Source organism: Paramormyrops kingsleyae, chromosome 12 (genome assembly GCF_048594095.1).
Source record: "Paramormyrops kingsleyae isolate MSU_618 chromosome 12, PKINGS_0.4, whole genome shotgun sequence".
NCBI lineage: Eukaryota > Metazoa > Chordata > Actinopteri > Osteoglossiformes > Mormyridae > Paramormyrops > Paramormyrops kingsleyae.
In genome coordinates, this window is record NC_132808.1 from 18616965 (window position 1) to 18687561 (window position 70597).

General features: G+C 43.3%; 1 long non-coding RNA gene across 4 annotated transcripts; it reads left to right on the forward strand.

Moving 5' to 3' along the window:
- The first annotated feature begins 10470 nt into the window (after window positions 1-10470).
- Window positions 10471-36154, forward strand: LOC111842600 (uncharacterized). Of its 4 annotated transcripts, none has more exons than XR_002837943.2 (6): window positions 10471-10771; window positions 26725-26859; window positions 27715-27894; window positions 28237-28350; window positions 33511-33610; window positions 34382-36154. It is a non-coding gene; the product is annotated as an uncharacterized lncRNA (long non-coding RNA). The 4 variants fall into 4 exon arrangements; XR_002837944.2 differs by having other exon boundaries at window positions 35421-36154; XR_011981805.1 differs by having other exon boundaries at window positions 28237-33610.
- Window positions 36155-70597: the final 34443 nt, after the last annotated feature.

The window sequence follows — 70597 nt, forward strand, 5'->3', positions numbered from 1 at the left end:
TGAGGAAGCTACTCAGGAAGTTGATGATAAGAAGGCCTATGATGTCATCTATTTAGATTTCCAAAAGGCTTTTGATGTTGTTCCCCACAAGAGGCTCTCACTTAAACTCAAAGCGACAGGTATTTTAGGAACTGTAGCGACTTGGATTGATAACTGGTTAACGGATAGGAAGCAGCGAGTAGTTATAAGAGGCTCGATGTCACAGTGGGCCTGCGTTCATAGTGGGGTACCGCAGGGTTCAATTTTAGGACCACTTTTGTTCCTAATTTACATAAATGATATAGACACCAATATATACAGTAAACTGGTGAAATTTGCAGATGACACCAAGGTGGGTGGTGTAGCAGATACTGAACTAGCGGCTCAGCAGCTACAGCGGGATCTTAATTTAATTAGTGACTGGGCTGACACCTGGCAGATGAAATTTAACATAGACAAATGTAAGGTACTCCATGTAGGGAGCAGAAATATAAAGTACAGGTATTTTATGGGACCTACTGAAATAAAGGTAGCTGATTATGAGAAAGACCTTGGTGTGTATGTTGATGCTTCCATGTCTCATTCTCGCCAGTGTGGGGAAGCAATAAAAAAGGCCAATAGGATGTTGGGGTACATCTCCAGGTGTGTGGAGTTTAAGTCAAGGGAGGTAATGCTAAGATTATACAATTCCTTGGTGAGACCTCACCTAGAATATTGTGTACAGGTTTGGTCACCATATCTTAAAAAGGACATAGCGGCCTTAGAAAAGGTGCAGCGTAGGGCCACAAGAATGATTCCTGGTCTTAGAGGAATGTCATACGAGGAAAGGTTATTTGAGCTAAATCTGTTCAGCCTCAAGCAAAGGAGACTGAGGGGGGACATGATCCAGGTCTATAAGATTCTAACAGGTTTGGATGCTGTTCAACCGAATAGTTACTTCAGCATTAGTTCAAATACAAGAACTCGTGGCCATAGGTGGAAATTAGCGGGAGAACATTTCAAACTGGATTTAAGGAAGCACTTCTTTACACAGCGTGTAGTCAGAGTATGGAATAGTCTTCCTGATAACGTAGTGCAAGCTGAATCCTTGGGTTCCTTTAAATCAGAGCTAGATAAGATTTTAACAACTCTGAGCTATTAGTTAAGTTCTCCCCAAGCGAGCTCGATGGGCCGAATGGCCTCCTCTCGTTTGTATAGTTCTTATGTTCTTATGTTCTTATTTCAGGATTAAGCACTGTAATCCTGAGGACTGTTCTTATACATGCCACACACACACACACACACACACACAGTCCACGTATTCATATTTTTATGGGGACTTTTCATTCATTTCCATGGACAAAACCCTAGTCCCACCCGTGACATCCTCGACCCCCACCCAGCCCTAACCTCAACCATAAGTAATCAAACAATATAGAAGACTTCTGACATTTTTCGTTTTTTGATTGCAGTCACAGATTTTTTATAAATATATCGCCATTGCTGTTGTTTAAATTTCCAGTTTCAAAGTTTCCCTTGCAGTGCAATCTGCAGTGAAATGCCTGGTTGCGGTGGCTCCATGCTGTGAAACAGGGGGCATTAGGATAATGAGAGAGGACACTGGACAAGCAATAAACATTAAGCAATAATCAAGAATATCCATAGTGTACATTTTGCAGTAAAATGACAGAAAATGGAAGATTTCGAGAATAAATAAGCATTTACCTACGTACACTGTGCTGAGCTTTGATTGGTTTGGCTTTGCAGGAGCACATAAAGCCAAGCCCCACCCCCAAACCTGTACTTTACAACTTGTAAGTCATAACCCATAGATCATAACGTCTAGGACATTTCATGAGTGAAAACACACACATGCACAGAATCTGCTTCTCTGCGCTCAGCGTGATACTGCGGCAGTGAATCATGTGAGAAGGTGTGACCGAAGCTTAATGTTAATCTTAGCCTTTGGTGAAATCCACACAGGGATCTATTCATTGCCACCACGATGTTTTCCTGTGACTGCCTTCTAAAGAGGCGGCCAGCCAGCTAATCCATCAGTTAAAGTTTTGTATCTTAGGAAATATTATTTATTTTATTTGCTTTAGGTACCAAGTTTAGACTGTGGGTTTTCACTTTTTTACTGGATGTTTGTACATAATCAGTTAAGTACAATTTCCTCCGGGATAACAAAAAGTAATCTGATTCTGAAGTACTTTTTCCATGTTTAATACTGTAGGATCCTTTCTAGGTCTGGATCTGTAAACCTACTGGTTGCACTGTTCTTTGGACATCACCCTTTTTACCCCTGGTTCCTTCTTTATAACTCACATCTACTTATCTGTGCTGCATTTTGCGTGAAAGTGTTGATTCAGCAGTTCAGGCCTGACAGTTATGACCGCAGCAGTATTGTGATGCACGGTCTGTGTGAGTTTAACGTGTGTTTTGTGAGTTCATGTCACCCCGAATAAGCTTTTGAACAGATATAGATGACAGGGTAGCTTTTGACTGTATAATCTAGGCCTTTGTAATGTGACACGGATAATTAATGGAATATTTCTTTGACAGGGACGTGATATTATTTTGGAGGTTAAGCAGGTAACACCAAGGTTTTCCTGTTAAGCAAGCAAATCTCGAATGGATTGGAATATATGACACAATTTGTTGCCCTTTACATGAACTTCTCAATCAAAAGCTTATTTTTGCAAGCAATCTGTGGACCCGGGTCCCAGCATAGCAGGAATGACCCAGTTTCTTGACCAGAACCCGCAAGGAGGTGGATATACAACACTTGGCACTTGGTTAAAACCCAGTGCATGCAGACTGCTGCAGAACGCCTTTTCTATTTACTTATTTGCTTACTAACAAGGCATTCTGTGACAAATCTCACTGTCTGTAAAAGGCAAATATGCTGTAAATCATGGGTGAGGAACAGATGTGACCAGTCTCGTTTGGATTAAAACTAGCCTCCATCCAAATGTAACCGGTTTTACCTGAGAGGACACGAACCTTACAGATAAATGGTTTGGATTTACAGTGACTCACTCAGCTTTAACTTAAGGTTAAACCCAGGCACTAACCTCAGATTCCTCCACTAAGAGAGAGCTGAGTTTTGGGAGCAGGGGGATTGGTGGAGAATAGCTGCACCCACTCACCCACCTACTCATGTGCTCACACATGCATACGCAAACACACACACACACACACACCCGCGCATGCACACACAGACTCATACTATGTCACGAGTTCAGAACAGCCAGAAGATAGAGTGGAAAACGAGCAGGAATGTTCCCCCAGGGATGGAAAGATCAGAAGACAGATTGGCCCCCACCAGATAGGGCACGGAAATGGTCTGCTGACTGGGACAGCCCTAGCCCTAGGGGGTTATCTGCTGAGGCACCCAACATTTCAGACAGACCCAGTAGAAAACAGACAAATAAATAAGCTTTAGCAAAACTGTAACTGTCCCATAAAATCTACCTTTACGCCAAATGATCAAGAGTTCATTCACATTACAGACCCATTTAGACAGGAATATAAAGCAGAACAACTCCTTAGATGCAGAATTTTTCCTCAAGTATATATTTAAATTGTGCATACTCAAATAACAAGCATGTAAGGTTCTGCACCAGAATGCAACATGTGCAAGCAACAGGATTGCTGTTAGTGTCTCAAAAAACAAAAAAATACTCATTAGTAGAATTGGAAAGAGCACAATATGTGCATGTATGTCTTACCATTTTAGACAAAGATATTTTTACAGACATTTATAACATTTCCTCGGGATGCTCTGCAGAATGGCTGATTTTCATCAGCCAAAGCCTACAAGACAAGATTTTCCCAATTGACTGCTTTGCTATAGCAACTTCAGTGTTTGAAGTACTAATTATTTCTGTGGTATGTGGGCATGATATATGTACGTGTCTTTCTGCAAAGCAGGATTGCATTCAGAATTCAGATCTTCCCTGCGTGTAAAGATTTTGACATCATGAAGCTAATCCCAGAGGATAATTGCACAAATATAGACCAATTATTGCTGGATAAGTGAGTAAATCAAAGCTTATTAACAAAATAGATTTGTTTTCCCACTCGAAATTGGTTCTTAGCAAGCAGCTGTAACAGAAATCTGATTTATTCATATGCTCAACACCATGCTCAGCTGTACTAATGACACAATATAATCTACCAGTAGATGTCTCTGTTATCCCAAGGAAATTACAGCAGCCAGAGGTAGGGGGTATCTGACACGCTTCTGACACAACAGGCTGCATTAGTAGAGGGGTGGCTCAGAGTCTGGCACTTTGATTGGCACAGACAGGGTTGGTCTAATCCTCTCTGCTTTCTGTATGAGTTTGCATGTTGACCCCCTGTGTGTGTCAAGAGTCAAGAGTCAAGAGGGGCTTAATAGTCACACCAACTACATTCAGTATATAACATACGGTGAAGTGAAATAGTGTGAAATAGTGTTCCCTAGATGGCGTGCTACATATGTGCACAGATTGATAGGACAGGTGCAGGGAAAAAAAATGCAAGACATGACAACATTGACACAATGCAAATGTAAAACAGTGCCGGAATGTTGACAATTCAGATGGCAGCAGCAGAGGTGTGTGTGTGTGTGTGTGTGTGCAACCATCCAGGGTGCCCCCTGCCTTGTCCCCATGCTCCAAGCCCCATGCAGCTCTGCACTAGATGACACATTGATGGATGGATGGATGGATGGATGGATGGACGGATTAAGACGAGCTATCCACAGTATAATCGCTTGGACGTCCCTGGGAATACTGAGAATGTACTAGTGAAGGACAACTGAGAACACCTTGGGAAACAATGAATTAATACCACGCAATAGTGGACTGAAATTGCTTTTCTGACTATAATGTTAATTTGATACAAGAGGAGCTGTTAAGGGGTCTACAAGGAATTTAGTTATTACCTTTTACAATTAGAAAGCAGAGCAAACCGTAATGATTTTGGTTCTTTATATGTGTGCTTATGAAGAAATAGTGAGTGCAGGATATCAGTGATGCCCCTTGAATTTGCGTAAAAAGTACACAATTTGCCGATAGTTTATGAGCTGAAACTTTAATGTGAGACAATTGTCACCCTTTGCCCATTTTCACTTCTGGGCATAGACTGGGTCAAGCGCCTCCCTCAAGCATCCTAAAGGGGGCCAAATTCCAGAACTGGGACCAGCTCCCTGCAGGGAATGAGCTCATGTTGTTTAGAACCAAAGTTCCTCCTGGCTGACCTATAAGAATGACCTTACAGTACAATGTGACACATAAAAACGACCAATCAGGGCCAACCATACAAGCAGACCAATCAAAAGGCACTTGCACAGACCTCTGAGTCTACAGTGGCATCAGGTGGTAATTAGTGCCACTGTCAGGGATAATCAGGTTCATTAGCAGGTCCACCGCTGCTTCCGCTCCCATTGATTCCTCTGTTTTTAATTCCACTCATTTCTCGAAGGCTGTAGACGCCCCATCGAGGTGCTACCTCTCCTAGACTCCCCAGCAGACTAACGACGACTGAGACGCAATCGACGGGCACAAGGACTTCGCCAGTCAATCACTTTTTTTTTTTTAACGCCCAACAGCCCAGTCATGGAGATAGTTGAGCTTAAATAATTGCTATGCAAATGTGCCAAGTCTCCCCTGCTGGAAAGGGACAGATTTAAAGTGTCAGAGCAGAACTGAATGGAAAGAGTGATCCAATGAAAATTCATCCTGCTTCATTCATTACCGTCTATATACCAGATTCACTCCAAATTCCTTAAAGCACCTTGAACAGATTTAACACTATGGAACTGGAAGAATAAAACGCTACCACAAGAACTTACAGATTTATTTTATATTTAAATAATTGTTTGTTTATTGTATTTTATGCTGCTGTAATTCATTTTTTTGTAATTTTAATAATGTATCCATCCATTTTCTATACCTGCTTGTCGTATGCAGGGTCACAGGGGATCAAACCTTATCCCAGAATCTATAACACAAGGCAGGGAACAACCCAAGATACCAACTGCAGCTTAATAATACATTAATTGTAAACTTACTAACTCTTACAAAGTTATTTAACATAATGCACCAATCCAGCAATCCATTTGCCAGCTACTTATCCTGGACAGGGTCACAGTGAGGTTTGGAGCTCATCTCTGCCAACACAGGGGTGTACCCTAGATGGGATGCCACTTCATACACCAGTTAGCCTGTCTGCATGGCTTTGGACAAGGGGAAGAACCTGGAGAACCCAGAGGAAAGTCACATAACTGATATGACCTCATATTAATTAATTTATTTCACAGTTAACAGACTTAACTCACAGTTAACTGCATTCCAAACTGAAAGCATCCCAACAATTCAACACTTATTCTCCAACACAGATGGTCCACATTTTTGCAACCGGTAGGGGGCTGAGAGGGAGCAAAAACATGTACCTGATATGTTTCCCCGAGGACCGGGTGAGGAAACATTGGCCTAGTACATTGTACAGATGTAGCAGAGGCGTTTACTGCCAGGGTAATTTCCCAGTCTTCCCAGTTTTGCCTAGCCTGCTTCCCATGCTTGTCCAAAGCCTCCAAATGTAACCCCGCCAAATAAAATACCCGGCTTCCCCCGTCTCCCGCATTTACAGGGGCAGGTAATTTGCCGGCCTGCCGTGATGTCACATGCCCAAATGTACTCCATTTGTTAAGAGAGCAAGGGTGACGATGGCGAAAATGTTCTCACTAATTTAACGCCTGTTGAGACACAAAATTGGATCTACTTCTGGGTCACAATGTGTCACGTGTCGCCGAGCTGCTGATTTGTGCCAGAGATTAATTAAAATGAAATTTGGAGAGCAGTGACAGTCCCTCTCCCGTTCATATTTCTTCATAATTAGAATATGTCTCTCTCAGGAGGAACCCAGCCCAGGCATAGCCATTCTTGATGAGTGCCGAGATGCGGCTTGCATATCTCAAGAATCTGCTGGTATTCCTCACCCCCCCCCCCCTTTCAATGATAAAAACAGAACCCCAAACCATTGTAAGTTGGTGATCCTTCAAGGCAGGTTTCCAGGGCTGGAAGTTTCAACTGTATTCATGAATGACATCAAGTCCTATGCAATATTAAGATTATACATAGAGGCAGCACTGTTGCTTTGCACCCCCAGGGTGTGGGGCTCGATTTCCACCCCCGCTGTGTGTGTGTGGACTTTGCATGTTCTTCCTGTGTCTCCCAGGGATTCCCCTGGGTACTCTGGTTTCCTCTGCATTCCGAAGCTATGCAGCTAGGCTAACTGATGTCTTTAATGGTGCTTTTCCACTGCCATCAAGAACCAAGCTGTACTTGAGCCAAACCGCGAAGAGATGGTTTTCCATTCTAAATTAGGAGAGCTGCCCCAGACCCGTACCCGGTGCTGACACGGCTCTGCTTACTAGCAGGGCCAAAAACGTGACTAAACCGAGCTGCTTGTGTCACCGCCATCTGACTGGTTGAAATGCACAGAGGCCCTGTTCACACCTGGTATTAACATGCATCCTGGGTGATCTGATCACAAGTGGATGGCACCAATTACAGGTGTGAATGCACCAAAAATGCATTGAAGACACATTGAGATTAGATCCCTCAGACCACATTCAGAGGTGGTCTGGGACGCATATAGACACAATATGTGACGGCATTGAAGGACCACCTACTCAACCGACGTCCTTGTGTGAGCGGAAGTACATAAGTACTCATTAAATGTGCAAATGGTGTTTGCCGTATGATTTGTGCCAGAACGTAAGTCAGTGCAGAATCGGCCACTGTGTACTGAACTGCATTGTGAATAACGCATTTTTTTTTCTATAACACCAAAAAATAAATATTAATTATCTGCTGGGAAGCTGGTTTAATGTTGGACTGTTGCGACCCATTCGCATGGAAACCTTGTCAAAAATGCGCATCATTAATATTTCGTGCAAATTCGGAAAAAATAAATTGCGTATGAAGTGAATAATTAAAAATGTTTTGGAATTTGCTCAGATCATACTTGCCGGAAAAATTACATGAACGTAAAATTAAAGCACGTAGGTAATAATGTGCGTTAAGTAGCTTAGTAAATGTATATGTAAGTAGAAATAAAGAATAATTATAGTGTAATTGTTTATATGGTTTTATATTGAACTGTACAGGGGGTTGAACTCCTGGTCAGAAATTATAGTCTCACTCCAGTGAAACAATGAACCTTTTCGTTCAAATTTTCACAAATTTTGAGCTTCACTGGTTATGATTAAAAGTCGAAATATTATCATTTGGCAACCAACCGGTTGATTTTCAATAAAAAAAGTATTAGCCTGCCCTAGTACTTAGTACTGAAAGATTTTTTTAACACGTACAATTGTATTGTGTTAACGCGGTATAAAAACGCATGTCTACAATGTGAAAAGTTGAACTTTATTGTAATGACAGCTGTCCGGCGAGCAGGCAGGAAGCGGGGAAATACAAAACAGGCAGACGAAAATCTAAAAGCAAAAAGGGTTTTATTCTCACGAACAGGGCAGACGGCAACTAATTAACATCACTGACGGATCTGGGGAAACTCACTCAGACGCAGACTAAAATACACAAAACAAGCAGGGGGGCGTGGCACACAGGAGGATCGAACGAGCAGGTCATGACATTTATTATGAAATATAGTTAGATTTTTTTTCATCCATCCATCATCTACCGCTTGTCCAGGGTTCGGGTCGCGGGGGCAGCAGCTTCAGGAGAGGCACCCAGCCCTCCCTCTCCCCAGCTACCTCCACCAGCTCCTCGGGGGGGACACCGAGGCGTTCCCAGGCCAGCCGAGAGATATAATCCCTCCAGCGAGTCCTGGGTCTGGCCCGGGGCCTCCTCCCTGTAGGACATGCACGGAAAACCTCTCCGGGTAGCCGCCCAGGAGGCATCCGCACCAGATGTCCAAACCACCTCAATTGGCTCCTTTCGACGTGAAGAAGCAGCGGTTCTACTCTGAGGCCCTCCCGGATGTCCGAACTTCTCACCCTATCCCTAAGGGAGAGCTCATGCAGACACCCTGTGGAGAAACCTAATTTCGGCCGCCTGTATTCACGATCTCATTCTTTCGGTCATTACCCATAGCTCATGACCATAGGTGAGGGTAGGGACAAAGATGGACCAATAGATCGAGAGCTTTGCTTTTAGATTTTTTTAAGTAGTCATATTTGCATTATGCCAAATAGTGTTTTATAGTAATAACTAACTAGGCTAATGAAAATCACGTACAACGTTATTACGAATAGAATTTAAAGATTATACGTAGAAGACAAACATTATGAAATATAATAGGCCTACCTGTCATGGTTATTTAAAGGGTAACATTATTGAAATATTTATTTATTCGTTTATAAATATTTTTATTTATTGCATTTGGAGTATTGTGACGTTTCATACAAACATTTTAGGTTGGATGGTTACTCCGAAATGGGCAAATAGCTTTTGACTTCTTTTAATGTTCAGCAGAATCTACATACGCAAGTGATTTACGTGCTTATTTATATAAAATGCGATCCGTTTACAAGCGGCCAGCTCAGTCGCTTGCGGAAACGCATGTTAATACCGGGTGTGAACGGACGTATTTAGCCTGCCCACTGTTAGCGGAAATTAGCACATAGTAAATCACGATCTATATCTTGTGAACAGTAAATATTTTACGTCACTGTTGCTCTCCAAATCAGGTCAAGCCTTTACCTAGCCGATCCTTTTGCAGTGGAAATTCAAAGGGAGCTGGAACCGTTGCGGTGCGGGTTGGGTTATAGCCTGAACTCTTACTTATGCCAGTGGAAAAGCACCATAAATTGCAAATGGATATTTTAGAGTGTGTATATGTGCCCTGCAATAAACTGGCATCTGATTTTGGATGTACCCCAGCCTTGTGCCCTGCACGTGCTGTCTGGGATAGGCTCCAGATCCCCCTTAATAGTGTATAAGTGCTTAGAGGATGGATGGATGGATGGAAAAGTATGTATATGGACCTTTGTTCTTGCTAATGATTTTATGTTTTTTACTGAAAAGCAGTATTAGGGACCATAACATTGTTTGCTTTATTTTTTAACGAGGAGTACATACGTGAAACTAATACCACCCAAGGAAACGGAAGATAATAAGTGCGTTTTAAACAAATTGCTGCTCAACAATGACAACACCAGCAGAAATAATTGGAAATTTATTACTCAAACTTACATAAACCACCGCATAATTAGGAGGCATTTTTTTCCAGAGATGTGTAATATACTGGTGAAAAGAAGAGTGATTAATAATGATGAATATTTCTGCTGCCACGCTTGAGTGGCTTAGTGTTGGTGTAGTTGCACATATTATGCAAAGAAAACCTGAAATCATTAGCATACATTGAAGCGTCGTAATTAATCTCACACACGCACTGATGGTCCTATGTGCGTGGGGTGTTAATGTGTCAGTTTGTCTTCCTGATATATCGCGAGATCAGGGTTAATGTGTCAGTTTGTCTTCCTGATATATCGCGAGATCAGGTTTTTGCCTTGTAGGGGTGTAAAGTAACAAGCTACATATCCACTCGTTAGTGAAAATACAGTAGTTTTTTTTCCAGAATTATTACTTTAGAAGTAGTTTAAAATTCTCTGCTATTTTACTCTGCTATTTATTAGTGTGTTCGCTACTTCCCGAGCTTACTGATTTTATCGGCTCATGTTCTTTCCTTGTTTTGACTCAATCGACAGCGATTGGACTGTTCATTTGCCATAGCCAGTCTTATCAATGTATGCTGATAATCAAAAAACTACAAGTTGCTGGAGGCCCGCATTAATGTGAGTATGAGAACATACCAGATTATTCTACCTGAGGGTAAAACCCACGTTCAGATCATCTACACTTTATTGCGCATTGCTCATTATTTTCTATGTTCTTATACATTAACCATTTGCATGTACTGTAATACTATATGTGCCTCTGGTTCATACTGTATAGTTTGTACAATCATGAGTTTATTGATTTATGTTTCAGCTATTAAAGCAATGTTACAAAAGTAAGCTTGTTATAGCACATATGGTAAAATGTCAGTGTTTTGTTTATGTACTTTACTAGCAGTGGTAAAGTGAGGTGTTCGTATTGGGTGATTGCTTTCTGGGCTAGGGTAAATACAGAGGGGAGTGATGGTGTTCGGGTTTTGGTTGATGTAGGGAGGGAGTGGGGAATACAAAATGAATTTTGAGCACAATAGCACATTTGGATATTGTTTCATTTGCCTCAAATTAGTTTGAAAAAAATGGATTAGTTTTTGGCAGGATGCTCTTTGGAAATGCGTCGGAGTGCATATCAATGAAATCTGGATCACCCTTTTGACGCTGCATTCAAACGCAAGTCTAAGCACATAAAATGCTGTAGTGAAACACATAGCGTTGATTAACGATTATGTATTATATTTTTATGTTTGAAAGGCATTTTTATTGCTTTGTCAGTCAAAATTAAAATATTCCTAGAAGGTTAATTACAATGTGTGAGTTCAGTTAATAAATTAGTGTTATTATGGGAAAACAATTAAAAATACTCACTAGCCTCAGAGTACTTTTTAAATAAGCTACTCTTTTTCTCTTCAGTCGTTTCTTGGTCGAGGTACATTTACTATACTCAGTTTTTTTATTGTAAGTAACAGTACTTTTACTTGTTTAGGATTTTTCGGTACTCATTCCACTCTTGTTGCCTATATACTTTTTAAAAATATTTTTCTATCATGCCTCCAGAAATGTGTCGACAAATGCACACATTAAAAATCAGAAACACAAGGTCTTTCATCTGCTTAACATAACTGGGGAAAAATACTGCTTAGATGTAGCTGTTTTAAGTTGAGATCTGCAGTGTTTCCTCATCATTAAGCTGACCATTACGTGTCGCGAAAACTGGGTCAGAGAGGAAAAGATGCGCCTGAATAAAGTAGAACCTGGGAATAGTGAGCAGACAGATAGAGCTACTCACTTGAAATGGATGCAAATATAAAACTGGATGGTAGCGAGAGGCTGGTCATGTTTGAAAACCACAGCTGGTTCTGGTGTCTGGGTTAGGCCGACACACGATGTTTGTGATGTTTTGAAATGACCGATGCTGGGGACGTTTTAGTTCTCATTTGTTATTAGTATGCGCTTTAAAGGGGTGTTTTGCTTTTCCAGTGACAGGCAAACATCCTGAAAGACAGCTGTGCAGTTAGACTTGAGGAACAGAGCACTGTTAATTAATGCAGGATGCTGCGTGATTTCTCGATGGTTAGCACTGACTCGGAGTAGCTGGTAATTTTTGTGTCTCCCGCTCTGCTAAGGCTTGTATTGACATTTTTGGAACATTTGCATGTCATTATGGATTTTATCATAAGTGCACATTGCATTTCCTATTTACACTTGTCGCATTCATAGTATTGAGCTAATAAATTGGGTATATATAATGTATAATACAGTATATACACATGCATGTATCAATTTAATTTATAAGCTCTCTTGTGCAGTCTAATAGAAAGTTAAGGAATCTGCCAAAATATACAACTGAAATACAGTCCATAGCACAGAGTAAAGCTACATGAATTGGATATCACATACATACAGTACAGTGCCTCTCTCACTATCTCTGGCAATATGGTCCCCACAATGTAATATATACATAATCCACACACAGACACACACACACATACTCCCCCTCCCGGCTCGCTCTCTCACACACAGCTGTTCGACTGACTGCGGCACGGTGCCATGCCTCTAAGATCACCGTGTGGATCCTGAATGAGAATTCCCTGGCCTATGATGGAACTGTTTCCTCATTAGACATGATCAGTCCATTGTGCCATTCTGTTTGTCCTAACAGGTTAATGGACCCCCCCCTATTATCTCCTAATTTGCATTTAATCTAATTAAATTAATAGAGCCAATAGATTTTAGAGCTCCTTTGTTTAAGAATGTGTGCCTTAATGCTCTTTATAGAGCAATCAATTATCTTCCCTTGCCAAATTTCACATATTAGTGAGTGCCTACAGCACTTTCTGCTACTGCGTCTGCCCTGCGGGAATGCTTTGTGTGTAATTACTGTGCAGAACTTCTGAAATTCATGGATTCTTGGTTATATTCACAGGCTTTGGAATCATCTGGGAGCCCAGACTCTCTTGAGTAGCTAGGGAATTATCTTGTCTTGACACGTTGCTTGGCTGTGAAACCTCAAACAGAGGAATAATGGCATTTTCCTTCCCTACAGACATCATGATGTGTGACCGAGGTGCAGGATTGGATGGTTCAGGTCCAAAAAAGTAAAAAAAAGTAAAAATCCAGACCAAGATTTTGTTTCAACCAACCAGCTGAGGACTCTGTGACTTTTTATACTCAGCTGGTTGGTTGAGATAAAATCTTTGGATACGAACTATCCACCTCTGCTTATTTACACATTTTGGCAATAGCTGCAGCTTACCGGCATTTCTGTATGAATTGTTGAGGCATAACCACCCTTTTTAATAGTGCAGGCAGCTTTATGGTTTTGCTCCTAACCAGATTGGGCTGGAACAGAACAGTCCCTTGCTATTTTGTCTTTTCACCGGCTGCTATGACCATATTCATATTTTTATTACCAGAATCTGTATGTGTTTAGCACTAACATAAATGGATAACACTTTACTTGACGGGGCACAAATGCTTTGTAGTAACTCAGTTACTACTGAAGTACAAATCATGAACAAATACAGTAGCTACCTGAGATAAAAGATGCATCATGATTCATTAATGATGAATAAACATGAGATCAGTAAGTAATTAAGACTTATTTTCTGATTAATTACTACATTACTGAGAGCATAATACTATATTATTTGTACACCTTCAAAGTTAAGTGTTACCCAGAAATTCTATAGATTTGGCAGTGGCAATCGATATTCAGCCTAATAGCCCCAAGCATAGATTAAAACGGACCTTGTACATTTATCAAAGATGTTCCTTCATAGCTACTTCAGGTTTCACCTTATGCTTAAAGAGAATCTTTGACAACCTTTCAGAAGCTGCACTAGATTTAATTTATCAAGTGTAGCTAAATGTTAAGCCCAGCTATCCGTCTCAGCCTCATTAAAGTCACATTTAAGATATCCTTTACAAGAAAATCGATTGTCGATTTGTGTATTGATTTAATCTATACTCCCGCCTTTCGTCGACTCACCATTTCAAGGGTGAACAGACTGTAGCTGCTAGTCCACCTTCTGAACTTGTGTTGTTTTGTAGTCTGCAAGGTTTGTGGTTTGACAGAGACCACACCGAAGTCTGTTCAGTGCAGTGGTTTGTTGGATCAAAAATATTGTGTAACTCAGGAGGTGTGCAGGATTTAGCTGGAAGTCATCTATACAACAATGCACAACACAAAGACACGAAGGCCCTTTGCATGACCTGAATGCTGGGGAAAAAAACAATAATTTTAATTGAAATGTAGCGTAGCTTCAGCTCAAGGGCAGTTGGGTCATCACAAAGCCTTTTTGTCTTTATTCCAAACTTGCTAAATAAAAGAATCTCAAGGTGGTGTCAGAGTCCATGGCAGTATTTTTTGTCAACAAACCTCAATGGCACAAGTGAAATTTACTTTTGTTTCGCTAAGTTGCTATAGACGTAATATGGGACTTCGATGCCAGGCTTTTCAATAGAAATTTAATTTGATTATTGCCAATGGGAGTAGGAATGTAAAACACTGACACAAATGGAACAATATAAAAATACAAGGGTCAACAAAACATGATTAACCTGACAATGTTTTCTAATCAGTGGGGTAATGCTTCCCAGATGCCATTTAATAATTGTTTCAAAATAATGTGTGTTAACGTCCGGGTGTATTGTTACAATTTCAAGTCCTGGTTAATCAAGCCCGATCCAGCCACTCCAGTGAGAGCATTAATTCCAAAATGTTCCTGGGCTTCCACTCCAGTGCAATGTCACCTTTATCCAAATCCATTCAGAGTCTGGCCCAAATACGGGGAATTCATTTCAAAGCACAGTCAACCTTAGAAGACAGTGAATTCAAATTCTCATTATTTGATTTAGCGTGCCATTTAATTAAGTCCATTCATAATCATTCCTAAAACCGTATAAAATATTTTAAAACATCTACATCACTGGTATATTCAGGCAAACCAAATCAATTATCTCGTGGTCAGAAAGAGTGACGTGTGAGCATGTGTTCTCCTGGGAAATGCATGTAGTGGAGTTACGTTTCAGTTCATTTGTGTGTTTGTGTGGCATGTTTATGCATTGTAGATTGGTGATTCACATTGCACTTCCATTGCAGGTTATGATTTGTGTCACATGCTCTCCGCAATCCCACCCAGACTCCATATCCCTCAAGTAATCACATTGGCAGACACAAATTATGCACATCCAATCCTTCCATATCACTGATATTGCCTGGATGCAACCTTCTGCATCAGACATGGTATTTCCTTAAGCGATTTCAGTGTGTTTCTAATATATGAAACAGCCAGAGAGTTATAAATGCTTGGATATAGAAAAATAAAACTCAGTGTTGCGTTTATATGAATCTCCTGTAATCGCTCTTCAGTGAAGCACTGACTACAGGGAAGGCAATTATCTGATAGTATGCAAAAGCAATCACTCCTGGGGGAGGGCAAAGAAAAACAGCAAAACCGTTTGCTGCATCACGTTTGATCAGACCTTAGCAGACTGGTATCATCTGAGACATGATCTAGGGAGAGTGTTACACATTTGTGTCCTGTTGCACACAACCACTTTTCAAGACCTTGAGAGAACATCTGTAAGCCCATTATCATAATTAACAATAACATAATCTTAGTACTAATCGTTGCTTCATTTCAGTCATATCATAAAGTCTGACTGTTGACAGTGTTGTGCGCTATGCAGAATAAAGGAAGGTCACACTGTGATGAATGTCGTCCTGTTGTAAGCTATGAAATGTATGCTCTTGTTCATTATGTTATTGCAAGGTCACCTACGAGAGCCAATGGGAGCTTAGGGATTATCTGTCCAATAAAGCAATTGTTTCAGGTTGGGGCGGACAAAACAGCAAACTCCAGGGTGAAGACCTACCTGAAAAATGTTTATGAAACGCGGGTGATTGATTAAGACTGCCAAAGCCATGTGGCGTTAAAGTCCTTTACAGTGCCCTGGTTGCAGGTGCTCGTGTTCCAGGGAGCCAGGACATCTACCTGAGGTTCTGCTCCGTATATTAATGCTAGATGATACATCTGCTCTCCTGGGTATGAGTCCATTCACTGCATTTCACATAAATCCAGAATAGTACATATTCTACTTTATTCCATTTCATTAACCCCCCTCCTCCCTCGATTCATATTCAGACCTGCTTAAAAACATTTACATTTATTTATTTAGCAGACGCTTTAGTCTGCATAAATAAAATATACGTACATGTGAGAGAAATACACACAGACTGATGTGTTTAATGATGGGAGATATTTGAGTATAAAGTATGGTAAATAGAACGGAATGCGGCAAATGGATAGGAAGACTTTTCCAGTTATTATAATTTACTCTGAAGGCAAAAGCAAAGCCCAGGAAACAAATGACTGGCGTGGGCCAGTAATTGCCCTTTAAATGAGCTTCTGTGACAGAGCTCTATCACCATTCCCACCAATCAGGCACAGCTGATCTGAGACAATGCAGACAGAAGGGCTGGTTAATGGGGTAACTAAAAAACAGCACCTTAATGATTGTTTGATTATTAATTAATTGGTTAATTAATAGAACTGCTGTTATGAATACACACAGTCATTTGTTGCCGTTTTTTTTTCTGTTAAGACTTTTAAACTTTATACTCAAACAGTATTCTGAATATATGGCATATTTGGGCTGATTATATAACTCACGATTGTGGATTATATAAGGCTGTATTTTTTTTATTTTATTCTGTATGTTGTGACTATAATTGGACGTTTATGGTTTTTTTTTTTGGTTTCACTCACGGGGCTAAACCGCTGGCCAGGGCTTCAGGCACTGGGAACTCGGAGCCGGGGCCCCTAGCTGCAGGCACTGGGAACTCGGAGCCGGGGGCCCCTAGCTTCAGGCACTGGGAACTCGGAGCCGGGGCCCCCAGCTGCAGGCACTGGGAACTCGGAGCCGGGGCCCCTAGCTGGCCCCCATCTACGTGGGCCCCAAGCAGAGCAGCATCCATTTTCAGTTTACGTACATAGAATTGTTTTTTGTGCTTGTGCAGTGAAGTAGTCAAACACAGAGTCGAGCGCAACAAAAGGGGTGTGGCAGATGGAATTTTAATATTTAAGATGCTCTCCTGTCTGATCTTTCATTCATCTTTATGACACAGCTGTAGGTTAACCCGAGCTTTGACCGATTGTTGATTTCAGTATCAATCTGGATACTGGATTGGAAAATGAATCGATAATTACATAGGTGACCGAGTCAGCAAATCCAGTTACTCGCAGTGCTGACAATGGATCACTGATAATTACATCAAAGAATGCCAAGAGTGACCTTGTCCCAGTAACTAAGGACGATGGATGCCTCTAACATTCTCTGAATCATTAGGCTGTGTTACAACCAATGCTTTGTAGTCCAATAATACTCTGTACAGTACTCACAGAAAGTCTTGGGATGTTTCCTTAATTTAGTAAAAATACTGCAAATTCATTGGTTTAATAACAAAAACTTTATTCCTTTGTTTACAAAATATATGTATCACATTAGAAGCAACCAGTACTTTTAAGCATAACATTAATTTCGAGTAGTAATTGTCAGGGTCAGCTCCTGTGATCTCAGTCTTTTGTGTCCCTTCCCCGTTTGGCCTGCAGGTGTCGCTGGCCATCCTGTCCCTCCTGTCAGCCTTTGTGTTGTCCCTGTTCCCTGTCAGCTGCATGGCTCAACGTGTTGAGCATGCAGTTGTCTGTGAACCCCTTTGTTGCGTGTTCAAATCCCACCTCCTTTGTTTTTGTAGATTTTGTTCCCTTGTGTTTCAATTGTATCAGTTTTCTAGTCCGTTTGTTTTGATTTGTATTCGGTTTTGTTTTTTTTGCATTTATGCCCTTGATTGTGTTTTTACCGGTCTGTTATCCCCATTGTTAGATTCTGTTTCCTAGTTTGAGCTTCATTTTTTAGTTAATAGTTTCACCTGCGGTCTGTTTTACCAACCCACATTAATTAGTCTCACCTGCCCTGTTAGTCTTGTTACCCCTCAGTATTTAAGTCCCTGCCTCAGTTCAGTCCCTCAGTGGTTTGTTGTATGTATGATGTGTGTTCTGCCTGCCCATTGTTGCCCAGACCCATTTGTAATTAGTCTTTGTTTATACCCCTGCTTCTGACCCCTCATGGTCTGTTTGTTTTGTTTTTTTGCAGTATTCCTAGTGTTTTCTGTTTCTGTTAATAAACCCTATTTGTCCTGTGAGCTGCAGGTGGGTCGATTACCTCCTTCCCAGCCTGCACCATGCAACACTGTCGCCCCAAATCTGCCCTGGTCCATGACAGTAATTCATTGAAACCCAAACTATAGCTCTAAAAGAGTTGTTCTGAGTTAAAAAGTTAATTGACTAACAGTCTTATTTGGGTGCTTTTTAGTTAGGAACAGTTTATGCAGCAACATAAAACACCAAGCATTTGTACTTAGTATCCCTTTGGGAGCCAGTGACTACAACTGCAATTAATAGCAAAATGGCAAGAACAGAACAGAGTCAATCAAAAAACTTATGACAGTTAATAAAAAGAAAATGACTGTGAGGAAGATATGTGCAGATACATTAAACATTTCTTGTCAATGGACTTCTGTTATGAAACCAATACATTTGCATTTTTACAGAATAAGCAAGTGTCCCGAGTCTTTTTGTGAGCACTGTATACAGTATGCTTTTATTATATGAAACAGAATAGATGCCTGAACCAGCAGTGTCCAACCCAACCTGTTTATGGCAAAAAGATGCCTTTGAAACAGCTCCATTGAAAATGAAGCCAAATGCAATGGAGGATGCCATGGACAGCTCTTAAACAGAGGTACTTGGGTACACTTACGAGTCGCAGATAAGCCCGGAGGCTCAGGCATAGTGCGAATGCATTGTCCTGCACTCAATGAGAGGACTGATGGGTTCTATGACCCCAGAATGGACCGTTTCAGATGATCGATGACCAAATACAATCCCGTTAGGCAAAGTGCCTTATGGACTCGGGTTTTGCAACAGGCTTCTTATGTTTATTTTTGTACCATTTGGTCATAGTAGATAATTAAGGCAATCAAAGGGGACAGAACAGGACACCATTGTGGTCACATGGCTGGAGTACGTACACAGTTTTCCAGGTACATTTGTGACTGCCCTCTGGTGGGTAAACCGTCTAATAACACCCTACTAGTTCTCTAGTTTTATTTCACTGATGACTTACTGCGTATTGCACCCCAGCCAGCAATTTCTCAGATAGTGGCCCTTCTCAGGAGAACAGCTTGTCCTGACTGGCCTTGACTAAAATTTCAGGTTTGTCCCATAAAATTCTCAGCTGTCCAGACTGACTTTTTACTCCTTGATGTCTCTACACGGACATTTCTCCTTTGGGCCTTATACCACATTTTCACTTAATTAGTTCTTATATTTATTATTTCTTTATTCTGCACCCATTAATACTGCGGTCTAGTCCTGGGACGCGGTTACACACTTCAAAGGACATCCGCGTTCGGGCCTTCGGGATTCCCGGCGTTCCTAAATAAATCCACTTTGTGGGAACGGGAAGAGTGCAGCTCACTCCCATGTGGTCAGAGTGAGGTGTGCTGCAGTCACCCGGGCCTGTAGTAAATTAGCTAGTGATGTGGATGCCAGCCGTGATAAACAGCAGATGAGTACAATAATAATGCCCAACTATAGATGGCAGATAGCTGGACCTGTAAAATCTTATGGGCTGTAGATCACATCTTGAAGGGCATCAGGTGCCTTATCTTCCTGTCAGGCCTCCTTGTCTGTCATGCAGTACTTAGCGGCAGGCCGGATTTGGGAGGCCGTGCTTTTAGGGATGTCCCGGTGGCCGCTGTGGGTCTCGGGTCTCTGTGACTTTGAACAGGATTTCGCTTGTTAGTGGATGCTCAGCTCGTGCGGGAAAAGTGGACCCGGCAAGCTGCTAATGCATCATAAAGAGTTAGTGTCTCTAAGGGGCTGTCAGTCTGGGAATAAGGAAGACGGATCATTACCCTCCTGTAGACTTTGAGAATGCTTACTCAGAAAGTGAAACCTCCACTGTGAGGAGAAGCAAAAAGGGTCAGCCTGAGGAAAAACACCCAAGAAGATGGTTGAATTACAAGAATACATCCGATATTAGATTATACGTCATGTACATTGTGCAAATGAGAATGAGCTAAAACACTGATTAGCCTTTGTCAAAGTGGTATAGTAACACCCATCCATAGATTATGTGGAACCATTTGTAGGCCATAAAAAGCCAAAGCAGGTGGAACATAATAATGTTCTTCCCAGAAGTCACCAGCAGATGGAGCCCCTATGTTTTACACTCACACTGGTTCTTCAGTAATGAATAATGAGCTGAATTTCCCACTGTTAGTGGAACCATTAGGTATTACATCACTCTCCGTGGCTGTTATTCGTATTTCCCCCACTGTCGCTCTGTTCATCCTTTATCTTCCAGTTTGTGCATTTCCCGATGGGAAAGTCACCGTGCATCATGGGAAGTGACACGTGCCAGACAGAGGCTGCTACTTAGAGAGTACTCAGGGCTGCCACTGGAATGTCAATGGCTCCGCAGCACCTGATGAATAACCGCTCTCCGCCGTGACATCTCGCGCCCTAAGATCTCCCGGCTCCACGATCGCTCCGGAGAATAACGGCAGCTCGACGGGAAATGACTTCTCGCTTGTCATCATCGTTGCCCTGAGGAGCTAGTCCGATTGCTGGGGGTGAGAGGTACCGGGCAGGGGGGAATGTCCGTAATTATCGCCTCCCTCCGGCCAAATCAAAGTCCGCACCGGTGAAGCGGGCGTGGACATCCATGCACTCGGTGAGCCGACACACGGGGAGGCCTGGATAAAGCAATCAAACCCCCACGGAGTGAAGCTAAGCAGGGCGCAGGCTGCTATTAGTGGGCTGAGGCAGCGCCCTGGGGGACCAATCCCTGGGGTAGGCGGGCTTCAGCCACGGGGAGCGGCTGGGCTTGAATGACACCTCTATAATGGATACATGGGAACATCCAATCTGATAGCCGGACCGATCCAGTTCTCCAGGGCTGCTGGCGTTTCTGCCACACTCAGTAACGACAAGGCTTTCCCAGCTATAAGTGCAGATTTTTACCACTAGACCGCTTGCTGGGCCTCTGTGCCAGACTGAGCCTGGTGCTTGATTTAGATCGTCAGCCAGCTGACGGCGATGGGGGATCTCTTGATGACAACGTAACTGGCATTTTTTTTTTCCATGGGTGGGGAGTTGTGGGGGTGGGGAGGGGTGCGGTGTCTCTTATAACCCTGTCAAGATCCCACAGCTTGCTGATTGCCTGCATTTAGGGGGAGGTTTTCAGTGAGGATCCCCTGGCATCTGTGGTAGGTGAAGACATGGGTCTGTTTGGCAGCGAGTTTGCAGGGGCCGTGTGCAGGTACAGCGCTCCCTCGGCATGCTGGGTATCCGGGCTGGGTTTCAGGGTCACCGTGAAAGGCGGAGTGTGGTCAGCAAGCAAATAGGCTGAAAAAACACACCATGAAAAAAGGGAGAGTTCTTCATTACGGATTATACCATTAGTGTAGATCAGGGGTCTCCAACTTCAGCCCTACACTCTCCATGGTCCACCACACCTGATTCAACTCAAGCAATGGGTGGTAATTAGCAGGGAAATAGAATCAGGTGTGTTAAATGAGGGGAACACCAATAATGTATAGGGCTGGGGCTCCCGGAGACCACTGCTGTAACATTTTTCTCATCTGCTTCGGGGTCAGCTTTCTTTTTGCAGTGACCTGAGGATCACTGGACTGAAATGAGTGGGCGTGCCCAGTGGACGTCCCCCCCAGCAGTCAGCAAGGCTTAATCACCACAGCTCTGTACCAGGAGGAGTATATGCAGCGTATAGATAAGGAATCTTTCTATTGGTTATCCTAAACCGGGTCATGGGGGGTGGGGGCTGAGGGTCTATGGCAGGACACATGCATGCAAGCCTCACAAAATGCTAGCGATTAGCCTAGCTTCACGTGCATGTGCATGCACTGCCAAAGCTGGGTTCGAATCCCCAACCGCCAGCAATCCACAGAGTCACCTTCTGATGATGTCTGGACAAAGTGATTATGGTAACAGAGGAAAAGTGGCACTTCTGACTAAAAACCCTTTGTAGCTAATGCATCATCTGGTGTGAAACAGACATGACAATGTGACTTGTTCTGGAAGTTGAAAAAGCACAAAGGTTTTAGACAGCAATTATATTTTTACTCTGGGGCACTGGGTTGGGGTTGCATAACTTTTTACGAATTAAAATAAGTATAAAAAAGTCTGTGTCATAAATGCTCAATCCATCCATCCATCCATCTTCCACCTGCTTAATCCAGTAGAGACTTGCAGTGAGCTTAGAGCTTATCCCAGCAGTCAGTCACAGAGCACAAGGCTGCAGTGCACCCTAGGTGGAGTGCACTGCAGCTTTACTGTAGGGCAGAAACACAAACACTCACACTGTCATACACTACAGGCATTTTGGAGACACAAATTAGCTTCACCGCATGTCTTTGGACTGCAGGAGAAAAGCTGAATACCTGCAGACAACCCATGTGCCAGGGGAATAAAAGGAACCTTTTCATCTAATATTTAGTTTTGAGTGGAGATCTGATAACACTCAGCATTAAAATATCCAGGAAGGCAAGACAAAAATGGACACCAAAGTCCACATCCTCCTGGTTTCACTGTTTCAATGAATGCTTAAATTACGTGACCTGAACACGCCACTGCTGAGGCCGTTTGTGACCATGTCCAATCAGGGACCCGAGTCTTTAAGAAAAAGCATGTTCTTATTTAGTGATGGTCAGCTCTCCCCTTGGCTTCTGCTCATGGGACTTTTACTTACAAAAAAAACTGTTCTGAAGGCTGAAAGAAAAATGATTGGCTCAGAGAGATAACCAATCAGATGTCTTGGTCCCGCCTCCTCTAGTTGCTTGGACCCATCTCCTCTACAATCTGATTGGTTATCTCTCTGAACCAATCCTTTTTCATTCTGCACTCAGAACATTTTTTGCAAGTAAAACTCCCGTGAGCTTGACTCCTTCCATTCCCCAGCTGTATTTACATACACATGTGTCTCCTAACACAGCAAACAGACGTCGTTGCGATGCCTGCAGAGACACTGTCAGCTGTCTGCAGCACTTCTCAGTTCCCCAGAGGAGCGTGGTCCTCCCGTATTCATCCCAGGTGTGTGCCTCACTCGGGCTTCTGCGGTTATTTCCAGGATCATTGTTTGTACCAGTGTCATCCGGGTCTTCCACTGCTGTGCCACAGCACACTGCATAGCGACTGGTTCCCGTGGCCGCAGACGGACATGCATCTGAATCTGATGCAACCTCACCTCGGCACTGTGGAAGTATCATGTCTTGGCTGCATGCTACCGAGTGACAGTAAACTGAACCGTGGCTGTAAATTCAGCCGCATTTGTACTTTGAGGCATGCATGAGTCCATTGCAGGAATATTGATTGGGAAAGAAAAAAAACAAACAAACAACGATGGCTGCAAGGCGGATCAGTAGCACTGTAGCCTTAAACCTGCAGATCCCAGCCCTGACACGGTGTCTGTGTTGAGCTTGAATGTTCCCTCTGTGGTTATGTGGTTTTCCTCCAATCACTCTTGTTTCCTTCTGTAGTTGAAAGTCATGCAGTCAGACAATTGGTGTCTTTAAACTGCGAACAGTGTGTGAGTGTGCAAGTGTTCCCTGTGATGCACTGGTATCCCGGCTTTGGTGTTCTTCGTGCCCTGAACTTTCTGGGATAATTTCCAAACCCCCCCCCGATCATGTACTGATTAAGCAGTTGTGATAGATGGACGGATAAATGAAGACTTGTGTGTCACAAAGGTACACATTTCTGTCACGATTTTTGGTAGTTTTGATAATTTTTTTCTTTCGCAGAACAGAATTTCAGTCAGACAGTTCAATCCCAAGTGCATTAGCCTCAGACCCAAAATAGCAGCACAGTTTGAACAGCTTAGAGATACTTCGATGTATCACTGAAATACAAGGTTATTTCTTTAATTTCACAGGCAAACTGTATCTGTATGTCTTTCCCATGCACCAAGGGAGTGCTGCACATGAAAGGGAGAGATTGACCTTTTTAAACTTTCTTTTTATGAACCCTAGGTCCTAAGATCCATCAGTCCTTTGAGTCATTGTGTTGAACATGAAACACTATATTTCCATCTTACAAAATAATCTACGACTAGTTCACTTTTCATTTCCACACATAGCCGCTGGTCTAGTCATTTCAACTGTGCTGGGACCAGACCATGGGGTTAACATTTTCCCTTCAGACATGCTGGTCAGGATTTAAAAAGCACTGAAATGATGTGGAAACGTCAACATTTTCCTTTGACTGTCAACATGTTTTGTCACCTAAAATCCGTCGCGCGGTGTGACGCGGTGGAGTGCCTCAGGAACAGAACGTGAGGAACCGAGTGAGAACAGAATCAGTATGAAGAATCGGGCATGAGGATTTTACCAGACTGGAAAGGGGTCGCTTTACATCCAGCTATATCACACAGTAACTGTAACTTAAGTTGTCCTAGAAAGGACATTTGCTGAGCAAATCAATTGCAATTTCTCAAATGAAATTCTAACTATATCTCATATAAAGACACAGACAGTGCAGTCATTCTCCTTCGAGGTGAACGTGGTTTGGGTTTTCGTTAAAATTTCGGAGTCTTATGTAGTTTATACAACTTCAGCGTTCCATCGGTGACTTTGTGATGACATTGTGGCAGATTCTATTCTGCAGGCTTTTGGGTTTCACTCCTCTATTTGCTTTGCCACGCAGCAGCAGTGTATTGTTGCTACCATGTGACATTACAGGGTGTTTTATTTTTTCATTTCTAAGACGCTTATGAGTGGTTGAGAGATAATTAAAAATAACCGTAGCTTCGTGAAGCACGGCGTAATAACGCTGTACAGCTTCAGGTTTCAAAGGCACTTCTCATTCCTATCTGAGACAAACTCGTTTTCCCGAATCTCAGACATGCTGGCTTAAAGCTTCGGACCACAGTGTCCAGAACGGTTAGGGGGGACGCCGCTGAAGGCTTTTAGTGTTAACGGCTGGGGAGGGGAAGGGAAAAAATAAGCTGACGGTAAGTGTCAGCGGAGACAGGCCCGGTTATGTAACATCTATTTTAGCAAGCCAATTGCGTAGATGAATCGGTTTACCTTACCTGCCCTGGTTTGTGCTGTAGCAGAGGTCCTCTTCCCGTGTGGGATCTCGCTGCTCTCTGCCTGTTGTTCTGCTTCTCTAGGTTCAACGTTGAGCAGGGCAGAACGAATGATCAGCCTGCTATTTAACCTCACTGTCGCTCTGAAGTTCCAGATCACAAGCAGTACTGTCAGGAAACCTTATATAAAAATATTCATTCATTCAGTCATCTTCTATACTGTGTGTCCTATGCATGGTTGCATCACAGGGCATGCGCACCATTGACACCAATGGACAATTTACCTCGATTTACCTCCAATTTACCATGTTTTTTGACTGTGGGGGGAAGCCGGGGTACCTGTAGGAAATCCCACCATGACATGAGGAGAACATGCAAACTCTACATACGTAGAGCCCATACAGAGACTCGAACCCTAGTGTGAGACTAAAAATGCAATTTGATTTAATTCATATAAAGATAAAACGAACTATAAATGTGAGTGACGCTCATGCAATAATCTTGTGGTACCGTTCACAGAGGAAAGATCATGTCTTACATGTGATCAGGGAGAGTCACCCGCCCAGAGGTGATGAAACAGTCACTTCACAGCTATTTAAATCCCCAGCTTGTCTTTGCTGGTGCTGTTGTTCCGCACTGCACCTGTGTTTCTGCCAGGTACATCGTCAGCCTTGCGCTCTGACATTTACAGAACTGTGCAGCACGCAGTGTCTAAACTGCAAAGATTACACAGAGGCTCTAATTGCATTAAATCCACTAACAAAATTCATTAAAAACAAAAAAAAGTTACAAAATCTCCTTTTTGCAGCATGACCAAAAAAAAAAAAGAAGAAAAAATATTAAGACAGAAGAAAGCATTTTCTGGAATGTGGGCCATGCCAGGTTGCCTTAAATGATGAATCGGGAGTGGAGGAATAAGCAATATATATATATATATATATATATATATATATATATATATATATATATATATATAAAATATATATATTTTTATATATATATATATATATATATATATATATATATATATATATATATATATATATATAAAAGAGGCGGGTAAAACAGCAGAATGCTGCATGGAGCCTGAGGATTCCAGTGAGCAATGGCATCCACAATGAACGGGCCCAGATATTTACTGCCACATCCAGGTCCCATGTGCCCAATTTTGCTTTAATCAACTCCACACATTTCCTAAATTGAACATATTTACTATGCATTGGCATACTAATGCATTTTTCATAGTTGCCTGGGCTTGATATGCATTTCTCTGAAAGACTTGGGCACTGCTCTGTAAACAAGTCACAGTTATCCAAGTCACGCTCACCAAAAAAAAAAAACAGTTAACCCCTACTTTGAACCATCCATCCATCCATTTTTCTGGAACCCCTTGTCCTGTTCAGGGTCGCAGGGAGTGCAGAGTCAATCCCGGAGGCTACGGGCGCGAGGCAGGGAACAACCCAGGATGGGGCGCCAACCCATCGCAGCTAACTTCTACTTCAAGAAATTAAATGATGATTTATTTGCTATTTGCACAAGTAAGTGGAAATTAAATTTGCATATCTCATCTTCTTTCCTCTAAGGGGCACACACACACACACGCACACACACATACATACAAGTCTGTAATTATATCTTTGTGGGGACTCTCCATTATGTGGTTTATCATTAATTTCTATTAGGAAAACCCAACATGATCCTAACATGACGACCTTATCCCCTACCCAGCCTTAACCTTAACCATAAGTAAGAAAACCAAATTGGTCCCCACGATGTAATATAAACATAGTCCACACACACACACACACACACACATACACGCACGCACGCATATATACAGCTGAGAGTGATCCAGCACCCCTGGAGCAATTTAGGGGGGGCTAAGGGCCGTGCTCGAGGGCCCAACAGCCATGTGACTATTCTGCCAAGAACAGGATTTGGGCCGTCCAATCACAGCCGCCGAGCCTTAAACCGCTGAGCTATACACCAAAAAAGAGCTGAGTGCCTAGAATGAGAAGGAAGGAGCAGAGTAAGCCCCTCCCACTGCACACCACCCAATGGGATTACTGTCAGCTCTTATAGCTGGCATTTCTGCTATACTTGCTGATCCACTTCTGTACACCAGCCACATAACAAAGGCTTGGGATGTTCATCTTTCCTTTATCATTTAAGCTGTATCATTCTATGACATGAGCGATGTCACCGTGTTGGGGATACCGTCTCAATTGAGCAGGAGTCCCTGACACAGAGCCAACTTGAAATGCTCCTTGGAATCAATTGAGTTATGCAAGGGATGATGCTCTTTGGGGTCTTGAATTAAGACTAAAGCCTTCCCTGTATTAAAATTTGACATCGAGCACGGAATGTGCAATAACACCACCCCTGTCCTCCAGGGCGCTGAGAGTGCCACCAGTTTACCGACGACATAAACGGACGACGCAACCAGACAGCTGTCCATATCTCCCAGTGCTGATATCACCAGTCTCTCGGAGCCAGCACTCCACCCCACCTTGATCACAGACCTGCTGCCGAAGTGACTTTTAAAAAAAAATTTCAAAGCCAGCTTCCTCAAGGTAAAATCTGCAAGGTCAATTTTTCAGTTTCATTTCCTGGGGCTCATCAGCTCTGAGCCCCCGATACGTTTTTAATCACTAAAAAAAAAATAAAGTTTTTTTTATATATTAATAATGAGACAAAAAAATACAAGCAAGTTATTAGAGAAATATGCAAAGAAACAAGCAATTAAACATAATAAATAAAACCCAAAGAAAATAACGGCGAAAATATGTCAACAACAGGAGCTTTATCATTCAAGGTTGTGAGGATTGCCATTTAGGGGGCAATGTTGTGTGCAAGTGTTCCAGATTCCTATCATATTTATTTTTATTTGATTTTATTTATTTTATTTTCTGAAGGGTGGGAGTAGTGTTGACTGAGGAGGCAGACCAGCCACGCTATCGATGTCCAATGATGCAGGAACACCTTCTTGATGAGGAACCATTTCCTAATGCAGGAACATGTTCAAACTGGTAATACACACATAATCGGCACAACCGGTGCTGTCTTTCAGCTATGGATGTTCTTTTCCACTTCACTGCAAAATAACAAGGTCGACCTTCCTATTAACATCAGCGTAACAATTTATTTTGCAGTTCATTATTTTCCAAATCAACTCACTGTTTAGGACGCTGCATTTCCTGCTCAAAAAAGCCACTCTGCATTTATGCCACGTGTCACAGCTCACAGTGTGCAGTACTTTACCGTGCCTTGTGGGAAAAGTGCAGGATGGCAAGGCATTTGGGAAGCCTTTTATGAAGTGTGTTAGGTCTAATTAGAAAGTAGCAATCGGATATATAACGAGTTTAGATTCTCTAAAAGAGCGGAACCTAGCTGAAAGCCTGATTGGTCAAAACATTTAGTTTAATTTACACTGATTTTTGAAAATCGTTTTAATATGGTGTGAGAAATGAGATAAAAACAGAACAGATTTTTTTTTCAGAAGTTTAATAATCTACTGAGAGGGGCAAAAAATAGCAATTATATAAATATATGGTGGCATCATAGTAGATTTATCTCATCATAGATTTGATCCACCAGATTAGAACTGCACTGCTTATTGGCAGAACAGTCAACAGTGTTGCCGGAGAATGTCCTGACAGGAAGAATCCAGTTATATGAATTGCTTGGATATTTTCATATAGCCATTCTGATTATTTCCTTTATTTCCAATTATTACATTTTTAGCAGATGTATTCATGCCAATGCAGCAATAGGAGGTTAAGGGCCTAGAATTTGAACCAGCACCTTTCCGATCACGGGCACAGCAACCTAAACTGCTGAGTTGCACCTAAGTGCTTCTAATGTGGTTTCAGGTGAGGTTCCAGCTATGACTAGCACCAAAATATTTTGTCCAAGTAATTAGAGTAGGAGGGACAAACCAATTAGACGTCTTGGTCCTGCCTCCTCTACAGTCTGATTGGTTGTCTCTCTGGCCCAATCATTTTTTATGATGTTCTCCCCTAAGAACATTTTTGTATAAGTAAAACTCCCATGTGCGAAATTCCACAGTCTATCTTCTACAGGGTTTCGAGTGCCACCCCTGCTTTATCAGCTAACAGCACATGCTCAAGGTTACTCCAAGAAACACAATTCAAATCTAAGCAGGTTCTAAATAAAGCTCTGCTTAAACAAGGCCCTGTGAACCAGGAAAGTCTCAGACAGGTCATGCATCAGCTCCTATGTGGCCTGAAACAAGGCCAATACTGCTTTCTGGGGCATTAGGGCATGCAGATGTTCCGAGCGAGTTTGCGGTCTAGACGTATCTTCCCGATTTAGACATACAGCCAATGTCAATATAAAAAAAGGTGTATTTTCAAAATACTGACGTGCTGTGCTCCAATATTTAACTGCACGAGCGCTCTGGGGACCTGGGCCACTTACCTATTGTTGTTTTGCTGGGAGAATGATCTATCCATCTGCATGTTACCTGTGTTTTGAAGCCGGCAGAATTGCAGGACACACTTCAAAGGGATTTTGTGCTCCTTTATCAGTTGTATTTGGGGATTAAAAAGAATAGAGACGGCTTTGTTGCAGCTCAGTAAATTGTATTGGCTTTTGAGTCAAATGTAAAATCGGGAAAGAAGCAGCCAGAGAGAATGTAAGTGACCACAAAACCCTTCAGGAGGCAGTCTGACAAAAGCCAAAAGATACGCCCCTTTCTGGAAGTCATTTATGGCTGCAAAAGTTGCGCTGTTACATTTCTGGCCACTTTTATTTATTTTCTGAATGACAATTCTTGCTCTTTAGGACAAGCAGTCCTATAATGTAAAGAATGTGCCTATTTTCCACAACAAGGACTTGTATTTGGTAAAATAAAATCGTGTATGATAAGCCTGCAGCGGCTCTCTGAAACTTACCTCCATTGTTAAAGAACATGCTGTTGCTTTCAACGTGCAGATTTACTGGAGGGGTTCATCTGTCTTGTGGAGACTGGTGCTCTGTAGATGTCCCCACAAAACAAACACAATTTTTTTTTTTGAATGACTGCGTTTTTTGTGTAAGGTCATCTCCCAGGGGGGGGGCTCTTGGTAACTGAAAACTGCAAGTGCAAAAATGTGTGTTTCTCCAGTTTTCATTTATTTGTGGATGCGAGTGGTTTGGCCTTAGGGATTGTTAATAGCAGTAAAATGAAGGTTGAAAGGAAGCCCTTAAAAGAAATATGCGTGGTTATGGCACGCTGCCTGATTTCTGTGAAAGATGACAGGCAGAAAACAGGGGACTCACTAGTGTGGAAACCGAATAGATGATTACAAGTTGTGACATTAAATTATGCCATATAATGCCTTTCTGGGTTAAAATACAGAAGGAACTGAATTGTCTTTTACATAAAAATAGAGAGCATGAGTCCATCCAATGACAGTATTCGGCAGTTAATGTTGTTAATGTTATATAATCACATGATAACTTATTTTGTAAGCATGTGATAACTTATTTACCAGGGGAAAGAGATAACAGTTCAACTACTATTATTTTTTGAAAATGTTTATTCAAACAACACGGGGGACATTTTCAGGTAACAGGAGTGGGTTAGAAATTTGCTGGGGTCTGAAAAAACATGAAGATAAAAATAGGGATGAGAGGAAACTTCAGAAAAAGTGAAAATAAGGGACATGGTTGGGAAAAACTCAGACAGACTACAATATCAAATCCCCAAGGGAAGAAAATGCCTAGATTGATGTGTGGTGGCCAGCCAGACTAACCACTGACTAGCTGTTACTGCTCTTGCTGTATAGCCTGGTAATTGGATCCTGTTAAGACATAGGTAGGGTGTAACCTTATGGGTCTTCCTTTCCCTCTATAGGGCACCCAAGATGGCTGCTCTCTCTATAGAAAAGCCTGACTGTTTGATGTTTTATTTAAAAATGTATGGTAATGAAGGCATACTCTGGTGGTGAGTAAAGTTCACATAATTTGTGTGAGTAACTTTCACATGCTCTGGGTGTGAGTAACTTTCACATGCTCTGGGTGCGAGTGACTTTCACATACTTTGCATGTGAGTAACTTTTACATGCTCTGGGTGTGAGTGACTTCACATGCTCTGGGTATGAGTGACTTTCACATACTTTGCGTGTGAGTAACTTTCACATACTTTGCATGTGAGTAACTTTCATATACTTTGCATGTGAGTAACTTTCGCATGCTCTGGGTGTGAGTGACTTTCACATTTGGTTGTAATGGCAGTGTTCAATGGATAGCCTTAGAAGTCATGCTTCTGCTTACTGATGGCTAAACTGTGAAGAATTGGCCCAGAGAAAAACTTTTATAGTGCTTATAAAATGTTTATGTAAAAAAATTATTTTTACGTTTTTAAGCCAACAAGGAAAAACCACTGAAAGTGATGACTCTGGTTATGACATCACTGAGCGTTATACAGTCGGGGCCAAAAGTTTTGACACAAGTATTGTTGCTTCAATGTAGATAGTTGCAGATTTTTGCCAGATGTTTCTATGGAATATTGAAATATTACAAGCATTTCATAAGTGTCAAAGGGTTTTATTAACAATTACATTAAATTTATGCAAAGAGTCAATTTTTTTTCAAGACCTCTGCAATACGCCCCGGCATCCTGTCAATCACTTTCTGGACCAAATCCTGATCAATAGCAGCCCATTCTTGCATTATCAATGTTAGGAATTTTTCAGAATTTGTGGGTTTGTCTTTGTCCACCCGCCTCTTGAGTATTAACCACAAGTTCTCCATGGGATTAAGGTCTGGGGAGTTTCCTGGCCATGGACCCAAAATGTTGATATTTTGGTCCCCAAGCCACTTAGTTATCACGTTTGCCTGCTCCATCATGCTGGAAAAGGCATTGTTCATCACCAAACTGTTCTTGGATGGTTGGGAGAAGTTGCTCTCAGAGGATGTTTTGCTACCATTCATTATTCATGGCTGTGTTCTTAGGCAAATTTGTGAGTGAGTCCACTCCCTTGGCTGTGAAGCAACCCCACACATGGATGGTCTCAGGATGCTTTACTGTTGGCATGACACAGGACTGATGGTAGCGCTCACCTTTTCTTCTTGAGATAATCTTTTTTCCGGATGCCCCAACCAATCGGGTAGGGGATTCATCAGAGAAAATGACTTTACCCCAGTACTCAGCAGTCCAGTCCCTGTACCTTTTGTAGAATATCAGTCCTTCTTGACACCAGGCCATCCTCTAAAAGTCTTCGCCTCACTGTGCGTGTAGATGCACTCACACCTGCCTGCTGCCATTCCTGAGCAAGCTCTGCTCTGGTGGTGCCCTGATCCCACAGCTGAATCAACTTTAGGAGACGGTCCTGGCGCTTGCTGAACTTTCTTGGGCTCCAGTCTTACTAGCAGCAATATCCTCGCCTGTGAAGCCCTTTTTGTGCAAAGCAGTGATGACTGCATGTGTTTCCTTGCAGGTAACCATGGTTACAGAGGAAGAACAATGACTTCAAGCACCACCCTCCTTTTAAAGCATCCAGTCTGCTATTCTAGCTCAATCAGCATGACAGTGACCTCCAGCCTTGTCCTCGTCACTCTCACCTGTGTTAACGAGAGAATCACTGAAATTATGTCAGCAGGTCCTTTTGTGGCAGGGCTGAAATGCAGTGAAAATATGTTTTTTGGGTTAGATTTAATTTTCATGCCAAAGAGGCACTTTGCAATTAATTGCAATTCATATGATCACTCTTGATAACATTCTGGAGATTATGACAAACAAAGGCAGCAGACTTTGTGAAAACCAATTCTTGTGTCATTCTCGAAACTTGTAAGCACACAAGTGTCAGATGATTATAACACTCCAATCTCTAAAGCCTCTATTAGACAGTATAACAATATGTGTCTTGGTAGATACTCTGTGTAAATATTTTATTCAGGTATAACTGATTGACAGAATCCTCCTAGTTTTTTTGGGGGGGGGGGGTTGTGTTTGAAATGAGACATAGTCTACTATGTTCAGCTAAAAAAACCACAGTCCTCTACCTCCCAAAAGGAACTTGTTAAATGTCTTTTCTACCCTACTTACGTCAAAACAATAGCGCAACATGATACAGTGTGATTTTTCTTTCACAGTTGGCAAATCAGTTGCGCTGGGAAAGAAGATGGATGTTTTTCCAATGCTTAGGCCTGAAAGTTTGCTTTCTCTGTGGGAATTTGTCTAGGCGCAAAAGAATCTTGGCATGCAAACGTGGCGGCACCTGCTGACGATTCCAGTCTTTCTTCCTCTGAATGTAGATTCAACAGACATCTGTGGCTTCTGATGTAAGTAACTTCGGTACCAATGTAGCCCCAAGTGCAAATTTTCAAAACTGAACAATAATGACCCAGATTATTGGGTGTCTGCCTTCCTGTACACATATTTGTCCAAAGTGACCCTCCCACAACACCGTGGGATGTGAGTGGAGGATGAACCCAGGTGCTAAGCGTCTCGCTCAGTGCCAGGATGCTTGCTAGCTGGGCGCTTCGGTTACGAAGATTAACATGCGGAGCAGAGCGCGACGTAGGACAGACACCTGAGAAACCGCGTTAATGAAGGACAGACGGCGTTATTCTCGTCTGTCGGGTTATTGTTTCTATGGAAACGAGAGACAATTTGCCTTCAAATCAGCCTGTTATTTTAACAGACCTCACCAAAGGGAATTCTGTGGCTATAGGTGCGACCGACACACGCGTGACGTCCCTAAGCAGGGGGGCGGGGGCGGGGCGGGGCAGGCGCTGGGCTGTTCGCTCAGCTTAGGAATGAAATGTTGACCTGCAGATTCTGTACTGCTTTCCAACACCTTCTTCTCAGCGTATTGTGCCTATGTAAAATATCGTAACATCCAGCCATTTTATGTAACCGCTTGTCCTATTCAGGGTAGCTGGCTGTTTGGAGCCTACGGGTGCAAGGCAGGGAACAACCCAGGATGGGGTGCCAACCCCAAGGGCAAAATACTTTAATATTATAATTATAATCCAAAATAAATATAAAACACCCCAGGTAGGTGATCATTTCTGTGCCTGTTTCCTATTTGATGGTCATGATGTGTCTAGATCTGAGAAAACAGCTGAAAGAGCTTCACTTCAGAGCGTCAACCAGGCTGGGAGTAACAGACTGGAGGCTGAGCCAATCAAAGTCAGGACATCTGACAGGAATATAGCAGAACAAATCAAAGGGACTTTGGACATTTTACTTAAAAAAGCAATTTGGAAAAAAAAATCTATTAAATGAAAATATTTATAACAACCCGTAACAGAAACTGGAATGGTTCTCAACAAGATGCGTTAAATTCATTGTAAGTAAAATCCGTCTTACAAAAGAGTGTTAGGATGAGTGTGGAGCTGATTCTAGGCAGGACTAGGCATAAAGCAGGGGACACCCTGTCTCTCTCTCACACACACACACACACACACACATAGTCGTGTAAACATATCCTTATGGGGACCGCTCATTCATTTCTATGGCAAAAATGCTTAAAATGCAGGGGTGGACAGTTCAGGGCCAAAAAGTACAAATCCAAACCAAGATTGTGTTTCAACCAAAGAGTCGCAGTCACAGAGTACTCAAATAGTTGGTCAAAACAAAACCTTGGCCAGGGTTTTTACATTCTGGACATGAAATATCTACCTGTTAAAATGTAAATTTAATTTATCCCCCTCCTCCCATTCACAGATACTCCCCAGGTTACGATGGACCATGTTACGATATTTTTTACTTTACGATGGGTATGCCCAGTTGTAGGCTAATGTAAGTGTTCTAAGCAAGTTTAAGGTAGGCATTTTCGTCTTATGATATTTTCACCTTAGGATAGGTTTATCAGAACGTGACCCCATCGTAATCCGGGGAACGTCTGAAATTATTATAGATGTATAGCTGTGAACTGAGTTCAATTCTGAATTACAGACTGTGTGTGTAGGAAGAAGAAGGGCAATATGGATGTACATTATGGAGGCACACAGCAGAGAGAATGATGTCCTCCTATATGTTGGTTCTTCTATGCCTTGTCTGGATTTATAGGTTTCAGGCCAGATTCTGACTTTGTTTGATCATTTGCAGATAAACCAAAGCACCTTTTTTTTCATTAACCTGAAGCAGGAAGGCTCTGACACCGGACCAGGTGAAGCATTTACGCAGCCGGACCTCAGCTGACCTTCTGACTCCCAGACGAAGCGTCTGTCTGGCAGAGGGCTCGCCCAGGCTGCCTGCCACGCTCCGACTGCCATTACCGAGAAACCCTGACCTCGCCGTGTCCGTCTCTGACAGGGGCTGTATGAAGACGGATCGCTCCGTCTGCACTCCTGTCTGCTCATCCGCGAGCGTCTTTCCGCGCGGAGTTCGGTGCATTACTCCCTCCGCTCTGTGCCCCAGTGCTTTGTTACACTTCCTACAATTCAACCAACTGGAAGACAGTGTGTGGGGCTGTACACAAAAAGCAGGAAATGCACATTTACAGTGGGGCAGGAAACCAGAAAAATATATCGTCCATCATGTCTATATATATAGTCTATATATATATATATATATATATATATAGGTTTTTATATATATATAAACAATTACATCGTATTGCACTTGGTTGATCTATTGTAACTGTACTCTATTGTGTTGTCCTGAAACTACAATTTGAAGTATTATATTCAAAAGAGTAGATATGACAATGTCATAATCACCTTAGATCTTTAGAAATGGCACAGCAGAGATCTGGAACCCTTAGCAAACTGTCAGGGAAAATTCTGTCTTTTGCCTCGTTTTTATTCAGATTGTGCCTGTATTCTTTCCAACAAAGCGTATTCATAAAGGATGATGTGCTCTTGTGTTTCACTAAATCCAATGACTCTGCAATCTCTCCCCATTCCTTTGAAATTCCCCTCTCTCGCTGGCAATTTCGCTGTACCCGAAACCTCTTCCGTGGCGAGTGTCCACTAATATACCTGTGGAGGACTGTGGGTAAACCGAAGTGACACCTCTATGACGTCACGGTGCAAGCCAGGCCCCGGGAAGGTGTCGGCGAGCGTTTTGCACGTGAAACGTGCGTCTCGTTGTCAGAGCCGGAGAATGGATGTGCGGAGCAACCGAGGCAATCAAACTCTCCTTCCCTCAGCAAAATGCGAGACACGGGCAAACAACCAATCTGAGGCTGACTGATGCCCCATCCAATTCCCGAATCCATCACGCTGACCGAGCGCTGTCAGCTGTTTGACCTGCGGATCGGCCCAATCGGGCGTAACGTACAGCACCTGTGCAAACACGCCATTAATTGCGGATAATTTGCGAACTGAAAGTTTTAAATCTTTCTCGTTGGGCGGTAATCCCCTCCCCTACCCCAAGAAGAAAATAAATAAATAAAGGCCTGTAATACACAAAATCCAACAGCTCCAACACATTTAACGAGTGACAAATTTGCTGCACCGTATCAGATTCCGTCCCTTAGCCGAAAATGTCAGAGTAGATTAAATCTGCTGCGGCATTTATTAACGTGTTAATTAAAAAAGCCGCTGAGATAAGACTGATGACCAGGCTGAGGCAGTTTATTACCGTGCTGTTTCTTACCGGCACCAAATTAATGCGATGCGTTTGACTCGAAAGTTGCAGTTCCTAAACGTGGGCGGCGAACTGATCATTGCGCTTCATTAATGCCGTGCATTTTTAAAATAACATCAAGGCAGGGCATTAAATTGGTTTCTGATGGCCTGTAAATTTTACGGTTGCCGATAATCGCTGTCGAGCCTGAGTCCCGGGCAGATGCCGACAGCCCTGTTTACAAGGACCCGCAGCATAATTAAAGGCCGCGTTAGGCTTCCCTGAGATGTACCTTCAGTACAAAGCTCTCAGCCGTATCTCGAGTCCCTGGAAACTACTCAAGGGAGAGGCACATTTTGCGACATTTAACCCGGTAGACAATTCTCAGCTAGATATTTGCACCATGATGGCAACCGTTTATCGTTGACATCCGTCAGTGTAAATCATTTGATGCATTAAGGACAGCCCCCGTCAAAGGGCTCGCTCGAAGATGACACTGCATGTGACATCACATTAAGTGTGCATAATGAGACGAGACAGTACTGGATGACAAATGACGGATTAAATGACAATAATAAAAAACGAATGCCAAGCTTTCTAGAACATCTGGCGATATGCTTATAGTTCTCTTGCATATCAAAAATAAGATAGGTTGTAGGATTACTTACACGTCACACAGACCTGGTTGCCATTTACACATCGCAGGAGGGTTCAGCTCTTGTATGATTAAGAAGTACTCAAGCAGTATAAATTGCCAATGATTAAAATAGTTATACAATAAGAACCAAAAACTGCAGCACTGTCATGTCTACTGTGTCTGTACTCAGTGGCCACTTTATTAGGTATCCGCAAGTGGCACCACATAGGAATCCCTTTTTTTCTCTAGAAGTCTTTCAAAGATTGATGAGCTTGGTGTTCGTAGATCCCTTTCTGCACGCAACTGTTGTACTGAGCTGTTATTTTTGCACTTGTGGCCTTCCTGTTAGCTTTGGCGAAGTAACAAGATGTTTTCCAGCAGCAAAACTGCTGCTGACTGTACTTTTTTTTTCGTTCATTGCATCATTCTCTGTAAACTCCAGACACCGTAGTACGTGAAACTCCCAGGAGGGCCTCTGTTTTTGAGGTGTTGGAACCAGCAGGTCTGGGTCCAGCAATGTTTAAAAATCAGTTAGATGGGGCATTTTAGCTGGATAATACGTGAACCACTCCTGACTGTCTGCATGCAGTTGCAGCACCATGATTTTACTCTTTACAGGATCAGGCTGCTTTTGTCTATGTAATAAAATGGCCGTTGAGTGTAGGTGTTACAGAGGCTAATTTCTTTGGAAGAACAACTCATTCGGCATATTTTGTTCATAAAATTGATTTATTTCTTAGCTGCTGTCTTTCTGCCTTTGCGGCCGTGTGCCGATGATTAATGCGCCTCTGACTTAGTTGAGATGTTAAGACATAATAGATCCGCTCCTTGTTAGGCTGCTTTCCCTCAAAGCACCACATGCTGAAAGGCTGCACTTAGCCAGCATGTCTGTCCATGTCTTTATGGCCTCTCATTATCTACTGTAGCACCGACTCTACCTGTATTTAGTTCACCAGCATGTCATTTTTCACTTAAAAGGTCAGCATGAATTTCCGGAGGAACAGTGTGACCGTTATTTTTGCCGAATGCACCGGGGCCTCGTCAAGATCGCCGGCACGGTGTCCTGCACTAAAGGAGAGCTCACGCTCCGCGGGCGCGCTCCACACGTGACGGATGCATTAAAGCGAGAGGTTAGCCGGAACGGCAGCGGCCAGGCGGCGTTTAGCGAATGAAGAGATTATTGTTATGCGCACGGCCCCGCGGTGGTGAAAGACAAAGATTAACAGAAGGGGAGCGAGAGCCGCACATCCTTTTCATGCCAAGAGAGGCGCGTCGGCGTCTTGTGATTTTTCGAGTGTTATTAAAGGAAGCCTGCTCGTCACTTAATTAGCAAATTAAAATCCTGCGCGTCTCGGCACAGCCTGTGAAGCTGCCGCCAGCTCGCGCGTATTTTTAGAGACGCGGAGTCACGGCGGTGACAGCGCGCGCCCGTTTCGGGGTGTTCCTTTCATGTGGCGGCAGTAGGAATTCGCCATGCACGGCGCCCTCCGCTGTTTCCCAAACGTTGTTGCGAACGCGCCGGTTCGCCGCCGCGTCTCTGGCAATGACCCCTCAGGCAATATCATCGCATCGGGAGGAAAGATAACACAGGATAACACACAAGTGACATAACTTAGGAACAAGGGGAATATCCCGCAGGCTGTCTTAATAATGTGTAGAAAATATTACAGCAGTCCCCCTGTTCCCACAGGTGATACGTTCCAAGACGTACCACAGATAGCCGAAACTGCAGATAATTGCATATGGACCACATATATAACGTGATTGTCGTGTACTTACATATGGTAACTGATAAATGACTCACAGTAATACATTACCAACACTAATTAACACATTAATTAAGGCATTGTACATTATTATACAGTACTGTACAATACTGTACTCTCTCAAATGAAAGGGATTCTGACGTTTTAGGCTAATTCTCAAGAGATGGTAAATTTTTTTTTAAATATCAATCAAGGGATGATGGAATGAAAATCTTGCTTTTTAATACTCCTCAAAGAATGAAAGAAAAATGAAGAAATATACTGTTACACAGTTTACAGTTTTTTAAATTTCGGATGACTGAAACTGCGGTTACTGAAACTACAGACAGTAACCGCAGAGACGGGAAGACTACCGTACATCAGTTGGAAGCAGTTTGTGGCTCAAGTTAGTATGTCATGGTTGTGATCAGGATGTTGTTAGTTCAAATACCAGCATCAGCTGAGTGATGTCACCATTGAGCTCGAGACACTGCTAACCTTCAGTGACTCTCTGACTCTGCTTTTTCCAAAATGAATAAAACAGTGTGTTGCTTTGGATACAAGCATCTGCTAAATAAGCAGAATTATGATGTTTTTTTTTTTAGATATTAAACACCATCCATCTATTCATCTTCTGTGCCCATGTGTTTTATTCAGGGGTGCAGGGCTCCAAATCCTTTTCTTTTTTTCTTTTTTTATTTATTCATTCAAAATCCTATCCTCGAAAGTACAGGGCTCACACACACACTCACATACACAAACACACACTCACAGACATGCACGCACACACTCACATAAACACACACACATGCACGCACACACACACTCACAGAAACACACTCACATACACATGCACGCACACACACTCACATACACAAACACACACTCACAGACATGCACGCACATGCACACACTCACATAAACTCACACACATGCACGCACACACACACTCACATACACAAACACACACTCACAGACATGCACGCACATGCACACACTCACATAAACTCACACACATGCACGCACACACACACTCACATACACAAACACACACTCACAGACATGCACACACTCACATAAACACACACACATGCACGCACACACACACTCACATACACAAACACACATTCACAGACATGCACGCACACACACACTCACAAACACACACTCACAGACATGCACGCACATGCACACACTCACATAAACACACACACATGCACACTCACACAAACACACTCACATACACATGCACGCACACACACACTCACATACACACACGCGTGTTTCTAATTATATCTTTGTGTGGACTCTCCATTCATTTCTAAGGGGAAAACTCTAATCCCAACATGATGACCTTAACCCCTACCCAGCCCTAACCTTAACCGTAAGTAACCAAACAACAAACGAGACTTTTGCCATTTTTACTTTTTTGATTGCATTCACAGACCTTTGTGGGGACCTGAAAAAGGGTCCCCATGGCGTCAAAATAACAAGTTCTTATTACATGGTAGGGGGCTTTTGGTCCCCACAAAGTAATATAATCCTAACACACACACACACAGTGATACAGTACCTACGGATAATTTGGTAACTCAGAATCACCTTTATATGTCTCAAAATTGTGGTGGCAACCAGAGTACCTGTAGGAGACTCCATAATTAAATATCAGAATGCTTAGCTATTCTGGAGGGGGGGCTCTCAGTAAACCCCCTTCATTTGAATCATGCATTTCAAGGTGGCTTTGTTCTGTTTGCCCAACATAAATATTGCATTCACATTAAGAAACATGTTCTGTGCCTCCTGCATAGAACCGTGCAAGAAATGTGAAAAGTTGCCACTTATTTAGCGGCAAATTTAATGTCGTGTTACACATTTGACAGCTTGTTGAAATTGCAGATCACGTCAGATAGTGATTGTAAATATTGTATGCATTGGTCTAAATATGCAACCAGTGGTATTAAAAGAATGGTGGATCTGGAACTCTAACCAGTGTGACTAACAGATCACTACAAAGGATTCATAGTATTTAAGAAGTACAAAATAAGTATTCTTATGCTACTGTTATGATTTAAAAAATAAGATATGCATATCCTCTAATCTTCCAATATGTTTATTCGCAAATCCAATGTATACACAGAATCATGGGCCAGGGTAATTGTTATTCATAGTATGAGGTCAGTAGAATTAGAGCTGACTTTCGGAGCCTTTATGGAGTGAAAATCCCCAGAATAACACCAAGGAAGTGTAGGCAGAGTTCCATGAAACATGATTGTGGTTTTATAATGATAATAGACATGGTCATTCTGAGATGACTCATTCTGTCATATATATATATTTTTTTTTTGTATGTTTGTTTTTTTTACCTTGAATGCACTCACTTTGGAAAATAAATACGTAGATGAAAAACGGATGCTTTCAATGGTGTTGTTCATTTCAGGTCCGGAAGCTTCAAATCCAGATTGTTTCTACCAACCAGTTCAGCATTAAGAGTCACAATCACAGAGAGCTCAACTGGTTGGTAGAAACAAAATCTCAGTCTGGATTCATAGCTTCCGGACCTGAAATGCCCAACACTGGCTTTCAAAAGGAAAATCTACTGAACGCCTTCCTAAACATACAAAATGATTAATTTCACAAAGGCGTGAGAGAGTCACACTGAATGATCAAGGGTAATTTATTATTTGTTAAACTTCAGGACGACAAAAACGCCCTCCATTGATCTTTCGCCATCTCGACATGGTGTTACTCATCCAACCCTTATCTATACCTCCCTGCCAATATCCCCCTCATCCCAAAATGGAGGGAAAAAAATAGTGAGGGGTGGTCTGAGGTGAGGTCATTTTTCTCGACTTGTATCTGATTAGTGTGTTTGCTCTTTTGTGTCTGGGGGGTGTTCTTAATCAACCTGAGTCCAAAGCAGCTCAGGGGGGTGGGGGGAGGGTAGGCTATGACAGGGTGCAGGGACAGATAAGGGGCCAACTGACTGACAACACTTTTTACATGTGCCACTGGAAGCGATAGGGGCTTTTATCAAGGGAGACAACGAATTAAAAATAAAGGATGAAAGAGATCCAACATTTGGACAAAAAAAAAATATATAATCCTGGTTAAGATTCGGAAACATGTACCTATTTCGAGGAAACTATCACAGGAATTCACTGATTTTTTTTTCCACAAAGGGCAAGCTAGGGGTTAAGTTACGACAAAGAAATAATGCAACTATGTTTGCTACAGGGGTGCCATTTCACAGTTTCCATTCAGAGAGAGACCAGGGGGTTTAACATTGTCCTCACCATTAATGAATCTGAAAAGAGGAACCAAACGGGAAGGTTAACCCCAAGGTCGGACACGTGACTGCGGCGAAGACGCTCTTCAGACAGAGCAGACCGAAAACCATCATTATCATGTCATCGTCTTATTATCTTCAGTCAGCTTTGATGGAATATTGTAAGGTAATGTGAGATTCAATTGCTGGCAGTAATATGAAGGTGTTTTATAACGTGTACGTGAAGATTTCAACTGCATTGCATTTAGAATGTTACCAGGCTACTTGAATGCATGTGGATATCTACATGCAAAAATGCATGAAAGAAACTCAAATATCACTTTTATTTTTAAACTGAAATGTCTCACTGGGTTCTGTAGAAGGGTTATTTAAATATCCATTATCATTGTAAAGGGTTTTCGTGAGTTTGGGAACAGTGATGATTGTGGACTTTTTGACGCATGAATGTGGCCCAGTACTCAATGCAACTTCTGGTTTGATATCTAGGACAGTCGACGTGTCTGATTTTTTTTTGGGACTCTCTATCTTGGACCTGCCCGCTTTAGATCCCCAGCCCGCTGCTGAGTCCACACATCTTCCTGAGCAGGGCTTCAGAACATTCACTGGATTCCAGGATAGATCTGTCTCGCATTCGGCCTTATATCCAGTTCGAACAGACCTTCAGCTCATCGGAACGGAAATGGGCAGCTGAAGACAGCTACTATTTCCACATTTAGTACAAGAAAAATCCAGAACGGTGTTGTTTCCCTTAGAAATTTCCCAAGTGTTGTATCATTTTTGTTGTTTATATTGTAATTATTATTATATAATAAAACATATAATACTGACTGTCAGACTTTTAAATATAACAGTGTAGAATTGCTCAGGGAGCCAAATCTTAAGTGTGATGTTTAAAACAATGCACTGTGGATTATGCGTGGTGATTTACTTATGTATTTAATATTTTTCTAGTTTGAATTCATTCTGAGGTCTCTTGCCAGCTCCAATCTCTAAATAGCTTCTCCCCGATAATTTTCACGTTTTTTTTCCCTGCTCAGTATTCCTGAAGGTATGTTATAGCAGTAATCACATTTCACCAAGTTATTTTTAGAAAATGAAAATCCGCTGTCTGTCTGTCACCGCAGCATTCCCAAAGGAAATACATGTGCCCAAGGCTGAAATCGGCAGGACGCTCCCTATTGATCATGCGGGGATGCACCCAAACTGGCCAGCATCAGCATGTATGGCTGACCTGCATGATCAGGTAGGGTGGGTCTGTAGGCTGGCTGCTTGGCATCCCATTCTGTCATAAATCGCCTGCTTGCGTCACAAAAATTTCACCTGCTGTAGCGCCGGAAATCCGAACGGTATTACGCTTAAGCCACACAAGCCGCGAGCCGGGGAACCTCTTTGTGACATGCAGGCAGGGATAGCGGCCCGGATGGTATTATTGCAGTAACTTGTAGGTGCAAAACAGCAAAAGATCCCTTTATGTTAACAACCACATGCCTTTGGATACATGCAGGGTAATGGTCTGCAGATTTTGCAGATTACAGTCTTCAGCTGAAGAGAATTGAATGGGGGAATCATTGCAACACTGCAGGAAAACTAAAAAACAGAGGAAAATCCTATAAATGGTTCTCGTGGCCATCTGTAGAGAGACCCCTCCTGAGCTATCCTCCTTGGATATGGTTTTAATGCAGCTCATGGGAATCTTACTTACAGAAAAATGTTCTAAGGGCAGAATGAAAAATGATTGGTTCAGAGAGATAACCAATCAGACTGTAGAGGAGGTGGATCCAAGCAACTAGAGGAGGCGGGACCAACCAATCAGATGCCTTTGTCCCACCTCCTCTAGTTGCTTGGAACCTCCTCCTCTACAATCTGATTGGTAGTCTCTCTGAAACAACCATGTTTCATTCTGCCGTCAGAACGTTTTTCTGTAAGTAAAACTCCCATGTGCTTTAATGCATTCATACTTCAATCTGAACATGTTAATTGAATTCCCTCTATACAGGCTTTAACCTAAAAAGTAAGCTCTCATCATTATATATGTTCTATAGATGTTTCTTTAATGCATTTTCAAGCATAATGATTCAATTTGGAGAAGCATTTAAAGAAAAACCACGTGACTATATCATATACTCTTTTAAACAAAGCATAATTCAGATAGGGCCTTTACGTTCTGCTGCTTTACTAATAGCTCTTCTGCTTTTGCTCTTTTGTATTTTGTTTGTAACGTCTCAGCGTATCTGCAGTTCAAATTAAACTCTAGGATGTGACTGCAAGAGTCCTCCTAGTATATGGACCTCAACTTTCTCTGGTCAAGAATGCAGCACTTTTAACTGCTTCTGCTGCCTGACCTATTGAGCACAGTATTTCATATTTAATCAAAAGGACCATGGTAAGTCGTCCTGGTTACACCAGCAAGTGATATGAGAGCATCAGCAAAAAGATAAAAACCGGAAAAAAGGAAATGCCATGGATTCCATTATCCTTATTTATAAAAACAATATTTCAGCCATACACATTAGCTTTTTTTTTACCTTTAATTAATTGGAAGGCAAGGTTTTGTTTATTGGATGTTAGAAATTAATCATTGCCATCGCACTGCTAAGGACAGAAATAATGAGACATTGACAAAGTGACCACAATTTGTCTGCAATATATAAAATCAGGTAATGAGCACAATAAAGTACAAGTGGGAGCAGTCAGCTTTGGAGACCTCTATTTATGTATTATATCCTATATTTATGTATTATTTCCTCTATTTATGTATTATATCCTATATTTATGTATTATTTCCCCTATTTATATGTCATATCCTCTATTTATATATCTACTATTTATATGTCATATCAACTATATATATATAAATTATGTCCCCTATATGTTATATCCCCTGTTTATATGTTGTATCCCCTATTGATATATATAATATCCTCCATTTATATGTCATATCCTCTATTTATATATAATATCCTCTATTTATATGTCATATCCTCTATTTATATATAATATCCTCTATTTATATGTCATATCCCCTATTTATATGTCATATCCCCTATTTATATGTCATATCCTCTATTTATATGTCATATCCTCTAATTATATATAATATCCTCTATTTATATGTCATATCCCCTATTTATATGTCATATCCCCTATTTATATGTCATATCCTCTATTTATATGTCATATCCCCTATTTATATGTCATATCCTCTATTTATATGTCATATCCCCTTTTCACATATGTTCACACCCTGAATCAGTGTGCATCAGTTTTATGGTTTCCTTACATAAAAAAGATCTTTACTGGCATATATAATTTTTTTCGTAATAGTGGCATTACAATCCAATATGAGAAAATTAGAATCTTCTTTAAAAATGGCTCAGATAATGAAGGTTTTCGAGCAGTATGATTTATATGCATGTATCATATAAGCACTCATCCATCACAGGGTGAGACTATGCCAGGGTGCATAGCGTATAAGGATAGGGACACCAAGCTATTACAGGGTATGTGCAGCCCTATACACTCACACACACACACACTATGATTAAAAAAGGCGATTTTATTTATAGAGCTCATATTACACTTTACGTAGAAGACATAAAATTGGGAATAAAAATTAAGTGAATTAATAAAACGCATGTAGGGTTAGGCATTAATATTAAAAATGGAAATAGAACAACAAAAATAGATCCAACATTAATGGAATAAAATAAAAGCACATAAAATAAGAATTTTCTTTCTAGTGAGCTGAGTTTTGGGCCAGTGGGAGGTAATGAGAGAACCCAGAGGAAGCCCACCCGACACAGGAGAAAGTGAGAAGCTCCCAATGTGCAGCGGAGGTGCCACCGAAAACCCGAGAGATGAAGGTGTGTGGTGACGAGCCTTCCCACAGAGCCACCACACTCATCACGGATTATTTTGTGGAATGATTCCGCTCTCATGATCTAAGGAAATGAACAAAGATTTGCACTTGACCGTTTTGTGCTGTTTTGTTCTGTGCTGTGTTGTGTTGCTCAGGTTCGCATGTGTAACACAGCACAGCATAGCACAACGTCTTCTTATGTTCTTACTCCCAAAGAAAATGTCTTCTCTCCTAACAGACACATACTCAGAATGATTCTCTCTGTAATGCCTTTTGCTTCTCTTTTCTTTGAGTTTATTTATCTGCTTTCTGTCCTGTTGGTTACTGTCTTCTGTGCTCACTTGCCTGTGAACCTTAGTAACCTTCATAACCCTAATTAAAAAAAAAAAAAAAACATGTTTCTCCTCTCCACCAGGGGGTGCTACAAGCTATAAATATCATTAGCTTCGACATATGGCACCTCCTTAGCACCCTGCGTCGTTTCAGCAAATTTTTCAAAACAACCATATATTTAATATCAAATATTTAAGGTTTTGTAGGACGCTGGCTTTCACTAAATGTACCAATGTGTGGAAAATATTGTCAGCGTCAGGACCAAACACTGGCTGTTCCATCTCGTCAAGTCGCAGACCAGCTTGACTGTTTTCTCCCTGGGTTCCGGCAGCTTCTGCCCTGGAGACGGAGAGAGGGGACTCCAGCGTCACAGTGCTGAGAAGCACAGCTACAGCACTGGCCCTATATGACACAAACACAGTTTTGATCCCTATTATACAAAAGCATCATATTATAGATTTGGGCCGAGGCCTGATACTACTCTGGTGCCCCTCATACTCATCTATCTTCCTCCCCCCATATGCTTCCTATCATCTACCACCTTTATCATTTCTTCATTCTTCCATTTCTAAATCTCGATTTTTCTGGTCTGCAGCTCCCCAGCGATGGACTCAAGTGGCAGCTAATATTAGAACAGCCAATGCTCACCTCCTAAAGAAGCCACACTTCTCAGCTACACTCTCTCCTTTCTCCTACCTCCATGCTGCTGCAGTTCAATTCAAGCCTTTTTAATTGCCTGATCTAATTATTATTTTATTTTATTTTTTTTGTCTTTTGTATGGTGAATTTTTCCCATCTCTCTTGGTCGGTTTCTTAATTTTTCTCCACATTGTGTTTTATGTATTCTAACGACGATGAAGATGTCTTCCATGTGACAAAACAGCACCTCCTGCAATTCCGAACACCTGGATGGTTGAATTATACTCTCATTTTCAGGGAGCATTTCTCAAAGCAACCCGTTCCTAAGCAAGGAACTGTTCTTCCATAATAACTACATAATATGTTTTAAAATGCCCATAATTTTACAAAGACTAATGTAAAAGCTATACCAATCAGTGTTTCAGTATTGTTATATTTAGTAAATAAATAACAGAAGTTCCTTAATGTTTAGTTTGTACTGTATTGCTTGAAACAATAGAGGTATCTTTCTCCCCTGTTTAATTGTCTCTCAGAGATGAATTTATCCATAACGAAAGTAAAACGCTTCTCCTCTTTCTTAATGCCTCACAGCTGGATTCCCCAAATCTGATCCTGTAGGGCCAGGCTGCAACACGGTTTACAGATTTACATTTACATTCACAGCGTTTGGCAGATGCCCTTAGCCAGAGCGACTTACGTAAGTGCTTAAAAGAACATTTCCCTGCTCAAACATACCTGCTAAACCTGGCTATTAGTTGATGAGCTGAATTAGGTGTATTTGAGCAGGGAAACCTGCACAATGTGTTGCAGTCTAGTCCTCCAGGACCACAAATGGGAAATTCTGCCCAGTAGAAACATATATAGATATTTGGAAAGAACACGTCATCCATTTTCTGTTTATCTGGGTCAGAGACACAGAGGAGCCCGGAATCCATGCCAGGCAGCGCAGGGTTGGGGTACACCCTAGATGGGATGCCAGTCCGTCGCAGGGCACATAGACAGACACATAATCGTATGCTATGGGCAGTTTAGAGATGCCAGTGAGCTCAGCTGACTGTGGGAGGAAATCCGCATGACACAGTGAAAGCAGGCAAACCCCAGAGAGGACATGAAATGTGGGATTGCAGCCCAAAACGCTGGAGGTATATGGTAACAGAGCTACCCACTGAACCACAACACCCAGAGAGGGCATGAAAGGTGTGATTCAAACCCAAAACGCTGGAGGTATATGGTAACAGAGCTACCCACTGAACCACAACACCCAGAGAGGACATGAAAGGTGGGATTCAAACCCAAAACGCTGGAGGTATATGGTAACAGAGCTACCCACTGAACCACAACACCCAGAGAGGACATGAAAGGTGGGATTCAAACCCAAAACGCTGGAGGTATATGATAACAGAGCTACCCACTGAACCACAACACCCAGAGAGGACATGAAAGGTGGGATTCAAACCCAAAACGCTGGAGGTATATGGTAAAAGAGCTACCCACTGAACCACAACACCCAGAGAGGACATGAAAGGTGGGATTCAAACCCAAAACGCTGGAGGTATATGGTAACAGAGCTACCCACTGAACCACAACACCCAGAGAGGGCATGAAAGGTGGGATTCAAACCCAAAACGCTGGAGGTATATGGTAACAGAGCTACCCACTGAACCACAACACCCAGAGAGAACATGAAAGGTGGGATTCAAACCCAAAACGCTGGAGGTATATGGTAACAGAGCTACCCACTGAACCACAACACCCAGAGAGGACCAGTGTTTCATTGATTTTTAAGCCTTTCCGACAGGGTTCGTAAATGTCAAGTATCAGGTCATAAACGTATAAAATCGACCCTGTCCCTCTTCGCCTATTACTTAAATGTAAGAGAATGAAATTTCTAAGTGCAGGTTCACCAGATTTCATAATTACTCTTCAAGTGCCAGAATTAGCCCGTTAGAAGTTTTTTTCCCGCTATTTTTGTGTTTCTTTGTGAACACGTTTTGAAATCGTTGTTAGCGTGCCATGCATTTTTCCCCATATTTTCTACCGGCTTTCAAAATGGTTGAAAGAATGCCGAAAAAATTTGGCCAAGAAGAAAATTAAAAGAGGAGATATTTGTTGTGGGCGGATGAGGTTGTGGTCAATTTTTAAAGCAGGAACAGTAGCTGTTGCATGCATTTAAAAACAGGTACAACTGGAAAAAAAGATGAAAGAGGAGTTATTTTATAATCAGTGACCTTAAGCATATTTTTTCTGAATTGGCCAATTCATTCTTAAGACTTAAGTAGGATTGAAGGATGCACTTAGGCAAGAAGAGGACAAATGTGTCCTTGGGAGACGCCAAGCCAGCATCCCTGTGCCTGAGCTGAACGTTTTGTTCACAGTCAGTGCCGAAACCACCTGCTACTGCTACTTCATGGAAAAGCTTGAGCAATCAAATTAGCCTATAACAGAAGCGACATAAAGGCAGCCAACTGGTGAATGGGATGGAGTAGCTGTTTGTGGTAAAAGCTGTATGGAGAAGAGCTTTAAGTATCCCGTGACTTAGCATTGATGAAACGGGACTCTTTGTTGAAGCACCGTTGCTAGGTTCCATTGGAAGATTAAAGCTCAGTAAAAGAATTATTCTGCCCATTATGTAGGAAGAACACGGAGCTAAGAGCTAATAGGCTGCAGATCCGCATCAGTGTTTTATCGACAAAACTGCTGGATCTTTATAAATCTTTATAAATCTTCTATATGGCGGTAATGTAGTAGGTAAAGAATTTGCCTTAATTATAATCCAGAAGGTTAAATGCCCAGGAGGTCCAAGTCTTGTACCATTGAGAATGTATCGAAATTGCTTCAGTTAAAATGTTTGGCAATTTAAACAAAGTGCAGTTGGTGAATTGTCTCTTGTAATGCAAGCCTATTCTTACCAAGTAGGACGTAACGGATAGGTTTTTTCTGGATGATCTAGAACATACAGGTCACACAGGCAAGGTGGTCCGCTAACATGGCGATAAAGTGGTCGAAGAAGGCCGGCACAGGAGCGGACTGGGTCGAGCGGGAGGTGAGAAACAAATGGATCTATCCTGATCTGTTTGCCGAAGAGGAACGGGATTTTGGAATGCCGCGGCGCCGCGTTTGAAATAGAGGAGCTTCGGTGTCCATGGCAACACCGGGATTTTTGCCAGCTTAGCGGGGTGTCAGTGTGGTGGATTCCAAGGTTATGGAGAGTTCCTGGAGTGGAGACGATTTGGCAGCTTAGCAGAGGACGATTTGGAGGAGGCTCAGTATGAGGTTGTGGCCAGCCCTACAGGCAGGATTGGCTGCGAGGCCGGACAGGACTCGGGGGGTTCGGGGGTTGGTCTTCTGTGAGGAGGTGGAAAGGGCAGGACCATTAGCATGTTTAGTCTTCCACAAGTATAACGAGGAACATCAGCGCCTTTCCCAACAAATTTAGAGAGACCGTAACATATACTCATAGCCTACGTTTTCAATGTTTCCGTTTTATCACACTTGAAATTAGGGAGCTGTTTTCTCACACCCTGAATGATGAAACATTGACTATTCACTGCAGGTGAGCTCCGGTGATGATGCTAAGATCATGAGTACACAACTGGAGCACCTCTGGCAATTATGAAGTCGCCGCAATTAATTTGGAAGTAAACAGTAGGGTCACCGATTTCATTAATCCAAGGCCATGAGTTCCCATATTAAAGACTGATTAATATGTGTCCCCTGTCAAAGACGAACCGAGAGGGAGGTGGGTTATTGGAATAGGGTCAAGCCTTTAAGTCCTCTGTGAGACTGCAGGCTTAAAGGCAGTGGGAATCGTGCTAGCAAACTGTAACAATACATAAATTATTAGCATAATGATACATTATAGGCGACTTCAGTAATATATCATGCTGGGAAATGTTATAGTTACATCAGCTGAACTATATAGAGGTAGAGGCAGGTAGAGTGCGTGGCTAGTGGGCAAAAATGGCCACCTATGCATGCCCACCATGAGCAGAATGCCTATCTATGCCCACCCTGAGCAGAAATGCCCAGCCATCCATGACCACCCTGAGCAGAAATGCCCACCTATCCATGCCCACCCTGAGCAGAAATGCCCACCTATCCATGCCCACCCTGAGCAGAAATGCCCACCTATACATGCCCACCCTGAGCAGAAATGCCCACCTATCCATGCCCACCCTGAGCAGAAATGCCCACCTATACATGCCCACCCTGAGCAGAAATGCCCAGCTATCCATGCCCACCCTGAGCAGAATGCCAATCTATGCCCACCCTGAGCAGAAATGCCCAGCTATCCATGCCCACCCTGAGCAGGAAAGCCCAGCTATACAGCTGTGACAGTCATGATTTTATTTATTGATGCCACACTGGTTTGTGGATCCACAGAGAAGGAAAACAAAGGGGAGAGAAAAACCCATTTAACCTGACAGGAAGTGAGGCTGCAGCGACACTTTCATCCTATTACGCACTTTTACTTCCTTTTTGTAGAAACTCAGATTTTCTATTTTCCTATCTCAGTACCATGAACAACAAACTGAGCAGTGAGAGAATGTAATGTTTGAATTTAAGAACAAAGCCATTTTTTAAATGCAAAAGGAATTTCCAATGATTAGTAAACATATCTGCCAAAAATTACAGTACGGTAATAAATAATGCTGATGGTTCCACGCAAATTCATAAATTACAATACTACTTCAATACATGAAGGCACTAAGTATCAAAAGGAATTCTAGTACATTTACTAATTAAAAATTAGAAGCGAAGGTCTTGCCCTTTCATTTACAAAGATTATGGGAACCCCTCAGCAAAAGATAACCTCCTGGGACCCCACCCATTCATTTATGTCCATTGTAGTAGACATTTTGTTTCTTTTCACTGATGTAAGGAAACATATTTATTCCTGTTGTACACTAAAGAGGACTTGCTGTGAAATTAAAAATAAAAATAAATTTGAGAACATAAATTGTAAGATGTCTTATTTCCTCCAAAGACAAATAACCTATAATTGAAGGACACTTTTTTCCTTGGGTCTCAGGAGGATATCACCATGTACTGTATAAATAAAACCAAATGTTGAAGTATATGAATGAAGTAGTGGTGTAGTTTCAAAATGAATTAAAAAAACTTAAACATTCCTTGCGCCAAATGGAAACAATGTCTCAGATGAGATTTTCTTCATTTGTAAACGTGCAAATTAATTAACCTCAAACAAAGCGATAATTTCTTTTTTCTAATCCTACGGCAGAAAATTATGTCTTTCCTCACTATATTTTCACTATATTTACCATTTTCACAAAAAGGCTGCAAATTGATGTTTGGAAACCTGGTAATAATCTAAAGTGATATGAGACATGTCTGTTTTTCCATCATTTCTCCGTTTCCCAGCATGGTCTTTGTGGTTCCATGGCCTTGCACACCACTCATCAACCTACTGTAGATACCCTGCACTGCTTCTGTCACAGGATTTTCTAGTTTTCAAAATGTTTAGTGTTTCTCATTTTCATTGTGCCCTAATCAGGGGCACTGCTAGATATTATTTTGGGCCCCATAACACATATTCCAGATTTTTAGGGCCCCTGTCACTCAGGGGCCCTTGCTATCACCCCCCCCCCCCCCCCCCCCCCCCCTTATTTTAAAGCACCTGTGGCTGTAATCAAACATCGATTTAACTTTCTTCCACGATTACCATGCTATTGAACTGTTGACCAGGGTACACCAAGCATAAAATATTACTGCTGAGTTCTATGTCTCTCGCTTGCTAAAATTAACACGGCTGCTACTTCATTTATTAGGTACGTCAAATATCCCTGATCCATTTTGTGCTGATCATCATAAAAACATGATACCACCATCAGTTGATACTTCACATGAAGCAGTGTAATTGGCAAATATATATATGCAAACATGCAGTGCGACGATAGATTATTGTGAAGCAAGTGCAAGCCAAATATAAATCACTAGCGAATGGCCTGGGATGGACTGGTGAGAATCACGCTTCACCACCCTAGAGTTGTGCATGTTATGTAATGGTGGGGCATGGTGAAGGGGGGACGAATCACGTAGCAGGGCCAACAAGTCCGGCTCTTATTAGCAGAAACAAACAGAAAGAAGGATACTGAAAACGAAAAGAGTCAAAACCAAACTGATAAGACAGAAATAAAAGGCAGGGTAACACACTAGGATGGGGGGAAGCAGGATGGGGGGGAAGCAGGATGACCAGTGACACCTGCTGGCCAAAAGGGGATAAGACACATAGGACAGGGTTGGACGGGTACCGACCATGTTGCTCAGTGGGGGGTGTTGGCAATTTATGACGTTCTCTACCGGTTTGATAGCACATTGTCTTTGGTGCAGGCAGAGGTTGCGCCAAACAAGACAATGATGCAAGATGTGCCGGTACAGTGATGCTGTGCATAATTGCACCATAAGTTGGGTAACACTCAGTATTTCACTGGGCCAGGAAGAACATGGAGCGCTCACCTTTCTATATCATGATTTGTGAGGTCTCGGTCCCATCAGAGTGCTCTGGAAATGGTTGTCTCCAGGAATTTGAAAGACACAACCACCGTGATGTCGGCATCATTGATTCATAGAGAGAGATGGTGTGACCGCTACCTCCCTTTACTGCCCACTAGGCTGGTGTCCTTTACACGCTTTAGCATTTTTCCAGATGGGCGTTTGAAGCTGCAGTCATTACCATACAAAGAGTAACACAGGACTGAAGTCTTGCAGCCTTGAGGTGTTCCAATGCTAACTGCAAGGCAGCCTGAAAGGTTACAGAGTGTCCTGCTACCTATTAGCCATGGAGCTATAGAGCCACTAGCAGATTGGAAGACCTCTGATGCACTTTCATGTGCAAGACTTCCAGGAATAAAGATGATTATTTTAAGAATAGAATGATATTGATATGTTTGAAACAGACAGAATCACCATACAGGTCTGAAGATTGATTGAATACACATTACTGTGCAACAGTCTCAGGCAGTCAAAGAAAATTATCTTTAAAAGATCTTCATGTGGGTGTAAAACTATGATATTATGTCTGTCAAAGTGTGTCAGCTTAACCATTCAATGTCACCCCAATATTTACGGAAACCATCCACTATACCCATATAGTTGTTGATCACTAACATGCCGTGTTTGGATAATCAATACCTCATCAAGTTATTTAACTAATTGAGTTAATTAAGTAAGAGAGTTGGTGGTGAAATAAATCCATGGAATGGCTGAAGCCTAGTTCATCCTTCACTTTTCCATGTGCGCTTTTTGGTTGGGGACGGTTGTCTGCGCAGGACCTTGTGTTCATACTACATTTGGCTGCGGATACCTGTGGTTCATGCATGCATACTGCAGTGTTACTCCACCAGACCAGAAGAGGGCTGATGTTCTGCAACAAACACAAATATAAGTAACGTAGTGAATCGGGTAAACTTGTATGAACGATGTTAAAGTTATTAGTCAAGACTTCTGCGGTATTACGGTAATGCCTCAATAGTGTTGCTTTTTAAAATACCATATACCTCGGTGTAATGTCTTAACAGTATGAAAAATTAGATAAGCAGCTACCTCAGATCCTCCTCATAGAACTGCTCCCCATAACCACTACAACAACAGCAACAGCTATTCTTCCTCTACTCTTTTGTTTTTGACTGCTGATCGTTGAAAGTCAGTGCTGCCACCTACTGGAAATACCTAATCAATTATCTTTCACATGGGCAAAGACAAGCATGGTTTCCACTACACATAAAAATCTGTGCTACACGAACACCGACCACAGCCATCCACATCCAACCCCTGATTAAGAAATTTACGTCACTCTCATCCACAACTGAAAGCACGTGTGGCAAAGCAAAGTATGAATTAGCCTTCAGAGGTTTGGGGCCCAAAGCAATCTTCCAGATGGCCATTCAAGAAGATAACAGCACCTTTTCAGAGATCAGAGGAAATTCTTGTAATATTTTATTGCATAACTGTTTATTTGCATATACTGTATTCTATTGTTAAATTGTGTTTTTCCTGAGCAAATATTAAATAAGAATAGATTTAAACATTTTCTGACTACCCATGACTTTTGAAAAGTACTGTATCTGTCCATACTGGGTCTATCTCAGGGGTGGGCAATCTTATCGGCAAAGGGCCGGTGTGTATGCAGGTTTTCGCTGCAACTCCCTAATTAGGTCACTAATTAGAGGACTGATTGGCTGAAGAGTCCTCACACCTGGGTTTGAACAGCTGACCTACAGGTTATCCCAAAAACCTGTATACACACCGGCCCTTTGCGGGTAAGGTTGCCCACACCTGGGCTATCTGGATAATGCTGTGTTTTGGTGGAACAGGGACATGGCAGGTCGGAGTTGGTTGCTCTTCCGCAGTTAATTGTGTTAAAAGCTGGTGGATCTCTTACTCTTTCGGCGAGTGCTGTCGTGAATTTACAGGCTTGTCAGTTAGGAGGAGGATGGGCGGTGAAAGGTGATAAAGAACTCTGGAGGCATGAAGGGACGAGGTGGCGATCAGTGACAGTCTTTCACATTTACAGTAAAGTGCTTGTTAGGCAAGGAGCGGTCAGTATCTGCAAAAGAGATTCCATTTTCATAGTCAGTGATGGATCCCAAGAAAAGGCTGCAGCAAGTATTACTACCTTTTGTTCAGTGTATATTACCTGTAATGTTTTATGACCCGTTGATAGCTTTCCGAACAGCACCAGTGACTTTCGGTGACCATGGTGTGTCATTGTTGACGAAGTGTCCCTGTCCATGTGCTCATCAATATTAACGTCATTATTACCATCATAACATTTCAAACTGTTGAATCAGGGCAGCCTTGGATCTCCTCTCCCGACACAATGGAACATTTTTAAACTATTTTCCTGACTGACTTTGAGTTTAAAATTTTTGCTTGCATTTATACAAATGTATTGTTCGCCTGAGCCCTGATGCAGTTTATTATTCTAAATGACAGTTTCCAAAATGTTTTAAATTGCTGGTACATATTCGGTAGTTGGTGGTGTGGTGGTTAGCGCTGCTGACTAATGCCTCTGGGATCTGGGTTCATGTCTGTACCCTGGGTCCATGTGTGAATGTTCTCCTGTGTTTTTGAGGGGTTTCACCCCATAAATCAAAAAGGAAAAAAGGTCAGTTGGTTACCAAATTGTCTATTGGTGTGAAATGGTCACACTTTACTTGAGGGTAATGTAGTAGTACACGCTTGCTTAATGCATTAATTAACCAGTAACTAAGTGTTAGTTATGTACTGACCCCATGTTCACGCATCAAGAATTAATCATGACAGTTCATGTATTCTATTCAGGCACTATATTAGTTAACAGTTAACTGATTAGTTAATAATGGTAAGATCACTTGCCAAAAATTTTAATCATTTACTGCTCAAGAACAAATCATGAACTGATATAGGTTTCCCCATGAAATACATGAACTGTCATGATTGATTAATGATGAATGAACATGGGATCAGTAATTAACAAACACTTAGTTACTTGTTGATTAATGCATTAAGTAAGTGTGTACTACTATATTATTCATGTTCCCTCAGGTAGTATTACAGTGTCAAAGAAAGATTTTCACTCTCTGGACCTGAGCTATCTACCTCTGGTCCATACCCCCCAACCCTGAATAGGACAAGTGGATACAGAAAAAGGTTGAATGCTTTGTACTTAGTTGTTATGAGATATATTAATATTTACCATACATCCTATACTTGACTTGATGCTCTTCGCCTGTTGCAAAGCTCTATTTATTTGCATGAGTCGCCGTGGAGGAAAGCAACTGCTAAACCAATAAACGTAAATGCAAATCGTCGCACTATGGTCAGGGTTCCCCAGTGGCTCTGCGTCCTTTAGTATGATGGATGATCTATACTGTCCCCTCTCTGGTTGAGCCGTTTACCAACTGCTTGTACTTGGGGGACCTACTTTTCAGGTTGATGTGATTAAAAACAGCCATAATAATAATCATGAAGTTTGTGTGATTATTTTTCAGTTGTATAACCTAATCAGCCAGCAGCTGTCACAAGACATGCTCTTTTTTCCTGAGGGGGGAATATATATTTCAGCGAGAATGATACAAGAAAATTCAATAGAGGAATAAAATGCTTTACAGTTTATGTATAATGATTCCCAGTTGATAGAGCCATTTTTCAAAAGAATAGGGACATTGTTATCTGTTTTATTTTTCATATTAAAAAAAAACACACACAGACACACTACCAACTTTTGTTTTGTGGGTTTGTCGCTCGGGTTTATGTTACGGTCAGCTGATGTTCTACAACCAAACTGATATATCAGAATATGTGGATTGTTCACTTCATTTTGCCCAAAGAGAAACAGAGAAATGTTTCTCTGGAGAGAAACATTTTCTGAGAACAGTCCTCTGTGTCGCTGTGAATCTCACAAGACACCCGGCACATGTCCTCTTCCAATGGCAATTTGTTTTGTTCTTTTATCTTGTCATCAGTGAGTACTTCAAAAAATATATCCCTCCAGAATTCAGTACCAACTTCTGTAATACAATACACCATTTAGAAAATGATGGTTAGAATCACAACGGACATCTACCCACAAACTTCTGGTTCGACTCAAGGACAGAATGGTGTGACATGGGAAATGCCATTTTGACAAAGATTGGGGGAAAGAAATGAGTGTTAACACTGTGAATGGGGGCCATTGTGAACCTTGCTCAGATCTGGGCTTAGTGATGAGCTGAAAAAAGAAAGACGGTTGTATAAATAACCTGTGAAAACAGAGATCAGGCTGGAGAAAATTGATGCAAACCCATGTGATCACGTGACTCTCCAGGGACAGACGGCACCTCCCCAACTCACAAACATACTTGACATACTTGACTCTACTCTATTCTACTGTTTTCTCTTAACATCTGCATTTTACTAGTCTTCCAATCAGCGTTTAGCTATCCTTCTGGTTGCCACTACATCACCTGTCCAGGGATGGCAGATGAAATTAACATTGTAGCTAATTTTCATAGAAGTAATATACAGATATACAGTACATACATACAGTATAGAACCGCTATTCCCATGGCATTGTAATTCGGGATAAAAACTAGTGGGCTTTGGGATCTCATTCCCGGTGGAAATGATCTGAAGTTTGTTACATAAAATAATAAAAAAACAGGAAGCACAAGGGTAGGAAAACACAGCAGTAGTCTTGGTTGGCTCCATCTTTAGAGAAAAAGACCAAAACAGCCCGAGTCAGCTAGACATCACCCAGTATCTATAATAAATGGTGCTTCACCATCTGGACCAGCAGTGTCCAGCACGGGGAGGTCCTGTGCCTAGAGGACATGCAGCTTCTCTAATACATAATAAAACACAGGGATTATTGCCTTGATTTGAAACATCTGTCATCAGCAGTGGGTAACATTCATCTCCAAATTCTGAAAACAGTTATAGGGAGATAATGGGAAAAAGTCCGGACAAACTAATTGGCAACGAGATTTCTGTTTATCTTACAGTGCTTTTGTCACGCCCCGCTCCGTCCGCTCCCGATGTGTGCCACGCCCACCTCATTACCTTCTGTTTCGCCCTAATTGTTCCCACCTGTAGCTCGTTCTGTTACCTAGTCTTGTGTATTTAGTCCGAGTCTCAGTCTGTATTCCCCAGATCTGTCATCGTTGTATGGTCCGTCGTTGTCTGCACCTGTCCTTTTACCTATAATAAACCCTGCACTGGACCTTCTGGCTTCATTCGCCTGCTTCCGTGCTCGCGTTCCATCCCGAAGCTGACAGAATGACAGATCTCTGCAAGAAAGGATCCCCCCTAGCCGAGGAAGAGTACCTCGGCTTGGTAGACGAGGTCCTATACTGGCTGGCCCAACCCGAGATCCGAGAGGATCCCGCAGCACTCCGGTTAGTTCACCGAAGCCGGGATATCCTGGAGGGGATATCTGTCCCCGGCGACGCGCACCAAGCGGACGTGGTGCGCGAAAGCCTCCAGCAGCTTCGGGAGGTAGCGGCTGCAGCCCTGCAAAGGCAGGTGGAGCTTGACAGCGGGCTGATGTACCGCTCGCCACCCGCTGATGCGACTCCACTGCTGCCTTCCGGATCCAGAAGGAGAAAGAAGAGGCGAAAGGGAAAGGCTGAAGAAGCCGCCCCAACTCTCTTCTTGGGAGCGTGCTCCCTTCGCCCCGCCTTGGAGGACGCCTGGGTGATGGGTGGACCCCAAGACACGGAGGACCTGCCTGCTTTGGAGACGGGGGATGCCTGGCCAGAGCGCTGTCCTGGGAGAGGGAACAGCGCTGTTAGAGACGCCAGTCCCCGGGTCCCTAAAGCGCGAAAAGGGAGGGCGCATACGCGCTCAGCACCCCTCCTTCCTGCACCAGACCGGTTCGGTCCGGACCTGCCGGCGGTTGATGCCGCCGCTCTGCCCGCGGCACCGCCGGCTGCTGACGTCTCCGCTCTGCCAGCGGCGTCGCCTGCTGCAGCTGCCGCCGCCCTGCTTGCGGCACCGCCTGCTGCAGCTTCCGCCGATCGGCCAGCAGCACAACCTCTCCGGTCTGCTGCCTCCGTCGATCCGCCTGCGGCTGCGCTGCCTGCTGCCTCCGCCGATCCACCCGCGGCTGCTCTGCCTGCTGCCGCCGCCGATCTGCCTGCGGCTGCGCTACCTGCTGCCGCCGCCGATCCGCCCGCGGCTGCGCTGCCTGCTGCCGCCGCCGATCTGCCTGCGGCTGCGCTGCCTGCTGCCGCCGCCGATCTGCCCGCGGCTGAGCTGCCTGCAGCCCCGCCTGCTGCAGCCGCCGCGATGCCGGCAGCACCGCTCGACCCGCCAGTCCTGCCTGTCTTCCCTGCTGCAGCTGCCGCCGCTCTGCCTGCGGCACCGCCTGTTGCAGCTTCCGCCGCTTCGTCAGCGGCACCGCCCGTCCTGCCTGTCTACCCTGCTGCAGCTACCGCCGCTCTGCCTGCGGCACCGCCTGTTGCAGCTTCCGCCGCCTTGTCAGCGGCACCTCCTGACCTGCCTGACCCGTCTGTCCCATTGGACCCGCTTGCCCTGCCTGGCTTGCCTACAGTCCCGGTGGCTAGCCACGGGGTGACAGCGCCCGCCGAGGCGCCCCCTGCTGGCCGCGTGGAGGCTGCGCCCGCCGAGGCGCCCCCTGCTGGCCGCGTGCCGGTGGCGTCCGCCGGGGCGCCCCCTGCTGGCCGCGTGCTGGTGGCGCCCGCCGGGGTGTCCCTGTCTGGCGCGCCCGGAGTGCGCGCCTTTGGGGGGGGGTTCTGCCCCGCGGCAGCGCCCCCTGCTGGCCGCGGGAGGGCAGCGCCCAACCTGCCAGCATCTGAACTGCCTGTCCTGCCGGCATCTGAACTGTTTGTCCTGCCGGCACCTGAACTGCCTGTCCTGCCGGCATCTGACCTACCTGTCCTACCGGCACCTGAACTGCCTCAGGTTGCCGCGGTTACGCCCCCTGCTGCCCGCGTGCTGGTGGCGCGCAATGAAGCGCCCCCTGCGGGCCGCACACCCGAGCCCGATTCACCTGACCTGCTCGTCTCGCCTGTCCAGCCGGCCCAGCCCTGCTCGCCTGTCCAGCCGGCCTTCGTTCCAGTCCTGCCCGCGGCGCCGCCTGAGGCCGCCGTTCCGGTCCTGCCCGTGGCCCCGCCTGAGGCCGCCGCTCTGCCTGCGGCCACACCTGAGGCTCCGGCTGCCCCGCCTGTTGCCTCTTTAGAGGCCAAGACACTTGTTTGTCCAGACCTGACCTCCCTTGAGACTCCCTCGCCCTTACCCCGGCCAGACCAGCACCGCCCAGGACCCCGCCTGTCAGTGTCCCGTAAGGGACGGGGACACAGGCGTCGGGCCTGGGTCCCGCCCGCCATGCCCCCTGGCTCGCCCGTTCGGCCCCTAGCTCTGGCTCGGTGGCTGCCTGCGGGTCCTGCGCCTCGGGGTCGGCGGTCGCCGCCGGGCCCCCCCCTGGTCCCTGGGTGCCGGTCCTCGGTCCCGCCTCCGGCTCCCGGTCGGCCGCCTCCGGGCCCCCCTGCTCCGGCTTGGCGTCGGACGGCGCCTTCGCCGGCTGCGGCTGCGCCTCCGCCTGCCGCGGCTTCCCCCTCCTGCCTGCCTTCCCTGGTGTTCCCTCCTGCTCCCTCCTGGTCCCCTCCGTCACTCCCTCGTCCCGTCCCCTTGGTCCCTGGGTGGTCCCCTCCTGCTCCCTTCTCCCTCTCCCCTGCGGCCCCTCCGGCCGCTGCCCGTCGCCCGCCTGGGCCTTTTCGTGCTCCCCTTGTTCCTCCTCCCTTTCCGTTCGTCCCGCCTGTTTCTCCTTCTGGTCCCTTTGTCCCTCCTTTTGGCACCCCTGGCCCTTTCGTGTCGCCTGTGGGTGTTCCCCCTGTGTCTCCCTTCTGGGTCTGTCTCTCCGCCTTCCCTGTTCTCTGTCAGGTCCTGTCCTTCGTTTCGTCCCTGTTCGTCTTTTGCGTCTCCGTCCTGTTCCCTGGGTTTGGTTGACGTTCTGTTTTGTCTTTCAGGTCCTGTTCCCTCGTCCCGTCCGTCGCCTCCTCCCTGGCGCGCCCGGTGTGCGCGCCTTTGGGGGGGGGTTATGTCACGCCCCGCTCCGTCCGCTCCCGATGTGTGCCACGCCCACCTCATTACCTTCTGTTTCGCCCTAATTGTTCCCACCTGTAGCTCGTTCTGTTACCTAGTCTTGTGTATTTAGTCCGAGTCTCAGTCTGTATTCCCCAGATCTGTCATCGTTGTATGGTCCGTCGTTGTCTGCACCTGTCCTTTTACCTATAATAAACCCTGCACTGGACCTTCTGGCTTCATTCGCCTGCTTCCGTGCTCGCGTTCCATCCCGAAGCTGACAGCTTTTGCGTTTTATTTTTATTTTAGCATTCTTAACTAAGTATTACAAAACTTATAATATATAAGTTGTACATCAACATCACCGTTTCTTCAGTCCCCATGGATATAAACTCTCGTGTTTCGATGCAGAACGGCATTCGTCAAACTGATTTTCAGCTTCAATACCGAAGGTAACTTTCAGGTTGAAAATCAAATTCTGAGACCAAAATAGTAGCATTTCATGTGTTTTTCTGGTGCCTTTTTGTGCTGCACATGGTTTAGCTGTATGCATTTTCAGCACAAAGGAAAATCTCTTCACCTGCTCTTCCCTGTAAGAAGATTAGTGATCACAAAGTAGATACATGAATATTGGACTCTATCACATAAAACTGCAAAATAGAATTACATAAAGCCCAAAAATGTGCCTGTTAAAAATATGTGCCTTTTGTGTGTTTATTCTAGAGAAACTTTTCATTTTTATACAAAAATAAAAGCATACGCACAGAGGTAAATTGTGGAAGCGGCAAAGACCAGCAATTTGTTTATTCACAGCACATTTAGTTAATGCACATTCGCGCAATTCCTTGCAAGTGTACAATTACACTATAAATACATTAAGTTGCAGATTATGAAATGTTTTCCAATGGACTTCTTATTTCACATGACTTAATATAAAAAAAAATCTAGTATTTACAGGAGCGGAAAAAATTAAGAGACCACAGCACAATTTTTTGTTTCACTCATTTCTCAATTTATGGTTGTGCATCTATGACTAATATACATATTTTTTTTGCAAAATGCAGCCTGTCTTTTCCCTGTTCCTCATTAATTAAGGGCTCCTTCCTTGCCCTTTGGGACTTCAGTCTAGGAACCTAATATATACTGTCCTAGCAGTGCACTTCACACCTGCACTTAATGTTTCTCATTCCTTTTGAAGGTGTTGAACTTGATGTCATCCTACAATTCATGAGAAGCTGTCAGATAAGTTGATGGTCATCTCTGGGATTAGAAAGTCACTTCCCCCTTTACCTGACTGGTTTCTGGTCATTCCCAGTGTCTCCTGCTTCACCTTATTCTTGGTTACTGCTGTCTTGAACCTGGAAGCAACTTGCTGCTCAGTGTAGCCTTCTGCCAGAAGAACCAGGATTAAACCAGGATTTTAAAATGCAGATTTGCTTTAATAACATAGAGTGGTCTCTAATTTTTTTTGTATGCTTTGCCCTGAGAAAAATCTCCAGTGTTATTGTTTCTACTGTTTCTTCGTTAGAAAGTAGATTTTGGCAAGTCGAGTTTTAAGACATGCCAGCTATTTGCAGGGAAAATCCAAGGACTCACACATCTGAACATATATATGTATCCTCAACCTTGACAAAGTGATATGCAGAACTGTGGAATCATCCGCATTACTTTTGACACCACATGTTAGAAAATATGATAAACAACAATTGCCTGCATGGAAGTTTGGCATGAGGTCGTGACAGTCTTAGAAAAAATGACAAACTACCAAGAGATCTCTTAAATGATTCAAATAAGTTACAATCTATAATATATACTATATACTGTATATTATATACCTATATGTATTATAAAAGTCAAATACCTTTTTCATATGTTTTGTAGGTCACATACATAAAGAAAGACTGAAGAATGAATCTAAGCACCCAAAGGACATTATAAAGGGGCCACCCCCCAACTGCACTGCCAGATAAATCAGGGGGTGGGCAATATTTAATTGAAAAACATTTCTATAACCCCACACATGCCATCAAACATCCTGGTAAATAAGGGATATGGATCTTATATTATAATACAGATCCATCTCCAGCAACAGAGATGAGCATAATTCATTGAGTAGGAATTTCTGGAAAATGTGACCCACGACCTTTGAATCACCTCTGAGGTGCTTAACTAGAAGCCCAGCCCTTGATCCGTCACTCCATGGCGCCAACTGCAAGGCTGAGTTATTTTTTTTCTGACTGGGATTCAAACCCAGGCCACGGTGTCGTGAATGCCGCAAACCTGGCCACTTTGCCGGCTGAGAGAACGGACATCAGGGATAGCACAGTGCTTAATAAGCTAGGTGTGAACACAGAGCCGTAGCTCCAGAAGGTGCCATTCGGATGTAAGGTTCACAGGGGTGAAAATGTATTACCAGCACCAACATTCGGGTCAAATTCGAGATAAGCGGCTAGAACATGTTCTACCACCCAGGGTGATTAATTATAGCAGATAAAAAGCTAAGCACTGTCCACGATGGCTACAAAGAGCCAGAGTTGACCAGATATATCGATCAATTAACCATTTTTTCATGGGATTTTCTCTGAAATATAAATATTAATTTCTGAGTGTTTTGCTTACACACTGAGTGTTACAGTTATGCAGTAAATAAAAGCATAGAGAATAAAGCCAGGTGGTATTTTATGTAGAAAAAAACTCTTTCCAGCATTATGTATTTTGTTATACTAGAAGTGTTTTGCTTATTGCCAAACTGGATAAAATCTCCATTTTCCTAATGAATAGACGGAAAGCTTCTTCGGGATTTTCCTGGCAGTTACTTGAAGGCCAATACTGCTTCGTCTGTTGGATCTCCAGCCCCTTCTCAGTGAGCTCTGAAGTGAGTACAGAAGTAAAGCTGTAAAACTAGTCTCCCTTCCTCTCTCCAGCTGTCCGCGTCTCTGCCCACAGCCACTCCCTGTCCGCGCCTCTTCTGCTGCGAGGTGGACGGTGGCAGAGCTACGCTGGTGGATTAACTGGGACCGTGCCCAAACTCAGAGGCACCCAGGGCCACGTGGAAAGACAAGGTCATCCCAACTACAGTAACTCCAGCTACTATTATCGTGGTGAGAAAAATTAAAAAAATAAAAACTAACTTGGTGAAAAGTCAGTAAAATAAACAAAAAAGCCGCAGAATAAGGTTTTGAAAAACAGAGATAAAGCTTTTGGTTATATATCCACCAGGAAGTGATTAGATCCATCTGACCTTCTGTATTCGTGAAAACCTGGGAGGAAATATGCCCAAAAAAGCAGTAATTATGCATCTAGGGGCATCGTCCCGACCTCCAGGCGGAGCCTGTAACTCCCAGCAGATGTATATGTGGGACAGGCAGTAATATTAATATAACATTATTATATTATAATATGGTTTCATTTTAATATTAATATTACATGTAGTACAGTGCTTGGCTCACCTTTGGATCTCAGTGCCAGCCTTTGATTTATGCGAAGCTAGCTAAGCTATACAGCTGATATCGCTTTTTGTCCTATATACTTGTATGTATTTTCATTTCAGTGTCCATTCATCTCTTTTCCATAGCTACTTATCTAACACAGGGTCAAAGAGTGCCTGGACTATGTCCCAGCACTGGAGACAAGGCCAGAGGGCCGTACACTGTTCCTTTGTCATACATACACATAGTTTTAGAATTTTAACAATTTCATTTGCATGTTTTCTGTTAGGGGGCTGTATGGTGGTGTAATGGTCCAAGTCTCCACCCTGGGTCCATGTGTGTGGAGTCTGCATGTTCGCCCTTGTCATCGTGGGGTTTCTTCCGGGTACTCCGGTGTCCCCCCACAGTCCAAAGACATGCTGAGGTTAATAGGAGTTCCCAAATTGCCCATAGGTATGAGTATGTGACTGTGCCCTGCGATGGGTTGCCGCCCCACCCTGGGTTATTCCCTGCCTTGCACCTGTAGCCTCCAGAATAGGCTCTGGACCCCCCGTGACCCTGAATAGGATAAGTGATTACAGAAAATGAATGGATGGATGGATGGATGGATGCATGCTTTCTGCTAACTTCTTTCACTATGTGACTTGTGCCTGGATAAATACAAACTCACAATGGTAGGAGACTAATTCCAATTAAGAGACTTTTAATTATTTAGTCGATTATTGCTTCCCAGACTGTAAAAAAATAATAATAACTGCTAAATAATCCGAGTCTGCATCTGACACCTCACGGATCGTTGGGCACGTCTGGCTCATTTCCATGGGAACCTGCAGCTCGCACCCGAGCGACGGGCCACAACGTCCCCGGTTCGCGTGTCGTGCCTGCAGCGCCGTGACACGGGTGCGAGGCGCGGCTCACACGTGACTCGCCGCTTACATGCGGCAGAATAAGCTGAGGAGCTTTTCTGGGGAACAAGGCTGCCGCTGGCATCACTCCAACGTAGCTTGTGCCCGCCCGTCTCGAGTGGCAGCACGGGCAGCGATTCAGACAGCGTGTGCCCAGCTGGCATCTGTAACCAGCGCGATCATAAACGCATATAAAGGGCGTAAAGGGCGCAATCGGGCTACGCCCCTCACCCGCGCCACAGCAGAGTGAGTGATCTGACAGAGCTACTCTCCGTACCTTCATGTGTAAACGTGCCATGCTGTGTAGGTACAGGGAGATGGCCAGACTGCTCAGGGAGAGCTGGGCTCCTACATTTTTTCGTTCTTCTTGAGCAACGAGTGACCCCGTCTGAGAGGGTAAATATACTGTTATGGTTTTGTTTTAGCAATAAAACGTGATTCTTCTAGATCAACAGCTTCTCACCAGGGCAATTCTTGGATTTTTTTAGGGTGGGGGGAGCATAAGAGGGGCCATAATTGATACAGAAATGCGAATCGTATCATTAGCCAATGATATAATTTAAATCGGTGAATGACAGGATGGGGGACCTCTGGGAGCCAATCAGCTTTCAGCTGGGGCCAGTGCCCCAGTGGCCCCGCCCCTTTATATGTCTCTGCTTCTCACTCAACTTCAGCTCTTAACTGTTTAATTGAAGTAATTATCAGGGAAATTAGTCACTTGACTGGGTGTTTTATCCCTTTAGGTGAAGCCACCTGCCCAACACCCTGGTCACCTGACTTGTGAGTGACCATCACAGAGGAGACACTGTCAGCCTTGGTGGCTCACGACATAATTCCAAAATCCAGACGGTGCAGGCAGGAAAAATGCTGGGGAAAATAATTACGGGAGCGGCGCTGCGATGTGACGCCCATCCTAACGGAGAAAAGTGAAGAGGTGCCACAAAACATCCACGCATTTGCGCGGGTCTAGCTAGTGACACTGTTACTCTGTCATGTGTCCTGTGACACCTGAATTAAATAGCACCTGTCACGAGCGTAAAAGGAGATGAGGCCTCATTTTCAAAAATGACGCAGACCCATCTGATATTTATTGAAGAATTGGCAAGTGTTATTAACTTCTGTTCTGAAACAAAAGGCAGGCAATGCCTGTCATTATTCACAGTCCCGCACTACACTACGTTTTGTCCTATTAATTTAATCTAAGGGGTGACTAATGGTGCTGCCATTTTCCTGCTCTTCATGTGACTACAGGGACATTTGTCTTAAGATCTCTTAATCACGCTCCCACATTATGCCCGGTAGAATTCCCACAGCCAGTACATTCTGAAGTGACCATTCACAGTTATTTTTAGCACTTTTGAAACATAAACACATCATTTTTAATTAGAAGAAATATGCAGACGTTACTGAAGAAAAAAGCAAATATTTTATCTATTGTCTCAGTTTTCTTAGTAATTATCTCCATGGATAGACTACTGTTGTCTACTTTTGTAGACTTTATTCACTTCTCTCAGTTTAGGGCTTTAGAAACTCATTAAATTATATCCTAGATCTCTATACAAGGTATTTAAACAATATAAATAATAAGGTAAATGACGGAAATTCTCCCTTCCTTTCCTCGTGAGTAGTTGTCTCTGAGTTCCTCCACCAAAGCCCCTAATGATTATGCAGCGTGAGTTGTGCCTGTATCCTGGAGTTGGGGCACCGTGGATTCAGCTTGTAATTACCTCAGAGCATGTGAATGTTTTCCAAGCCTGAGCTGCTTTCTGCCAGTTCTGCTCGTGGAGTCAAGGGACCACTAGGCAGACGTGCCATCGCACCATTGTTTTGCCATCGATTCCGGCGCGGCGCAGTGCTCGACTCCCAGCAGCAGGGCGGCGACCTGCGTGCTGGAACGGCTGACAGTCCAGTGGTGCTGTTCCAGCCGCTCGTCAGGGGGTGGGTGTGGGGGTTGGACACAGCAAGACGGGGATGAGCAGAGAGTCAGCACACGGTCAATGGTGAGAGATGGCCTCAGGGAAGGTCAGCCCCTGGACCACACACAACAGCTCCGACAGTCAAAGACATGCCAATGACCTCCTGACCGCAGCTGGACCTGGGAGCAAATGCTTGAGGCCAGATCGCACAGTAATATCCCCCCATGAACATAAGGTGGAGGGGAAAACGTGACAGATTCTGCAAACCCTCTCCCCCTCTCTCTCTCCCTCTCTCTCTCTCCCTCACTCTCTCTATCTCTGTCTCCAAGGAAAAATAAACCACCAGCGCACATGAAAATCCGTCAACACTCTGGAGTGAAGCGTTCCGCCAGCACAACGACTAACATATAAGATTATCACGATCCACATGACTCAGGAGGGCTTTAATACATTCATAGAAAGTTTCTGCTCTCCAACAAGCTCATCAGAACCCCAAATGAAGAAAGTGCACATCTAAGTGTATGTCTATTATCATAATTGTAAGTTATTACAGCCACATTCAAAGGCGTATATCAATTCCTCCTGTTCTTAGCTAATTGTGCCTTTTTTTTTTACATGACATGTAATTAAGATTTATTTAATACCGTCTCTTGAAGCGTGATGTAATTACATTAACAGATGAGCCCTCTGGCAGGCTGTAGATGTAAATAAGTGGTCCTAGTCCCCGCACATCAGACAGGCCATCTAATCTGTTCATCTCTGATGGCACGCTTGCCTCTCCTCGCTTAATCAATACACAGCTTAACTAAAAGAGTACTTCAAGTAACAGGCTAGAAATTATTAGCGGCGATCTTGCACAAATAACTTTTCGGTTTAATGTCCGCTGTGACAGCGGTAGAGGGAATTTGGGGGATTCCTCACCCCTTGCGCCCCTCCCTCCACACCCCCCCCATGCCCCACCCTTCCAGCCGATTAGTAGTCAGACTCATGTCGTAGCGTGTTGCTGATTTAAGCGGCTCTCTCTCGTTATGTGGACACAGCGCTTTCCGTCTCCCCGGTGATTTCAAACCCCTAGCTCGTGGTGGGATGTCACAGCGAAAATGGGCTATAATGAATCAGGGCTGGAGTGTGTCTGAAACGCTCCGGAACATCCTCCACAATCTCGCGTTCCTCCCTCTTTTCTTCGACGCCTGTCTGTTTCTGTTTCCGTTTCCACAGACCCACAAGGGTCCTCTGCCAGACAAAAGCCTCACCCTCAAGTGCCTCGCTCCGGCGCCACGACAACGGCATTTAACGGAACTCTAATTTGAGCAAATAGATGAAGTGAAGTCCTCCATCTCGCCGTTTGTGTCTTTAGCTGGAACGCAGAAACCATTGCAAGCCTCTGAACTTCCCCTGAAATAAATTAGCCTTTAGAGTCAGTGAAGCTCTTTAAGGGACGGAGCTCATTTGCCCACCAAAGTTCCAGCGGCAATTTCATCCGGTTTATTAAGTGGGACTAAACGCATAGCTGTGTGTGTCTTAGGAAACCTCTGTGTTCACCTGCAAATGTTTTGAAGGAAAGCTGCATAATCTGAATAATTGCAAAGCTTTGTCTTAAATTGAAGTATTTAAATTTCATAATTTCATAAATTTCATAGCCCCTTAGCTAGTCACATGGATGAATGATGCCTAAAAACAAACGGCAACACTTTACTTGAAACAGTCTACATAAGGGTGACATGTAACCGTCATAAGAATGACATGACATATGTCATGCACATTAATGACACATTATTGATGTTTATGACTGTTGTCATAATGTGTCATTCAGTTCCAAAAACCGAATGACACATTATGACAACAGTGATGTTTATGACAACAGTCAAAAACATCAATAATGTGTCATTAATGTGCATGACATGTGTCATGTCATTCTTATGACGGTTACATGTCACCATTATGTAGACTGCTTCAAGTAAAGTGTTACCAAACAAACTACTGAATAAATTGTTTCTCTATGCTGATATGCCATAGGTTGTTTACTGCTAATGGCAGAACTGGATTGGTGTCCTTTAGCCAATCACAGCAGAGAATGGGGAGAGTGCCATGCACAATTCATGCAAAGGAATTGCCGTCAGAGATTTCCATCTGTTTGGTCTGCAGGTGTGCCAGCAGCAGCCCCGAATGCCACGACAGCAAACAAAACAGAATTTACAGGCAGGTGGAAACAAACAGCAAACAGAACAGAATTTACAGGCTGGTGGAAACAAACAGCAAACAGAACAGAATTTACAGGCTGGTGGAATCCTGGTCTTCAATCTTATAATAATGGCAGCCATCGTTTTCATCTTGATCTGTCCTTGGCTGTGCCTTTGAGGTAAACACATACATATGATTAAATGCACTTTGTTTGTGGTTGACATATAAGAAATTACCGACATTATTTGGTATTTATGCTGCTTTTAATTGTATCATTGACGCTCTGTTTTATTCAAG